Source organism: Globicephala melas, chromosome 1 (assembly GCF_963455315.2).
Source record: "Globicephala melas chromosome 1, mGloMel1.2, whole genome shotgun sequence".
In the NCBI taxonomy this organism is placed as follows: Eukaryota; Metazoa; Chordata; class Mammalia; order Artiodactyla; family Delphinidae; genus Globicephala; species Globicephala melas.
In genome coordinates this window covers 179,161,209-179,233,061 of record NC_083314.1, presented here as the reverse complement: position 1 = coordinate 179,233,061, position 71,853 = coordinate 179,161,209, and positions in this window count along the sequence as shown.

The following is a 71,853-nucleotide window of genomic DNA, read 5'->3' as shown; positions in this document are numbered from 1 at the left end:
TTTGGCAAATTGGCTCATTTGCAACCTAGATGAGTCACCAAAAAGAAAGACCACTAAAATTCTTAATCTTCCACTCCGGCAAATGAAGGTCCCTAAACAAAACCAAAAACCTTCTAATTTCTGCTATTGCAAAAAGCCAGGGCATCAGAAAAAAGACTGTTACAAATTTAAGCGTTCCAGGAGTTTTCAGCCCTCTCGGCCTTTCCTAATGCCCAATGAGGGGCCCTGAGGAACTACAGGGGCTCTTCCCAATCCTCCCTGTTAATCAGCTCGAAGAAACAACTCTCCAGATTGGGAAGGAATCTCTGTCCTTACTGACAGCGGGGCCACACTCTCGGTGCTCAGCCCCACTGCAGAGCCCTAATACAGTTCCCACAGTGGCGATCTCTGATAATCCTCAACAGGCTCCTGTCTCTGAACCTTTTCCCTTTTGTTTAGGCCCTTTGAGAGAGACACACTTTCTCTCCTTAGCTCGTCTCCCTCCATTCACTTATTAGGCCAAGACTTCTTGGAAGAGTATTATGCCGAATTTCTTTCTCCCAAAAGAGGGAAATAATTCTAGAATTTGACAGTAGCCATCTAAATAGCCAACCAGGTAAATTAAAAGACCCTTCGACATCTTTTATTTGTTCTGTTTCCAGCACTGCTGGGGCCAGTTCTTGAAACACTGATCATTTGTCCCTATTGAGTCAGCCACCACCCTCCTTATAGGCAAAAATCTCCAACTGATATTGGCAGAATTCACAGTGTACCTCCCATTAAGATCCAAATCGATCCCTCTAAACTCTCTTCAGAATTAATCAGTACCCTGTAAGTAAAGAAGCCCTTCAGATAGAAAACCCATGATAGAAGATTTCAAGGCTCAGGGCCTCATTATCCCTTGCACTAGTCCCTGTAATACACCTGTTATACCTGTGAGAAAACCCAAGGGCTGAGGATGGAGGTTTATCCAGGACCTCTGAGCGATAAACATTGCTATCTCTCAACACCCAGTTGTTCCTAACCACTGCATGCTACTGACATCCATTCCCACTTGAAGCAAGTTTTTCACTGTGACTGATCTATGCAGTGTATTTTTCAACTCATTCTAGCTGATAAGGCTAGCCAATACCTTTTTGCCTTCACCTGGGACGGACAACAATATACTTGTATAGCAGTGACCCAGGGTTTCACAGAAAGTCCTTCTTACTTTTCACAACTCTTGAAAGCTGATTTGGATGATGTAAAGTTTTCTGCAGGTTCTATTTTGTTACATTATATAGATGATTTGTGCCTATGCTGTCCTTCTCAAACTTCCTCACAGGAAGACAGCATCCACCAGCTAAAATTTTTGGCCTTAAAGGGACATAAAGTCTCCAAAGAAAAATTTCAGTTTTCTCAAATTCAGGTTCAGTATTTAGGGCACCTGATCTCAGAACAGGGACTACATTTGGATCCAGATAGGCTCCTGAACTGCCCCAAATCAAAACCTACGTGCCAGTTATGAGGTTGTCTCAGGCTATCTGGTAACTGTTGGAATTGGATTCCAAATTTCACTCTTACGGTCACCCTTATATGTTCATTAAAACCCAGCAAATCTGACCCCATTAACTGGGGAGATCAAGATGACACAGCTTTTGAAGCCTTAAAGAAAAACTTAATGAGACCACTTACCTTTGGACATCCTAATTATCAGCTGTCATTTTTCCTCTCTATAGGTGAGAAGGCAGAGAATGTCCTCAGAGCACCCACCCAAAAACATGGGGACCATCAACGACCCGTAGGGTATTGTAGCCAACAGCTGGACCCTGTGGCACAGGGATATCCCCATTGCCCCAGAGCCATTCCTGCCACTGCCCTTCTGGTTAAGGCCACCGAAAAGATAATCATGGGATCCTCTTTCACCATCTTTGTACCCCATGTTGTGGAAGCCCTCCTAAATTCTCATCCACTCAACCATTTTCAGTCGGTTGCCTCACCTCTTATGAAATCCTTTTGCTAACTGTTCCTCACATAGCTCTCTCACATTGTACTAACCTCAACCCTGCTACTCTTCTCCCCTCCTTCACTGACGAAACCCCTCACCACTGCCTGACGCTGATAAAATGATAGCACCCATGAACCAATACTGATGGGGAAATATTAATAAGGCCACAAAGAGTGCCTCCCTTCTTGTCCCACCTGTCCAAAATATAATCCAGAGAAACCTGTTTGCACTCCTCCCAGACACTTTGAATTGGTTAATGAGCCATTTGAAGTTTGGCAGATGGATTCCATAAAGCGGCCTGCATCTCACTGATATAAATATGTTTTAGTCATGGTCTGTATATTTTCTCACTGGACGGAAGCCTTCCCTTGCAGACAGACCATTCTTCTGTAGCTACAATGTTGTTAGAAAAGATTATCCCTACCTAGGGAAACCCTCTCGAACTTTATACTGATCAAAGAACTCATTTTCCTGGTCAGGTGCTTCAACAAGTCTGTGCTGTTCGGCTGGTTTTACAGAATTTTTACTGCGCTTACTATCTTCAATCCTTGGGGTTAGTCGAACTTACTAATGGCACTATTAAGACACAATTGGCAAAATTTGTAGAGATCCTCCAAATACCCTGGCCCAAAGTATTGCCATTGGTCCTTCTCAATCTCAAACCCACGCCCTTTGGAACTCGTAAACTCTCACCTTTTGAGATAGCCACAGGTCACCCAGTGCTCCTGGCCCCTGCCTCTTTTGATCTGCAGCTGATAAAAGAAGATAAAACTCAATATTGTAAAGGCTTAATTGCTTCAATTCAAAATAACCATGTTCTGATAGAGCAATCTTTTTACCGTGTGCTCTCAGGAGAGGAGGACCTTAAACATCACACTTTTCAATCTGGAGAGTTTATCTACTGGAAAAGATACCTCCAGAAGGACTCTCTTAACCTCACTGGACTGGCCCCTATCAGGTACTGCTAACCTACCCTTGTGCCAACAAACTGCAGGGATTAGACTCCTGGATGCATGTGACACATCTAAAGAAAACACCAGACCCTGAGACTGGACCTGTATACCATCTGGTGACTTGAAGGTAAGGATTTTCCGGAATTGAAGCAGACAACATCTGATGAGACAGGTTTCCCAAGATGTCTGGACCAGGCCTGTGAGAAGGGTTAGGATTTACAGAAGTCTCTCTCTTTCATGTAGACTATAAACTAACTGGATTTCTAGCCAAATACATAGTCTTTGAATGTGCAAATATTGATAAAACATTTGGTTCTAAACAGTTTCTTTTGAGGTAACAAACTGTTTAATTACTTGTTTATTCCTGCACTGTGTCTTCATAAAGCACTTGTTTAATTACTTCACTTTTAAGTGTGCCCTTGCAGTATTTACTATTCTAAAATACAGACTTTAGATGGGAAATGCCTACGAGATCTCCCTCCCATCCCTCCTTGTTACTCAAACATGACCACAGTAGGTTTCTAATCTGTGCATTTTCCCCTCCAATATGGGACATGGCACCCAGGAAATGCCCTTCCTGGCATTGAGGGACAAAAGGCCACTGAATGTTGGTAACAAAACAAAACAAAAACCTGGCTCTTGATTATTGATGCTTTTGAAGAAATATCTTGATCAAAAGGGAGAAATATGAAAAGTAATAAAGGGAAACCTCACTAAAATGCAATCAGGAGGCCAGAAGGGTACCATCACGCAGGTACCATTCAAGGTCAATACAGATCCCAAAAGGAAGAGAAGTACTTTGCATCTCCGGCAGGAAGTGACTCTACTTGACTAGTGCCAGCAGGTGGAAGAAAAATTTTCCCCTTGCCTGGCAACAGCTCAGCCAGTGAGAGACTGTCACAATTCAGCCAATGAAAAGGCACTATGCTTCGAACTCCAAGTTTCCTCCAATGGACTTTTTGTTTAAAACAGCCCCTCCCAATTTCCCCTTCTCCTCTATAAGAGAGTTTCTTCTCCATTGCCTAACTGGACTGGTACATGTGTCACCATAGTTGCCTGTCCTGAATTGCAATTCTTTGCTGCGCCCAAATAAATCTTTTTGCTGGTAAAATTACTGGCTATTTTATTGTTTTAGGTTAACAAGGAAAAGATTCTGTTCAGCTCTGAGATTTGTTGATTGGGCTGACCATGGCGCTGCGCCACAGCAGGTGTAGACAGGGGTGGAGAGAGAGCTGGGTGCTGTAGCAGAAGTTATGTGAGCCAGGGTAGGGGGAGGCAATGATGAGAGGAAAGGGGCCAATAGGGCAGGTATTTAAAAGAACGGTGACATGAACCTACTGAAAGAGCAGAAGGGAACTTGAGGTCCAAGTTTAAGGCGACAGAGCTGAACCTGGGAGTTGCTGATGATACAAGGGGAAATGTGGCTGCTGAGGTTTGGACACGAGGATTCAGGAATCAGTAGCCAGTGACTGACAGATCTTATGCAGGATGCAGTGACCTGCGATCTAATTAATGGCAGAGCAGTGATGGCATCCAGGTCATCTAACTAATTCTTTGTTAAAAAATTTTTTTTATTATGGTAAAATATACGTAACATAAAAATTAGCATTTTAATCATTCTTTTTTTTTTTTTTTTTGCGGTACCACTGTTGTGGCCTCTCCCGTTGCGGAGCAACAGGCTCCGGACGCGCAGGCTCAGCGGCCATGGCTCACGGGCTGAGCCGCTCCGCGGGATGTGGGATCTTCCTGGACCGGGGTACGAACCCGTGTCCCCTGCATCGGTAGACGGACTCTCAACCAAGGGTGCCACCAGGGAAGCCCTTAATCATTCTTAAGTGGACAACTTAGTAGCATTAAGTACATTCGCATTGCTGTGCAACCATTATCATTATTCATTTCCATAACTTTTTCTTCACCCTCAATAGAAACTCTGTACTCAGTAAACAATAACGGCCCATCCCTTCCCCCACCCCCGCAGGCCCTGGTGGCCTCTTTTCTACTTTTTTCCCATGGATTTGCCTATTCTACATATTTCAAGTAAGTGGAATCACACTATATTTGTCATTTTGTGTCTAAGCGTCTGGCTTATTTCACTTACCTTAATGTTTTCAAGGTTTGTTCATTTTGTAGCATGTATCAGAATGTCATTTTTTCATGGCTGAATAATATTCTATTGTACGGTGATATCACATTGTGTTTATCCATTCATCTGTTGATAGACACTTGGTTGTTTCCCCCTTTTGGCTATTGTGAATAATGCATCTGTGAATATCCAAATATCTCTTTGAGTCCCTGTTTTCTTCTTTTGGGTCTACACCTAGGAGTGGAATTGTTGGGTAACTATGTTTTGCCATCAATTTGCTGTGTGCCTTTGCTTAAAACACTTTCACTCTTTGGAATTATTTATTTCCTGATATCTTTAAAATATAAGGATTAAAATTTTTTTTACAAGGCTTAAAAAGCTAGAGGGGTGCTTCCCTGGTGGCGCAGTGGTTGAGAGTCCGCCTGCCGATGCAGGGGACACGGGTTTGTGCCCTGGTCCGGGAAGATCCCACATGCCGCGGAGCAGCTGGGCCCATAAGCCATGGCTGCTGAGCCTGCGCGTCCGGAGCCTGTGCTCCACAACAGGAGAGGTCACAACAGTGAGAGGCCTGCGTACCGCCAAAAAAAAAAAAAAAAAAAAAAAAAAAAGCTAAGGGGAATGGCTGACCCACTGAAAGAGAAAAAAGGGGAGTGTGTGTGGAGGACTGAGGGGTCAGCCTTGGTGGGAAGCCTCAAGTTACCGGGGGAGGATTGGTGACAAAAGAGGAGCTAGCAAAGGAAACAGACGAGGAGTGGTGGTGGAGGAAGAATGTCTTCCCTGGTATCAGGAGGAAGGCTAGGAACAAGGTGGCAAGAGAGAAATAAAAGCCTGACCCAAAAGAGTGCTCACAGCGAGGTTGTTTTCTTTTTGTTTTTTGGGTTTTTTTTTTAGTTTATTAATTTATTTTTATTTATTTTTGCTGTGTTGGGTCTTCGTTTCTGTGCGAGGGCTTTCTCCAGTTGTGGCAAGCGGGGACCACTCTTCATCACGGTGCGCGGGCCTCTCACTATCGCGGCCTCTCTTGTTGCGGAGCACAGGCTCCAGACGTGCAGGCTCAGTAGTTGTGGCCCACGGGCCTAGTTGCTGCGCGGCATGTGGGATCCTCCCAGAGCAGGGCTCGAACCCGTGTACCCTGCATTAGCAGGCAGATTCTCAACCACAGCGCCACCAGGGAAGCCCGAGGTTGTTATTTTGATTTGATGAGCTGAGGTTGGGCTCAGCATAAAATCTGGGGTGAGAGCCAGAGGTCTCATCCTCCGGGAAGCAGGAATTGTGTGGCAGGAATGGAGGTCACTGGCTGCCTGTGAGGGCAGGCAGGGGGCTGGAGAGGAGGCTGGAACAGCTGTTGGGTGTCGCAGGGTCAGGTTGGAGATTGAAAAGGACTGCTAAGCCAGCCTTTCACCATTGAACTCATGGTACAGAAGTGATGTTTCCAAAGGGAAATCAACATTTGTGAAGGATATGCGTATTGCTTTATTTATACATACCCTACCGGTTCCATATAAAATTGAAAGAGGACAGATTAGATATTAGATAATGAACACCATACTTTTTGGACTTGGGGAAAGATTGTAAATTTGTAGAGTGTGATACGCTCCTTGAGTTAATGTTTCGTAGTAACTGTTATTTATTGAGCTGCACCTGACCCAGGGTTATCTCCATTAATGTGCACACCAACTGGAAAAACTTGGTTACCTTTTCGGGGTATCCTTGGCCAGTCAGCTTCTCCGTGTGTGTGTGTGTGTGTGTGTGTGTGAATGTGTGTATGTGTCAGTGTGTGTGTAAGAGCATATACAGCATATATGGTGTAGGGTGTAGAGTGTGTCAGTGTAAGGATGTGGGGGGTACATAGGGTATGTGTGTGAATGTGTGTGCGTGGATGTGTGGGGTGTGAGGAATGTGTGTGTATTGTAGGTGTGACAGGGAGCACATGGGTATGTAGGGGTGTGCGGGCGTGTTTCTGTGCGTGCGCCTGGCACCCCACCCCACCTGCCTTCCCGTCCTCCAGCCTGGGCTGCTCCCGGCGGCAGCTTGGCTGCCATAAGATGCACCAGCAGCGGCCTTGAGGCATCTTCCCGTCCTGTGCTCTCTGTCTCCTCCTCCACCCCAGCCCATTCCCAGACGGGGAGCCCCTAAGCGGGATCCTGTTCACAGGGGTGTTCTCAGGGCTGGGTGAGATTGCCTTCCTGTTCGGCTCCTGGAGCCGCCCTTGCTCAAGAAGACTTTATATCCCTGGCTTAGGACAGCTTTTGGGGTCCCTCCCCTTTCAGCACCTGCCCAGGTGTGTTCAATTTTAGCCCCGGACGGAAGACTGAACTCAACTGCCTAGGGTAAGGGGCGCAAATCCCCCTCTGTAAGGGGGTAAGAGGGTGGGGAGACCTACTGCCTAGGTGGCTGGACTAACTACCAGGTTTATAAGACTCATTGTCCCCTGGGGTCAGGACAGGGCTGATGTTTAAAAGAATTCATAAGCAATTTGGCCTGGGACCTACCACTCAGAATGGATTCCACCCTTGAGGGTTAGCCAACCTTGTCTGTCCCCCACCCCACCAAGGCCCATAAATAATCATCTGCAGAAGGACAAGGAAGGAGTAGGCCCGAGCCCCAGGGAACTTTGACACTGGGGCGCTGGACTGTCCCTGGTCTCTGCTTCTCTTACGAATAATAATGACTTCCATTTATTGAGTGAGTGTCCCTTTGATTTGCACCAGGCACTGTGCCAAGCACTTTATACGTACTATTTCATATAATCCCCACACAACCCTCTGAGGTAGTACTATTATTATTCCCATTTTACAGATGGGAAAGCTGAGCCCAGAGGCGTTAGGTACCTTGCCCAAGATCACACAGCCAGCAAGAGCCAGAGCTCAGATTTAATCCTAGGCGCTCTGGACTCTTCCAGTTCCCTCAATGCTCTCACTTCCCTGCTGGGGAAGCCAGCTGTGGGTGGCGTGGGGACTGCCTTGGAGGGTGGCTGCTGCAGCTCTCCAGGCTTCCTGCAGTAGAATTCCCTGTAATTTGATTATAAATCATATTGCTAACCCAGCCGACTCCGAAGGTCATCAGTAATCAAACTGTCAGCAGGCCCTCTTCAGAGGCTACTGTAATCAGGGCACCAAGCCAGGAGAACCCACGGAAATCAAGCTTCCTGCCCGCACCGTTGGGGGTGGGTGAGAGGCCAGAAGTGGGAACCGGTTCCCAGGGCTTGGGGCTGGGGGCCTGGTGACAGCTGTGCTTCTGGCTTCTGGGTAATGAGGGAGGGGACAAAACTCCACCTCCGGCTCTGAGCTCTGGGTGCTTCCCGCTGTCAGCAGAAACGGCCAAGTTGAACCTCCTGACCCAGGAAAGGTAGCAGGTTGCAAAGTTCTGATGACATCACGTGGATGTGAGTTGGGGGTCTTCCTCGGGACACGGAGCCTTGGGGAAGAGGCAGAGGAGTTACATTTTCTAAACCACCAGCCAAGTGACAGACGCGTATCACCCTGCGTAATCCATCAGCTAGTCCCATGTGCTAGGAAGCTTCTCATATACTCTCCATTTCCTGGGGGCTCAGATCGGCAAAGGGGCCATAGCTTGCAAGTTTCTGGATTGGCATTTAGACGAGTAGCTAGGTTTTATCTTTTAACTCTAATAGTATTTTCCAATTTCGAAATGTTGAAATGAGGCTGAGAAATGCTGGGGAAACCAAAGAGAAGTCAGGGTCTTGTCTGCGGGATTGTGTATAGCCTTTAACCAACTGTATCGCGTCTCTTCATGGGAGGAGGGATGGGAAGAAGTCCGGGACCCTGGAGGCTCCGGAAGGGAAAGGAGTAGCACCTCATCTCCACTCCAGCGTGTGGAAGACCCCGGCCCACCAGGGGAGCACGGATTGGCTTTGCTCTCCAAGCCCCTGTCCCCCATCTGGATGCAGCCTACAGTGGGGTGAGTAGGGTGAGGAACCCCCTGGAACGAGGCAGGCTGACACCTGTGAGTGTCCCCCTCTCCTGGACTGCTGGGGGTGCTCACAGCTCACCAGGTGCATGTGGATCAGCTGCTCCAGCCTCCGGCCTCGCCTCTCACTTCTGCTGGGGCCACAGCAGGCTCCACCTTCCAGGTCCCTCTGTACACCTGTGTACCTGGGTTCCAGACACGGCTTCCTCTGAGGTGGACGCTCCTTCAGTGCCCTGGGGCAGGGCTGGATGGACGAGGACTCTCAGAAACCTCCCGACTCGTCCTCATTGCTGCCATCCAAGTGAGCTCCTGGGCTTCATCTGCGGTCGGCCCTCGGCCCCCAGCCCAAGGAGAAAGAGCAAATAAGTGAAACAGATGGGCTCTGTCTGCTGCAGGCTCTCAGCACTGCTCCTTATTGGGAGCAGGGACCCAGCTTTCTCACTGCGGCCCAAACTGGCCTAAACGGTTTCTCCTTTGCTCCCAGCCCATAGCTGGACTATATTTCCCAGCCTCCTGTGTGATCAGAGGGGCCCTGGGCCACATGACAGAGTTCTGGACAATGGAATATGGGTAGAAGCGGTGACAGCCACGCCTGTGAACCTCCCAGACAATCCCTTTCTCTCTCTCTTCTCTTCCGCTGATGAGACACAGAAGATCCAACAGAGACTTCCAAGGCCCTAGGAGATGGTGGGGGACAAGCTGGAAGAAGCCGTTAAAGTGAGATTTTTCTGGGTAGAAATCCTAACTTCGCAGTTAAAGTTGTGTGATCTTGAGCAAGTCACTTACCTCTCTGAGCTCAGTTTCCACACCTGTAAATGGGGGATAATGATAGTGCTTTCCTCATAGGCTCGAAGAATATTCTCTGATTTGAGACAACTGTGAAGGTCCATCCAAGCCCCAGAGCTCCCTGAAATATTGTCTGGGGCCTCTGCTGTCACTGCATCACAGCTCAACTTCTCTTTCTGCCCAATTCTGTTCTCCTTTACTGAAATCCCTACCTCTGCGTTCTGATTGAAGACAGTATTGAAAGAGGTTATAGGAAACAGGCTTTAAAATAGGGGTTTTGAGCTGTATTACTCAACTTAATTAGCAGTTGCTAAAACTGTCACTGGTAGGGGTCTGGGATGGAGAATCTGTGGAAGGGCATGCCATATCTCAGGCATCTGAGAGGTTTGGAGGAAGTAATAATTATAAGGACTGTGGAGTCAGATCACTATTGCTGGGGGTGGGACGGGGGTGGGGTGGCTACCAGCATATTGGAGAAAAGATCAGGAAGGGCCGAGGGTGATTAACCACACATTTAAGTGAAGTGTGAAATCCAGAGCTTCCTTGGTAGCATACATCAGGAGACGCTCATCTGTGCAGCTCGAGGACAGCAGAAGCTGAGCATCGGGCCCACTTAATCATAAGTGGAGCTACAGAGGAGGCTGAATTCTCAACTCCGGCAAGTCGGCTACTCCGAGGTCAGTGTCCTGATTAGAAAGGGTGGGACGCTGATATCTGACGTGGGGGTGGGGACGTCTGGGTTGATGCATCTGAAAATCTTGAATCCCTAAGTTCTCCTAAACACTCTGGGCGCTGCAGAGCCTGCCCGATCCTCTTGGTCAAAGGGAGGCACTCCCTGATTGCTTGAGATCATGCAGAGGCCTCTGGTTGCAAGGCAATAGGTACCTCCACCTCCTGGTCTCTAGAAGCCAAAGTTGACTGCAGGAGACGCTGTGACAGAACTGGGCTCCCTGATAGAAAGCAGGATGATGGGATCCTGAGATCGTAGAGGTCCACTGCTGGCACTTCAACATCATAAGCAAGGTGGGCAAAATGACTTAGATGAGCATCAAGGTCGGAGTGGCAAGCAGGGAGCCTGCAGAGAGTTAGAAAGGTGGTTCATAACAGAACACAGCGTCCCAGGGGCAAGATAGGCGGGCAGCCAAAAAGAGGGTCATGTAATTTACTCCACTGAAAGAATTCAAGGATGGATGTCCAGAGGCTGAAGCAGCTGCCCCAATAAAAGCACATGATCCCTTGCTCAGTTTCTAGGCCTGAGCTAGCACCCAGAACCCATTCTATGAAGGAGGGGCTGGATCTCCGAGAAGAAGGAGCCTGCAACACATGACACGTGTCCATGGTAAAGACTACCCCAGTCCTTCTGCAAAGGGACTGACAGCCACACGCTTGGGTAACTGTACCCCGGGGATGGGAATAACCAGATATTTCTAAGGCTGTTGGATACAGGGTCCAAGATGACATTCACCCATAGGAATTTGAAGCATCGTCATGATCTCCTGTTAGAATAGGGCAAATACGGGGCTTTCCTGGTGGCGCAGTGGTGAAGAATCCGCCTGCCAACGCAGGGCACATGGGTTCGAGCCCTGGTCCAGGAAGATCCCATATGCCGCGGAGCAACTAGGCCCGTGCGCCACAACTACTGAGCCTGCACTCTAAAGCCCGCGAGCCACAACTACTGAAGCCTGCGCGCCTAGAGCCTGTGCTCCGCAACAAGAGAAGCCATCTCAATGAGAAGCCCTCGCACTGCAATGAGGAGTAACCCCTGCTGGCCGCAACTAGAGAAAGCCCGCATGCAACAATGAAGACCCAACGCAGCCAAAAAATAAATTAATTAATTTTAAAAAATCTTAAAAAAAAAAAAAGAAAAGAACAGGGCAGATAGGAGCCAGAAAATAAATAGAATTCTGGCCCAGGCTTTGGCCTTAGTGGATCTACTGAATCCACGAACCCATCGGTTCCCTGGTTCCGGAATGTGTAATTGGGATGAACACACATAGTTGACAGAACTCCCACATGTTCCTTGGCCTGAGGGCTGAAAGCTATTGCAGTGGGGAAGACCAGCTGGAAGCTGGAAACAGCCCCTCATCCTGGCCAAGTGAAAAACAAAACAAAACAAAACAAACAAACCAAAAAACCCAGTGTCACACCCGAGATTAGTGTCGCCTTTAAAGACCTAAGACGCCTGGGTGGTGATCCTCTTACCTTTATTCAACTCAATAGTTTGGCCCCTGCAAAAGAAAAAAGAATGAATTCTAGAAGATGAGAGTCGATTTCCATAAATGCAGCAAAGCAGTAGCCTTGACTGCAGCCTGCTGTGCTCTGTTTTATCTCTGCTGGGGCAGATTCACACAGCCTCTGCTATGGGGTATGCAGCCATTGATCTGGCCAATGCATTCGTCTTCCATTTCTATCAGGAAGGGTGATCAGAAGCAATTTGCATTCATGTGGGATGGATAACGGTGTACATGGAAGGTTCTGTCTTATGCATATGCTAACTTGGCCACCCTCTGTTATAATATAGTGCAAAACAGTGGGTCTCAATGGAAACATTTGGCAATGTCTGGAGATGTTTCTGGTTGTCAAAACTGGAGGAGGGGTAGGGGTTAGGGACACTATAAGCATCTAGTGGGTAGGGTCAGGGATGCTGTTAAACATCTCCAGTGCACAGGACAACCCCCCAAACAAAGAATTATCTTGTACAAAATGTGATTAGAGCCAAGGTTGAGAAAGCTTGGACTCAAGGGATCTGGCCCACCCCGTCATTCCATAGAACACCACACTTCATTGTATCAATGACATCATGTTAATCAGCCCAGATGAAGAAGAAGTGGCACGTACTTAGGAGACCTTAATAAGACGGATGCACTTCAGAAGGTGGGGACTGTGTATCAGTGAACTTTTCATGGGTACAGTGGCTTGGGGCATGCCAGGACATTCCCCCCAAAGGCAAGGACAAATGATTGTACCTTGCACCTCCCACGTATCAGAGGGAAGCACAACATCTGATCGGCCTTTTTAGCTTCTTTAAGCAGCATATTCCACACTTGACAAATATTGCCAGCTCATTTCACCAAGCGACGTGGAAAGCTGCCAGCTTTGGAAGGGCTCAAGGCAGGAAAGGGTCTCGTCCACAGCAGCTACAGACTGCCATACAAGCAGTCCCACTATTTGGGCCATGTGACCCCGCAGACCCTGATAACAGACATTATCTGTGGTGGGGAAAAACACTACGAAGAGTTTATGGCAAGTCCCCATAGGAGAATAACAACATAGATCCCTAGAGCTCTGGAACAAGGCCAAGCCATCTGCAGTGGAAAATTATACACTGTTTGAAAAATAGCTTTCGCGTGCTTCTAGGTCCTGGGAGAGCTGGAGCATCCGATCAGCCTGGCAGAGACAGCTTAGATGACACCCTGTGAGCATGGAGAGTCAGCCTCTAGCACACAGCACACATCCCAAATTAATGGCCATTATCTGGTGCCATGTCCCCAGTAGGTAGAATACACGAGTCTGGAGTCTAAGGGGTGAAAGCAGGTGTGGCTTCACTTATTGTCACTCTCGGGAAACTTACGTGTCCTGTCCCTGCAGCGTTAAGCTCTGTGGGTCTAAAGGTCTGTTCTGGTTCCCTAATGGGGAACATGTTCACCCAGATACAGAGTAAGAGTTCCATTAAATTTTAGCCTACATCTGTCACCTGGTCATTTCAGATTCCTTGTACCAAAAGGCCAGTAGGCAAGGAAAAGAGCCACCAAATTGGCAGGAGTCATTTATCCCGATCAACTGGCGGAAGGTGGGATTGCACAAGAGGGCAGGGACAGGGTCAATTTTGGTACCCAAGAGATCCATTAGGTTGTCTCTTGGTACTTTCTTGTCCATTTTTGACAGTAAATGGACAAGTGCAGCAATCATGAACTGAGAATGGCATTGGGATCAGGGTCCCAGACTGGTTAGAGATGAACCTGGGTCATCCACTAGGTAAATTCTCTAGACCAGCAGAGGAGCTAGCTCTGGTGAAGGGAATCTAAAACGGGGAGCAGAGGAGGAAGAAGACGGGTCCCAGTTGCAGCATCAGGACCAGCTGCAGTGCCAGAGAAGCTGTAGTTCAACCCACTATCTTCCTTTAAGCTGTTTTTTTTTTTCAAATTTAGGTACTTTTTATTTTTTAAATATCTTTATTGGAGTATAATTGCTTTACAATGGTGTGTTAGTTGCTGCTTTATAGCAAAGTGAATCAGCTATACGTATACATATACCACCATATCTCCTCCCTCTTGCGTCTCCCTCCCACCCTCCCTATCCCACCCCTCTAGGTGGTCACAGAGCACCGAACTGATCTCCCTGTGCTATGTGGCTGCTTCCCACTAGCTATCTATTTTACATTTGGTAGTGTATGTATGTCCATGCCACTCTCTCACTTCGTCTGATCTTACCCTTCCCTCTCCCCGTGTCCTCAAGTCCATTCTCTACATCTGTGTCTTTATTCCTGTCCTGCCCCTAGGTTCTTCAGAACCTTTTTTTTTAGATTCCATATATATGAGTTAGCGTACGGTATTTGTTTTTCTAACTTACTTCACTCTGTATGACAGACTCGAGGTCCATCCACTTCACTACAAATAACTCAATTTTGTTTCTTTTTATGGCCGAGTAATATTCCACTGTATATATGTACCACATCTTCTTTATCCATTCATCTGTCGGTGGAAACTTAGGTTGCTTCCATGTCCTGGCTATTGTAAATAGAGCTGCAATGAACATTGTGGTACATGACTCTTTTTGAATTATGGTTTTCTCAGGGTATATGCCCAGTAGTGGGATTGCTGGGTCATATGGTAGTTCTATTTTTATTTTTGTAAGGAACCTCCATACTGTTCTCCATGTGGCTGTAACAATTTACATTCCCACCAACAGTGCAAGAGGGTTCCCTTTTCTCCACACCCTCTCCAGCAGTTATTGTTTGTAGATTTTTTGATGATGGCCATTCTGACTGGTGTGAGGTGATACCTCTTTGTAGTTTTGATTTGCATTTCTCTAATGATTAGTGATGTTGAGCATTCTTTCATGTGTTTGTTGTCAATCTGTATATCTTCTCTGGAGAAATGTCGATTTAGGTCTTCTGCCCATTTTTGGATTCGGTTGTTTGTTTTTTTGATATTGAGCTGCATGAGCTGATTGTAAATTTTGGAGATTAATCCTTTGTCAGTTGCTTCATTGGCAAATATTTTCTCCCATTCTGAGGGTTGTCTTTTCGTCTTGTTCATGGTTTCCTTTGCTGTGCAAAAGCTTTTAAGTTTCATTAGGTCCCATTTGTTTATTTTTGTTTTTATTTCCATTTCTCTAGGAGGTGGGTCAGAAAGGATCTTGCTGTGATTTATGTCACAGAGTGTTCTGCCTCTGTTTTCCTGTAAGAGTTTTATAGTGTCTGGCCTTACATTTAAGTCTTTAATCCATTTTGAGTTTATTTTTGTGTATGGTGTTAGGGAGTGTTCTAATTTCATTCTTTTACACGTAGCTGTCCAGTTTTCCCAGCACCACTTATTGAAGAGGCTGTCTTTTCGCCATTGTATATTTTTGCCTCCTTTATCAAAAATAAGGTGACCATAGGTGCATGGGTTTATCTCTGGGCTTTCTATACTGTTCCATTGATCTATATTTCTTTTTTTGTGCCAGTACCATACTGTCTTGATTACTGTAGCTTTGTAGTATAGTCTGAAGTCCAGGAACCTGATTCCTCCAGCTCTGTTTTTCTTTCTCAAGATTGTTTTGGCTATTCGGGGTCTTTTGTGTTTCCACACAAATTGTGAACTTTTTTGTTCTAGTTCTGTGAAAAATTCCATTGGTAATTTGATAGGGATTGCATTGAATCTGTAGATTGCTTTGGGTAGTATAGTCATTTTCACAATGTCGATACTTCCAGTCCAAGAACATGAGAGACAGATGTTCTCTCCATCTGTCTGTATCATCTTTAATTTCTTTCATCAGTGTCTTATAGTTTTCTGCATACAGGTCTTTTCTCTCCCTAGGTAGGTTTATTCCTAGGTATTTTATTCTTTTTGTTGCAATGGTAAATGGGAATGTTTCCTTAATTTTTCTTTCAGATTTTTTATCATTAGTGTATAGGAATGCAAGAGATTTCTGTGCATTAATTTTGTATCCTGCAACTTTACCAAATTCACTGATTAGCTCTAGTAGTTTTCTGGTGGCATCTTTAGGATTCTCTATGTATAGTATTGTGTCATCTGCAAACAGTGACAGTTTTACTTCTTCTTTTCCAATTTGTATTCCTTTTATTTCTTCTTCTTCTCTGATTGCCATGGCTAGGACTTCCAAAACTATGTTGAATAATAGTGGTGAGAGTGGACAACCTTGTCTTCCTCCTGATCTTAGTGGAAATGGTTTCAGTTTTTCACCATTGAGAACGATGTTGGCTGTGGGTTTGTCATATATGGCCTTTATTATGTTGAGGTAAGTTCCCTCTATGCCTATATTCTGGAGGGTTTTTATCATAAATGGGTGTTGAATTTCATCAAAAGTATTTTCTGCATCTGCTGAGATGATCATATGGTTTTTATCCTTCAGTTTGTTAATCTGGTTTATCACATTGATTGATTTGCATATGATGAAGAATCCTTGCATTCCTGGAATAAACCCCACTTGATCATGGTGTATGACCCTTTTAATGTGCTGTTGGATTCTGTTTGCTAGTATTTTGTTGAGGATTTTTCCATCTATGTTCATCAGTGATATTGGCCTGTAGTTTTCCTTCTTTGTGACATCTTTGTCTGGTATTGGTATCAGGGTGATGATGGCCTCATAGAATGAGTTTGGGAGTGTTTCTCCCTCTGCTATATTTTAGAAGAGTTTAAGAAGGATAGGTGTTAGCTCTTCTTTAAATGTTTGATACAATTCGCCTGTGAAGCTGTCTGGTCCTGGGCTTTTGTTTGTTGGAAGTTTTTTTTTTTTTTTGCAGTACGTGGGCCTCTCACTGTTGTGGCCTCTCCTGTTGTGGAGCACAGGCTCCAGATGTGCAAGCTCAGCAGCCATGGCTCATGGGCCCAGCCGCTCCGCGGCATGTGGGATCTTCCTGGACCGGGGCACGAACCCGTGTCCCCTGCATCGGCAGGCAGACTCTCAACCACTGTGCCACCAGGGAAGCCCTGTTGGAAGACTTTTAATCACAGTCTCAATTTCAGTGCTTGTGATTGGTCTGTTTATATTTTCTATTTCTTTCTGGTTCAGTCTCGGAAGGTTGTGCTTTTCTAAGAATCTGTCCATTTCTTCCAGGTTACCCATTTTATTGGCATGTAGTTGCTTGTAGCTTGTGTCAGTTGTCACTTCTCCTTTTTCATTTCTGTCTATTGATTTGAGTCTTCTCCCTTTTTTTCTTTATGAGTCTGGCTAATGTTTTATCAATTTCGTTTATCTTCTCAAAGAATCAGCTTTTAGTTTTACTGATCTTTGCTATTGTTTCCTTCATTTCTTTTTCATTTAGTTCTGATCTGATCTTTATGATTTCTTTCCTTCTGCTAACCTTGGGGTTTTTTTGTTCTTCTTTCTCTAATTGCTTTAGGTATAAGGTTAGGTTGTTTATTTGAGATGCTTCTTGTTTCTTGAGGTAGGATTTTATTGCTGTAAACTTCCCTCTTAGAACTGCTTTTGCTGCATCCCATAGGTTTTGGGTCATTGGGTTTTCATTGTCACTTGTTTCTAGGTATTTTTTGATTTCCTCAGTGCTCTCTTTGTTATTTAGTAGTGTATTTTTTAGCCTCCATGTGTTTGTGTTTTTTACAGATTTTCTCCCTGTAATTGATATCTAGTCTCAGAGTGTTGTGGTCGGAAAAGATATTTGATACAATTTCAATTTTCTTAAATTTACCAAGGCTTGATTTGTGACCCAAGGTATGATTTATCCTGGAGAATGTTCCATGAGCACTTGAGAAGAAAGTGTATTCTGTTGTTTTTGGATGGAATGTCCTTTAAATATCAATTAAATCCATCTTGTTTAATGTATCATTTAAAGCTTGTGTTTCCTTATTTACTTACATTTTGAGTGATCTGTCCATTGGTGAAAGTGGGGTGTTAAAGTCCCCTACTATGATTGTATTACAGTCGATTTCCCCTTTTATGGCTGTTAGCATTTGCCTTATGGATTGAGGTGCTCCTATGTTGGGTGCATAAATATTTACAATTGTTATGTCTTCTTCTTGGACTGATCCCTTGATCATTATGTAGTGTCCTTCTTTGTCTCTTGTAATAGTCTTTATTTTAAAGTCTATTTTGTCTGATATGAGAATTACTACTCCAGCTTTCTTCTGATTTCCATTTGCATGGAATATCTTTTTCCATCCCCTCACTTTCAGTCTGTAGGTGTCCCTAGGTCTGAAGTGGGTCCCTTGTAGACAGCATATATATGGGTTTTGTTTTTGTATCCATTCAGCCAGTCTATGTCTTTTGGTTGGAGAATTTAATCCACTTACATTTAAGGTAGTTATCAATATGTATGTTCCTATGACCATTTTCTTAAATGTTTTGGGTTTGTTATTGTAGGTGTTTTCCTTCTCTTGTGTTTCCTGCCTAGAGAAGTTCCTTTAGCACTTGTTGTAAAGCTGGTCTGGTGGTGCTGAATTCTCTTAGCTTTTGCTTGTCTCTAAAAGTTTTAATTTCTCCATCGAATCTGAATGAGATCCTTGCTGGGTAGAGTAATCTTGGTTGTAGGTTTTTCCCTTTCATCACTTTAAATATATTCTGCCACTCCCGTCTGGCTTGCAGAGTTCTGGTGAAAGATCAGCTGTTAACCTTATGGGGATTCCCTTGTATGTTATTTGTTGTTTTTCCCTTGCTGCTTTTAATATTTTTTCTTTGTATTTAACTTTTGGTAGTTTGATTAATATGTGTCTTAGTGTGTTTCTCCTTGGATTTATCCTGTATGGGACTCTGCACTTCCTGGACTTGATTGACTATTTCCTTTCCCATATTAGGGAAGTTTTCAACTATAATCTCTTCAAATATTTTCTCAGTCTCTTTCTTTTTCTCTTCTTCTTCTGGAACCCCTGTAATTCAAACGTTGGTGCGTTTAATGTTGTCCCAGAGGTCTCTGAGAATTGAGGAATTCTTTTCATTCTTTTTTCTTTATTCTGCTCTGCAGTGGTTATTTCCACTATTTTATCTTCCAGGTCACTTATCCATTCTTCTACCTCAGTTATTCTGCTATTGATTCTTTCTAGAGAATTTTAAATTTCATTTATTGTATTGTTCATCATTGTTTGTTTGCTCTCTAGTTCTTCTAGGTCCTTGTTAAACGTTTCTTGTGTTTTCTCCATTCTATTTCCAATATTTTGGACCATCTTTACTATCATTACTCTGAATTCTTTTTCAAGTAGACTGCCTAATTCCTCTTCATTTGTTTGGTCTGGTGGGTTTTTACCTCACTCCTTCATCTGCTGTGTGTTTCTCTGTCTTCTCATGTTGCTTAGCTTACTATGTTTGGGGTCTCCTTTTCACAGGCTGCAGGTTCGTGGCTCCTGTTGTTTTTGGTGTCTTCCCCCAGTGGCTAAGGTTGGTTCAGTGCGTTGTGTAGGCTTCCTGGTGGAGGGGACTGGTGCCTGTGTTCTGGTGGATGAGGCTGGGTCTTGTCTTTCTGGAGGGCGGGTCCTTATCCGGTGGTGTGTTTTGGGGTGTCTGTGACCTTATTATGATTTTAGGCAGCCTCTCTGCTAATGGGTGGGGTTGTATTTCTGTCTTGATAGTTGTTTGGCATAGGGTGTCCAGCACTGTAGCTTGCTGGTCGTTGAGTGGAGCTGGGTCTTAGCATTGAGATGGAGATCTTTGGGAGAGCTTTTGCCATTTGATATTATGTGGAGGTGGGAGGTCTCTGGTGGATCAATGTCCTGAACTCAGCTCTCCCACCTCAGAGGCACAGGCCTGACACTGGCTGGAGCACGAAGACCCTGTCAGCAACACAGCTCAGAAGAAAATGGAGATAGAAAGAAAGAAAGAAAAATAAAATAAAGTTATTAAAATAAAAAAATTTTAAACATAAAAAATTAAAAAGTAATAAAAAAGAAAAAAAAGAAAGAAAGAAGAGAGCAACAAAACCAAAAAACAATTCCACCAATGATAACAAGCACTAAAAAACATACTAAAAAAAACCCAAAACCAAAACCAAAACCAAAACCAAACCAGACGGACAGAACCCAAGGACAAATGGTAAAAGCAAAGCTATATAGACAAAATCACACAAAGAAGCACACACATACACACTCAGAAAAAGAGAAAAAGAAAAAAAAATCTATATCTATCTATATATATTTAAAAAAAGGAAGAGAGCAACCAAATCAGTAAACAAATCTACCAGTGATAGTAAACTCTAATTACCAAGCTAAGATAAACATAAAACCAGAAACAAATTAGATGCAGAAAGCAAACCCCAAGTCTATAGTTGCTCCCCAAATCCACCGCCTCAATTTTGGGATGATTCATTGTCTATTCAGGTATTCCAGAGATGCAGGGTACATCAAGTTGATTGTGGAGATTTCATCCGCTACTCCTGAGGCTGCTGGGAGAAATTTCCCTTTCTTTTCTTTGTTTGCACAGTTCCTGGGGTTCAGCTTTGGATTTGGCCCTGCCTCTGCCTGTAGGTCTCCTGAGGGCATCTTTTGGGAAGTCTGAGGTCTTCTGCCAGCGTTCAGTAGGTGTTCTGTAGGAGTTGTTCCACATGCAAATGTATGTCTGATGTATTTGCGGGGAGGAAGTTGATCTCCACATCTTACTTGATCTCCGCCAACGTGAAGGTCTCCCCTTCCTTTATGTTTTGATGGGGAGTCCTAGAAGAACTGTTTCTACATGGGCAGACTTACAACATGGAGTGAGTGGGTCCCAGCAGAACAAGGAGCGGACTGTAGTGGATGCTGTAGTGACCCACACAGATCTCCCTTTGAGGACCAAGGCACTCATCCCCCAGCTGCTGGGAATGTTGGCTGCCGATGGTCCCTTCCTCAGAATTGCCCTCTGCCAAAGGGAGTTGTCTCACCCAAATTATGCGCCCTCTCCAAGGGCAGCCTGATTCCATGATGGGTCAATTCAGGGGTGCAAATTTTGACCCCCTTGCTTTGATTTGGGACAGCTTCTAAAGGCCAGCCCTGCTCCAGATCTCCCTGTGGGCTCAGCTGAGGCCTCTGTTTCAGCTGCCTCACACTTCAAGGTCTCCCTCTGACAAATCCTTCTTCCCTCACCCTCTCAAAGTCACCGTTAAGGAGGGTTCTCTCCAACAAAACTCCTGCATGCAAATCTCTGCCTCAGAGTTTGCTTCCTGGGGAAGCCGACCTAAGCCACTGCAGTGATGAAGCCCAGGGTTGTTTTTGTTCCTGGCCCATTGGTTTAGCATCAGGGAAGCCATACAGGGCTGAGCTAAGCCACGATGCTGCCCACTTTCCATACCAGACCCCAAGAGGTCAACAGGCAGCTCTGGGGTTTCCCACTGCCTGCATTCCCTCCGTGGATTCAGAAATGATCAGAAATTCTGTGGCATGAAGGGGAGGAGGTATAAGAGCCAAAGATGAAAAATACAGCACAAATGGGCAGGTGGGCAAGTTAGGGATGACGAGGTAGCACATAAACTTACACCCCAACTGTGAGCACTCAGGATCACAAAGCAGGTACTCAGGGAAGCTCATTTTGTTTATGAAAAGAATCACCCAGAACTAACTCACAGAAGATGCTTCTTGTGCATTTTATATATATTTTTTTGAGGGGGGGTTGTTTTTCTTTTTCTTTTTTTTAATATTTATTTATTTGGTTGCGCCAGGTCTTAGTTGCAGCAGGCAGGATCTTTAGTTGCGGCACGTGGGCTCCTTAGTTGTGGCATATGAACTCTTAGTTGTGGCATGCGTGTGGGATCTAGCTCCCTGACCAGGGATCGAACCTGGGCCCCCTGCATTGGGAGCTTGGAGTCTTATCCATTGCGCCACCAGGGAAGCCCCTATATTTGAGTGATAAAATGGTAGTTGTGGGTTTATGGATGGTATGGTTTCCAGGCACCATGCTCTTGATGAAGGCTCATGGGAACCCTATGAGGATGGAACTATCATCATCTCTACCTTAAACAAGGGGAAACTGAGGCTCAGAGAGGTTAAGTGATGGGTCACTTTCACACGCTAAGCAGCAAAATCGGGTGTCAAACTCAAGTCTGCTGCCACCAACAGAAGGGATGGCGGTAATGAGGGAGTCCTGCTGTTTGGGGACCTCACACAGGAAGGTGTGGCCTTTCTGTGCTCCCTTTACTGATGCAACCATCTCACATCATCTTCTGGGCATGTACTGGCCCTGCCCAAAGTCTAGTTCGTGGGGCTGGTGAAAAGACCACTAAACAGAGCTCCAGGTGAGGTCCTGGCCCCCCTGCCTCCCTCTGCCTCCCCTGCTGCCCTGTCTCTGGGTCTACCCGCCTCATCCCCTATGGAGGCTGCGGGGCTCAGCTGGCCTCACCCAGCCCCTCTCCTCTCCCTCGCCTCGCCTCTGCCCTCTGCTGCTCTCCATCCGTTCGCAGGCCTCGGAACCTCTGCTGCTATTCACCAGTTGCCGGCACCTCAACTGCCCCCTGGTTTCCAGTGCACAGTTTGCTGCTGCTATATTTGATTACATTTCCAGTCTCTTTTCAAGGTTATTTCCCCTGGGTCTCCAGGCTTGCCTGGATCCAGGAGGGAGCAGAGGTGGCTGAATCTCTGGGAATGGCTGGAGAGTCAGGAGATGATGGGGAGGCGGGTGAGAGCAGCCATTCCCACTTTGGGGGGTAGTACCCAGTACCTTCCCAATGCCCTATCCACGTCCTAGGGTGGGGTCACTGAGCTGACATCATCGTGGACCTTCTTTCTCCAACCTCTGCCCACTCACAGCTACCCCGGTTAGTTCCTTTCCCAACTTCATCTGCTGGTTCTACCCAAGTCCTTGTTCCTAAAACACTTCTTGCAGCCTAAGGCTTGGCCAGCCCAGCCCAGTCCAGCTTACAGTCTCCCTCACCCCACCCTGAGATCACTGGAGTGAATGGGTGGCCAACTGCCAGTCCCCACTCCTGACTCCCCAGACTTGGGTCTGCTGTGATTTCTCTTCCACATGACCTTCTCTCAAGCTATCATCTGCAAGGGCGGGACCTCCTCCTTCTGCATGAGGGACGCTGCCTAGTTTGGGCCAGTAGATGAGAACCTAGGCCTGGGAATAAGCATCCTGAGTCCCAGGCCCCACTCTGTTTACCTGAGCAGTTGTGCGACCTTCAGCAAGTCATGCAGCCTCTGCTTATGAAACACTCTTTGAGTTGGAGAGCATCATGAAAGGCCCAGATTGGGCAGCATCTCCACTTGGTAGCTGGTTCATCAATCTTCCTGAATCTTACATTCCTTAGTGACCCCCTCATGGAGCTATTGAGAAGGTTAGAGATGATGCATGCAAAGTGCCTGGTTCAGGGTCCAGCTCACTTCATGGTCTGTGCTGAATGGTAGCTATTGTTATAACTAATATTGGAGACTTGACCCTTCCTTAGAGTTTGGAAGACTAAACTTGGCTTCACCAAGAGGAACTCTGGTACCAAAGTTATGGAGTAGACTTCTTTGTTTACCTTGTTTGGACCAGAAGGAGACTTCAAAGAGATAGTGAAATCACAGGACAGAAGAAAGAGACAGAAGAGGAGAAGAGACGAGAGGAAATGGGGAGGGAATCAAGTAGTCAAGCTGCATGATGGAGGGCTGCACATGAGTGTGTATGAGGTTTTTTCTTTGGGGGGTGGTGGACCATGCCGTGTGGCTTGTGGGATCTTAGTTCCCCAACCAGGGATTGAACCTGGGTCATGGCGGTGAAAGCTCCAAGTCCTAACCACTGACTGCCAGGGAATTCCCTAGATAGGTTTTTAAGAAGAGGATGCCAAATACTAAATTTCCTGCCATGTCTACTTGCTCTGCCCCCCAAACCCTCAATAAAGTTGGTACTCACCATAAAGTGCCGTGGGAGGGTTTCACTTTGCCCTGTTGAAATCCAGGAGGGGGACCAAGTGCAAAACAGGAAAAGCCACGTGGGATGGAAAGATGGGCTACAAAGTGAACTAATTTGGGTGAAGACGGAGCTTCCAAGCCAAGGTGACCAGAACAAAACAGAAGAGACCCCCATCCCCTGTTACAGAAATGCCCAGAAAAATTGGGAAGGATATGGAATCATTTGACTCCTTTTTAAAAGTCTTTTCCTCTTACGTGTTTATTTTTAGATTTTGAAATTTTCAAACCTACAGAAAACTTGAAAGAGCAGTCCGTCGAACGTCTGTGTATCCTTCACATGGATTCACCAACTCTTGACATTGGCTGCCTTTACTTTCTCTTTTCCCCTCTGATCACGTGAGAGTAAATCACAGCCATTACAACTCTTCATCTCTAAATACATCAGCACGTGTCTTTGAGCAAGGCCCTTCTCCTGCATAACCGTAATGATACAGTTATCACACCCAAGGACGTTAACACTGACCCAATAATGTTATCTCGTATGCTGTTCATATTCAGATTCCCCAACTGTTCTAAAAATGTCAGTTATAGCTGTTTCCCCCTCATTCAGGATCCACAAAAGATCGTGCATTGCATTTAATTGTCATGTCTCTTTCATCTCCTTTAATCTAGTCTTTTGGTCTTTCTTGCAATTGACGTTTTTGAACAGTCTTTGTTGGATGTCTTGTAAAAATGCCCCACAATCTGAATACGTCTGTTGTTTTTCCTTCTGATTTGATTCAGTTCAAACATTTTTGGTGAGAATACCACATAGGAGATGTACTTATTATTGCATTGCCCCGAAAAGGCACTTAATATCACTTTGTCCGATTTTCAGTGACCCAAATTTGATCACTTGGTTAAAGTGCTATCTGCCAGATTTCTCTATTGGAAAGGTATCTTTCCCCCTTAGTGATGAAAAAGTAGTCTGTGGATTTATTGGGAGACTGTGTGAATATACTGCTGCATCCACTGATGATCCTTGCCTGGATCGGATGCTGGAGTTGCAAAATTCATTTCCCTCTTAAAGGGCCAGAGCTTCAGCTGGCACACGGCTTATATGCAGAGCCATGTGAGCTATGTCCATGCACTGGCCCGGGTGGATGGCTTCACAAATGTGATGGGCAAGGATTGGCCTCAGTGGCCTGTCTCAGCCCCTTTTTATGAGCCTTTCCCTTTGCTGTCCTTGACCACAGGGACTGGCTTTTCTGACCAGATGTCTGCTCTTCCATCAGCTAGAGAAACTTGGTCTCCTGGGATGGGCGAGTTGAATGGCTGCCAGTCCACTGGGTCAGCCAGCTGGTTGCTGGGAATGTGTGCACGAGTGCGTACGCGTGTGTGTGTGTGTGTGTGTGTGCCTGTGCACTGGGTGGGAGGGGTGTCTCGGGACTTGGAACCCAGAAGCATCACATCCTCCATGTGCCTGGGAGCTGCAGAGTGCTGGGCTCTGGCCTTGGTTTCCATGGCAATGGGCAACCTTCTTCTACAGTCTGTCCCTCTCTGGACCAGCTGACAGTCATAGGGTCGAGGGCTTTGGTTAAAGGCAGAGGATGGGGAGGGGGCTCCATCAGACCCTCTATGAGTATCTTGGAGAAGAGAAACACCAGACCCTCCATGGATATCTTGGAGATGAGAACTTAGGACAACATCTCCCCTCACTGTATACAGGATGGACTTTTCCAGAGGCTCCTGGCTCCCTCTCCCCACTTGCTGCAGAATGAACTATTCCACCAGAAAGGGTCCAGCACCTTTCTTGTGAATTCAACTCAAGCATTAAACAGATTCAGGGACTTCCCTGGTGGTCCAGTGGTTAAGATTCCATGCTCCCAATGCAGGGGGCCTGGGTTCGATCCCTGGTCAGGGAATTATATCCTGCATGCTGCAACTAAGAGCCTGTGTGCCGCAACTAAGACCCGGTGCAGCTAAATAAATAAATATTAAAAAAAAATCAACAGATTCAGATCCCTGACTTCTTGATCTGCTGTAATACATGGTCCTGATATTTTATTTACGTACACCAGCTATCTTGCTCCATAAGTCAGCCATCTGAGGCGGGTGTTTTTATTATTTTTATTTTATAGGTATAGGAATGGAGGCTCAGAGAACTTGCCGAGGGTCACGTAGCTAGTAACGGGGTGAAGCAGAATTGGAACTCAAGGAAGCAGTGTGACCTAACAGCTAAGAGCATGAGTTGCAAAGTAGGCAGCGCTGGTTTTAAATCTTGACTCTTTCACTTATTAACTGGGTGATTGTGGCGAAGATGGAGGCCCACTGATGGCTACAGCCGGCACTCCTGGGGTCTCAGATCTGCTCTCAGATCTACAAGTTCAGGGGCTTCATTTTCTTAGCTCACCTGAGGCTCTCAAGGGAACTTATACCAACCAAAGTCCCCAGAGATAAATGTGTCCATATGACTAAGTTCTGGTCAATGAAAAAGTAAGCATAAGTGATATATGGGACTCCTAGGAAGTCTCTTTAAAAGACAGGGCTGTCCCTTCGGTCTCTTTTCTCCCTTCTTCCTTCCTGCTGCCTAGAATGTAGTTGTGGTGGGTGGAGCTCCAGCAGCCATCTTGAACTTCAAGGTGGCCTTGAAGAAATGGAGAAAGATCCTGGGTCCCTGACAACTTCAGGGAAAGACCCTACCAGTCTTGTACCGCTTACATCTGAACTTTCGTGCATGAGAGTTTAAATCTTTGTGTCTTGGAGCCACTGGTTCATAGTGATCTGATACTTGTGGTTGAATGTTATTTCTACCTGATGCACAAAGTGATCAATTTATAGCGAATAAAAGGCCTTCCAATGACCCTGACTCCTGCCCACCCACCGTCTAGGACACCTGGACTGAGTATTCCCCAGAGGTTTCAGCTGAGTGTGGAACTGGCAGAGTCATGCCCTGGGAGGTGTCTGATTGTGGACAAGGACGAACCTGGGGCTCGTTTCCTGCCCACAGCAGGGCCCACCTCTCTCCTAAGGAGCCAGGATGCTCGTGCTGTCAGGCAGTGTCCCTCCTTCTCTCCTGGACAGCACAGACGGACACTCTTTGCATATGACAGGCAGGTCATAGCATGGTTGATTAGACTTGACTCTCCAACCTCACAGAGAAAGTTTCAGATGTGTCCCTCTGCCCGAGAGCCACTCTGAACTCGGATTAGATGTACAGGATGCCTGGCCTCCTTTCTTTCCTGCATCACCGACCTACCACCTCTGAAGTTCTGAGTCGTTAGACGTTAGTCCTGCTGCCTTTGAAGGGTGACATGTCCTGGTCTTAGGTCCCAGGTCTATGGATGGTGGTGGGCAGGGTGGGCAGCTCCTTTCTGGAATCTCCCACCCATCATGGTGGACCGGCTGGTTTAGGCTGCGTTGCGCGGCTCCCTTTTCTGCTCTGGTTGCTCCTGCCTGAAACTCAAGGCATTGAGTTGTGACTCGCAAATTGCCCAGCTGCAAAGTGCCCGTCCTTCCCTCTGCCTTCTTGACTCTTGCTTTCTCTGGTGCACGTGGGCAAGAGAAATTCAGTGTCATACTTTGGTAATGTAACCTCGGGAATTAGATAAGTGCCAGAAGGGAGGCCATCAGCGTGAGTTGAAAGTGTATTTTCCACATTGTAACCTCTTGGGACTTTTTACCTATTCAGTCATCCTTCCGTCCACCCAAAACCCATCCATTCACTGAGCCAACATTTACTGAGGGCTCCAAGTTCCAGGCACTCTGCCAGGCATTGGAGATAAAGAAATCAATAAGAAAGGGTTCCTTTTCTCAAGGAGCCCATGGGTACATGGGGAATGACAACACGTGGTTATATGTGCTAGGAGAGGGGAGAAGACAGGGGTCCGTGGGAGCACAGAGGGGCATCTCCCCCAGCTGGGGGTGAGAAGGGTCTTGGGAAAGTTCCAGCTCAGGCAGTTTTTCGGCTGAGACCTGAAGGATGGGCAGGACCTAGTGGTGGGGGTAGGAGGAGGGGGGGAAGCAGTACGAGGGCCTGAGGCCAGAGCACAGAGTGCTCACAGTAGGGTTGGGTCTGGCTGCGATGGAGAAGGTGCCGGAGGGTGCAGGAAGCCACGAGGCAGAGGGGGGCAGGATCTGCAGGCCTGAACTAGCTGAGATGCTAATGGCGTCTTCCCTCTGCCCAGTTTCACGTGGTTCAGGTTTGCCCAGGGAGGTTGGGAGGGGGCGAAGGCCTGACCACAGCCCTTCTCCAGCAGGTCTCTGACCTCCAGCCCAACCCTGGCTCCAGGTCTAGCTCACCCCCAAACGACCCAGAGGTCGGAGAGCGCTCCCCCCGACCCCCGCATAACTCAGCTCAGCTCACCCCTCCCCTCAGGGCTGCTTGGCGCTTTCCAGCCATCACGTCAGTCTCTCTCCCTGTTTGTTAACCCTCTGGGCTGTGCGCAGCCGGAGCTCCCCAGCTGCCTCCCCTCCTTTCCCTGACCCTTTCCCCAGGGCGGGGCAATTCCCCTGGGACATGGTCATCAGAAGTCCTTGAGTCCCCGGGGTCGGCCCACTGAGTTGGCCATTTTGGCTGACAAAAGGTTCGTGCAGAAAAGGGTGGACAGCTCAGGACTTATCCACATCCTGGGTCTGACCTGTACCCTGAACAGAGGGGGCCCTGGAGGCTGGTTTTCCTGAAACCTGAGCTAATTCAAGGGCAGAGCGTGCACCCTACACCACCCACATACCACACAACTCACACAATACACAAACCGCCCCCTAGGCAACACACAATACGCACACACTCCATACTACACACCCACCAAAGCCAGGCACGCCACAGCCATGCCGCCTCCACTATGCACTACACACAGACGCAACACAAATACAACGCATGCACACACACACACACACACCCCATAGACAGCGTCACGGCACACAATGCATCCATGGCAATATGTCCAGAACTTTATAATATTAATCATGCTAATAGCTAATGTTAGCTGGGCACTCACAGTGCCAAGCACTGTTCTAAGAACTTCACACACATGAACTAGTTTAATCCTTAGAGCAACTCTGGGAAGCGTGTACTATTAACCCAATTTAATAGCTGTTGCGCTCCGGGGTACTATTAACCCAATTTAACAGCTGTCGCGCTCCGGGGGAGGGCAATGCCCTATCTCTCTTGTGTGTCACCTGTTGCCTGGGAGGACAGGGTCTCCCCTGCTGCAGATGACCTGCCTGCCACCCCTCTTCTCCCTGGGCCTCTGGGCCTCCTGCTCAGGACACGGCATTGTGACAACGGTGCCTTATCCATCCAGGCCTCTCTCCCACAGAAAGAATGCAGTTGCCATGATTCCCTTTGTTCGCAGCTCCCCAAGGACACAGCCCACCTACCAGGACCCCACAGGTTCCCTGGCCTCTGTGTCCCTGCACAGCGCCCACTCCAAGTCCTCCAAGCTGCTGCTCGGCTTCTGTAGGTGGTGGACAGGTCACAGAAGCCAGGAGCCCGGGCTGCTTTCTCAGCATCCTCTCCTCCTGGGCCTCCAGGCCTGCTCCAGGCCTCTCTCCAGGCCAGAGGGACCTGTCCCCAGGGCTGCCCCAGTGCATTAAGGTGTCCCACTAGTGGAAATTGCCCCCAGTCCCCAGCCCCTCTCTGTCAGCTCCCTGCTTTCTGTCTGGGCAAGCGCTGGGGTGTGTGTGGGGGGTGTGGACTTGGGGGTCCTAATAAGGGCAGTGGGGCCTCTGGAGACCCCAGGGCAGCAGCCACATCAAAGCAGATCTTTACCCTTGACAGAGAGCTTCAGGGAGGCTCGGGGGCTTCGGAGCGCCTGAGGGGCTCTGCCCCTGCCCAGACGAGTTAACTACGGCCACCGGGGGGAAACCTGGCCAGGGGTGTTGGCCCGTGGCTGCGAGGTTTCCTGATGAGTCAAAATCCTGTAAGACCTCCAGAAAGGCGGAAGGAAAGTGCCAAGCTTTCCTCTCAGCCTGTTTCCTCCGCGAACAATCACTAGTTTACAGGTGAGGAAACGCACCGAGAGGCTGACACTTTTTTAACAGCTTTATTGATGTATAATTCACATCCCATAAAATCCTCCCAATTAAAGTCATCGCATCATTTTTTTTTTTAGTATATTCACAGAGTCGTGTAATCCTCACCTCGATCATTTTTAGAATATTTTCGTCACCCCGCAAAAAGCACCCTCTAGGGCTTCCCTGGTGGCGCAGTGGTTGAGAGTCCGCCTGCCAGTGCAGGGGACACGGGTTCGTGCCCCGGTCTGGGAAGATCCCACGTGCCGCGGAGCGGCTGGGCCCGTGAGCCATGGCCGCTGAGCCTGCGCGTCCGGAGCCTGTGCTCCGCAACGGGAGAGGCCACAGCGGTGAGAGGCCCGCATACCGCAAAAAAAAAAAAAAAAAAAAAAAGGCACCCTCTAGCCATCCCTCCCACATCACCATGAATCTGCTTTCTGTCGCTATGGATTTGCCTGTTCTGAATGTTTCCTATAAACGGAATCATATAATACATGGTATTGTGGCTGTGCTGGCTTTTACTACTGCGTGATCTTTTGAGATTACTGGTTGAACTACACTTTTTCAAATGTATTAGAAAGGAATGATAGTAAGTATTTGGAAGACGATCAGTGAGGCAGAATGGTAGGTAAAAAGAGAGACCCGGGATCTTGAAGAGATATTTGCACACCATATTCACAGCAGCATTATTCACTATAGCTAAAACATGGAAGCAACCCATCCTTTGGTGGATGAATGGTTAAGCAAAATGTGGTTAATCCATGTAATGGAGTTTTTTTTTTTACGGTATGCGGGCCTCTCATTGTTGCGGCCTCTCCTGTTGCGGAGCACAGGCTCTGGACGCGCAGGCTTAGTGGCTATGGCTCACGGGCCCAGCCGTTCCGCAGCACGTGGGATCCTCCCGGACCGGGGCACGACCCCACGTCCCCTGCATCGGCAGGCAGACTCTCAACCACTGCGCCACCAGGGAAGCCCCATATAATGGAGTATTATTTGGCATTATAAAGGAAGGACATTCTGACATATGCTATAATGTGGATAAACCTTGAGGACATTATGCTGAGTGAAAGAAGCCAGTCACAAAAAGACAAATACTGTGTGATCCCAGTTACCTGAGGCACCTCGAGTAGTCAGACTCATAGAGACAGGAAGGAGAATGGTGGTTGCCAGGGGGGTGGGGAGAGGGGCATGGGGAGTTATTGCCTTACGGGTGCAGGGTTTCAGTTTTACAAGATGAGAGAGTTCTGGAGGTGGATGGTGGTGACTGTTGCACCACGTCATGAAGGTATTTAACGTCACTGAACCGCACACTTAAAAATGGTTAAGATGGTAAATTTTATGTTACGTGCATTTTACCATAATAAAAAATATTGGGGGCAGGGGGTTAGGAGAAAGACCCCGGACCAGGACAGGAGTCATGGGGCTTGAGTTATAGTCCTAATTTTGTCTTTAACTAAGTGTGTGACCCTGTGCAAGACAGCGGCCTCTCTGGGGATGCTAAGAGGTCTGTCTGAGTCACACAGTGATGGAGGGGAAGTGACTGCAGTCACTGTGCAGGGGAGCGAGCTCCTGGGGCCTCAGCCACAGAGGCTGGAGCAAAGGCTGTCCCAGCAGTACCCCGGGACTCCTGCTGCCATCTGCCCCCAAATGTCCCTGGTTTCCTGGGACAACTCATTGACTGGGTTCCCAAAAGACCCATGTTCAAATTCCAGCTCGTTCCTTACCAGCTGGGTGCCTAACCTCCCTGAACCTCAGACCCCTCATCTGTGAAATGGGATAACACACACATCTACAGCATGGGGCTGTTGAGGACCAGATGCGATAGAGCACGAGGCCGGCACACAGTAAGCACCCGGCCAGCCATCCGCATTCTCTTGCGGAGAGAAGAGCTCTCTTCCTGCCAACTGGCTTTCCCTTTGGGGTCTGAAGCTGCAGCCCCTCCCCCACTCCATGTTCAGCCCCGAGGCTGCCAGGTGGTGTTGGGGACAGGGTGCCAGGGTGGGGTGGTGGAACGGGTACAGCTGCTTGTTTATTCCCCTGCCTGGAACGCTGTGGTCTCCTTGCCGGACCATCTATCTCAGTGGAAACCTTTGCTGGGATTTATCATCCTGTTCCTGCTGGCTACAGACTGTGAGAAGGTAAAAAATGTCCTTTTTGAGGCAATAAAATAGAAAATGGAACCCAATTTCTCTCCAGGGTAAGAATCATTATGTTTGACAATGGTTGTAAAGTGTGCATCAGTGAGGGGTGGGGTTGGCAGCCAGGGGCCTGGGTGGAGGAGGGGCATGGTGTCACCGCTGCAAGACGGAGCAATTATGCAGTCACCAAAGTGGGCCTGGAAGGACGCCAGGGACCAGGGAAGCCGCCCATAGCCCACTTGATGCCTGGGAATGCTCGAGGTCCTCATCCTTTGAGGCCCCATGTGGATTCAATCAACATTTTTCAAGTGTCTTCACTGGGCAGGAAGAGCTAAGAAAGCCGCCCTGCTTGCTGTACCCAGCACTTTGGAGAGAAAAAAATAAACATGAAATTTTATAAACAATAAAATTTATTTATAAAAAATAAATTCAAGTCAACTGAGTGTTAAGGAGTTTGGATCTTATGCAGAGGGCACCAAGAAACCAAGTTTTAAGAGTTTGTGTGTGTGTGTTTACATTTTTTGAGATATAACTTATAAAGCGCTCAAGTCTTAAGTGTACAATTTAATAAATTTTTTCATATGAACATGTCCATGTGATTACCACCCAGATCAAGAGGGAGAACGTTTATAGGCTCCAGGAAGTTTCCTCATAAATGCTTCCCAAGAGAACCACTGTAGATGCATTTCCTCTCTTCTTGAATGTCATTTAATTGGAGACATACAGCAGGCACGCTTTTGAGTTTTCCCTTCTTTCACTCATCAGTAAGATTCATCCATGTTATTGTATGTGGCAGTTCATTCTTTTTTTTTTTTTTTAAGTTTTTAATTTTTTTTAGTTCATTCTTTTTTATCACTATTTATTATTCCACATTAGAAATATATCACAATTTATTCCTAATGATGATGTAAAGCGGCAGTGAACATTCTTGTACATGCGTTTCAGGGGATGTAGGGAAATTCTGAGCAAAGGAGTGACGTGATCGGATTGGCTGTTTTGCCTTTCGTCCCTTGTGATGGTTAATTTTATGTGTCACCTTGACTGGGTCATGAGGTGCCCAGATATTTGGTTAAACGTGATTCTGGGTGTGACTGTGAGGGTGTTTTGGATGAAATTAACCTTTGAATTGGAAGACTGAGTAAAGCAGATTGCTCTCCCCGAGGTGGCGGACTTCATCCAATCAGGTGAGGGCCTGACTAGAACAAAACTCACTGACCCTCCTGCAAGTAAGGGGGACCCCTTCTGCCTGACTGCCTTGAGTTGGGACATTGGTTCTTTCCTGCCTTTGGATTCGAACTGAAGCATTGGCTCTTCCTGAGTCTTGAGCCTGCTGGCTTTTGGACTGGAGCTACGCTAGTAGCTCTCCTGGGTCTCCAGCTTCCTGACTGCAGATCCTGGGACTTTCAAGCCTCTCTAACTGTGAGAGTCGATTCCTTATTTTTTTTCTTTGCTATTTCCTCTAAACTGTTTTTTTAAAAAAATTGAGGTATAGTTGATTTACAATGTTGTGTTAGTTTCAGGTGTGCAGAAAGGTGATTCAGCTATATATATTCTATTTCAGATTCTTTTCCATTATAGGTTATTTCAAGATATTGAATATAGTTCCCTGTGCTCTACAGTAGGTCCTTGTTGTTTATCTATTTTATGCACAGTAGTGTGTATCTGTTAATCCCAAGCTCCTAGTTTATCCCTCCCCTGCGTTTCCCCTTTGGTAACCACAAGGTTGTTTTCTATGTCTGTGAGTCTGTTTCTGTTTCGTAAATAAGTTCATTTGTATCATTTTTTTTTTAAGATTCCATATATAAGTGATATCATATGATATTTGTCTTTGACTTACTTCACTTAGTATGACAATCTCTAGGTCCAACCATGTTGTTGCACATGGTTTTCTTTCTTTTTTATGAGAGCCAATTCCTTATAATCTACCTCTCTCTCTGTCTCTGTCTGTCTGTCTGTCTCTCTCAATATATGTGTATCTCCTAAAGATTCTGCTTCTCTAGAGTACCCTAATATATCCCTCTAACTTTTTATTTGGAAAGATTTTAAATTTATTAAGAAGTTAAGATGGTAATACAGTTGTGGTGAATTGATTGCGTTAATGACACTTACCTCCCCACTTCACCCTCTTTGGAAGTGTCTTCCGGTGCTGACTCTGGGCTTGGCCATATGTCTTTCTTTGATCAATGGGCCAGCAGTACCACTGATGTAAGCAGCGGCTTGGAAGCATGTATTCCTTTTTCTCTTCCTCTCTTGGACTCCTGCCACCGCCATGAGGACACTCGTGGGCCAGCCTGCCTGCAGTACGCGAGAGACTTGTGGAGGAGAGCTGAGCTGTGCAAACCCTCGACCAGCCAGCCCACAGCCCACTCCACAGCTGATGACAGACTCCTGAGCATGCCCAGCTGGGTCCGTGGAATTGCCTGGTCAATGACCCGTGGGCTGACAAGAAATCATAAGTAGCTATTGCTTTAAGTTTGGGGATGGTATGTTAACACAAACAACAGATATAACAACAAACATTTATCCTTTACCTGGATTTACCTATTACTAACATTTTGCCATATTTACGCTATTGTTTTTTTAATACTTCTTTTCAGGAAATATTTGAAAGTTGCCGACCTCATGACACTTTCACTCTACCTACTTCACATCTGTCTCCTAAGAACAAGGTCACCCTCCTGCGTAACCATCCATCCATGATCACACCAAGGCACACTTAATATTGTTACAATAATGTCATCTAACATAGAGCCCCTATTCAAATTTCCCCAATCACCCAAAAATGTCCTTTATAGCTAGTTTATTTATTGTTTTAGATCCACGATCTAATTAAGATCGTCCCAGTACTGCCCACTTCCACAATCCAGTCACTGTACATGGATGACTGTAGGCCCGGCCCAGTGTCCAGCCATGAGAACTGAGGCAGGGCAGCCATGCTGTCTGGGTTCAAATCCCTGCATTGCTACTTCCCAGCTGTATGACCTTGGAAAGTTGCTTCATGTTCCTTGGCCTTGGGTGCCCGAATCTGCAAAACAAGAATGTTACTATCATCTACCTCACAGGGTTATTGTAAGTATCAAATAAATTACACACGGGGGGCAGGGGCTGATATGGTAAATCACTGTGCTTATTCCATTAATGGTCATGGTCCGCCCCCCCTTCCTTCCCTTCCTTACTTCTTCTTTCTTCCTTCTTTCAGTTTAATTGATTGAAGGTATTTTTCCCCCCTCATTCCATTTTCTCCCTATTCATTTGGAAGTTATAATACATTGCTATTTCTAGTCTCTTGTAATTACCCTAGAAAATTTAACACGTGTGTTTAGGTTATAATTGTCATCTATAATTCCTATCTTCACTCTCTTCCCACACAATTCCAAGACCTTAAAAAGCTTTGACTCTGGTTGCCCTGTAGTTTGAGTCTCTCTTTTTTGTTTCTTTTAACCCCACAAATTAAACATCTTAAGTCGTCAATGTTTGTTTAAATTTACCCAGATGTTTGCCATTTCTTTTTTGCCCACTATTCTTTCTTGCATCTCAGACCTTCCTGCTGGGCTCCTTTTCCTTTGTTCCTGAAGTTTGTTCTTTAGAACTTCCCTTAGTGAGGCCCTTGGCTGTAAACGCTGACGGTTTTTGTCTGAAAATGTCCTTATTTTGTTCTCATTCTTGAAAAATAGTTTCAGAGGTTATAGAATTCTCAGATGACAGTTACCTTCTCTCCTTTTGGAAGGTGTTACTCTACTGTCTTCTGGCTTCCAGAGTTTCTTTGAGAACCCTGTCATCAGTCTATTTGATGTGCCTTTTTTGGGTAATCTCTTTTATCTCAGGCTGCTTTTAAAGTTTTCTCTTAGTCTGTGATATTCTGTAGTTTCCCTGAGGTGTGTTAGGTGGAGATCTCTATTTGTGCTGCTTGGGGTCCACTGAGCTGTCTGAATCTGAGGATTTGCATCTTTCACAGTTCTGGAACACTCTTAGCTATTTTCTTCCGGAATTTGACTTTCCACTTCTTTCTCTAACATCTCCTTCTGGAACTTTAATTAGACACGTTATATCTTCTCATTTTATCCCCTCATGTTTCTTAATCTCTTTAACAATTATTTCCAGTTCTTTGTCTCTCTGCTGCCTTCTGGGAAAGTTAGTCTTATCCTTTTTCCAGTTTACCAATTCTCTTTTCAGCTGTGTCTCATCTTCTGTTTTACTCATTAATCAAGTCTCTAATTTCAATTATTATGCTTCTCATTTCTAGAGATTTTATTTGATTCTTTTTCACATCAGCCTGGTAGTTTTTCATGATCTTATTTTCCGTTTTCATACTTTTGGTATTTCCTTCTACATTTAAAAAAATTAATTAATTAATTTTTGCCTGTGTTGGGTCTTTGTTGCTGCGCACGGGCTTTTTCTAGTTGCGGAGAGCAGGGGCTACTCCTCGTTGCAGTGCACGGGCTTCTCATTGCGATGGCTTCCCTTGTTGTGGAGCACGGGCTCTAGGCACGCGGGCTTCAGTTGTTGTGGCTCGCGGGCTCTAGAGCGCAGGCTCAGTAGTTGTGGCGCACAGGCTTAGTTGCTCCGCGGCATGTGGGATCTTTCCAGACCAGGGCTCGAACCCATGTCCCCTGCATTGGCAGGCAGATTCTTAACTACTAAGCCACCAGGGAAGCCCCCTTCTACATTTTAAACATACTTATGTATTTATTTTATATTCTATATCTGATTATTCCAACATCTGCAGTCTTTGCGGGTCTGACTTGTAGCTGTTTTTGCTGACCCTTGCTAATAGTGGCCTACTTCCTTACGTGTTTTGACCTTTTAAAAAATTGTGCACCCATATTTCTTAGGATTTTTTTCTATAGGAATTCTGTGAGGCCTGGGTTTAGAGGTATTTGTTCAGAGAAGATTTGCATATGCTGCTGCCAGGTGCCACTACCAATGGTGGGTCAATTTTCTGCTTGTGTTTTTTTAGGCCACGTGAGTAGAATGAACTCTGGCCCAAGCCCAAATTAGGGTGAGCTTGTGGGTAAGAATTCTCACACAGAGAGATTAGTTCCTCCGTGTTTGCCCCTTCCCACCAGAGCCAAGGCAAGCTTTACTTAGTTTATGTTGGGAAGACCCCACTTTATGCAGGGGTGGAAAGATTGAATTCCCACCTTGCCTTGTTCAGGCTCACACTTTCTCTCCTGTCCCCCTAACATAGTGTGTCAATATGCAGGCTTGAGGTTGACCAGATGCCCCCAGGGAAACGCTCACTTGCTTCTCTGGAATCGCATTTCTTGTCCTCTCTGAGCTCTCAAGGTTTTCTTTACTTTCCCACAAATCCATCCGTGCATTAAAAATATTTTAAATAATTCATCCAGTAATTTTAAGTTTCCTGTTTGGGGAAGATTTCTTGAGATTAGAAGTCAGCCATACAGCCCAGTTTTATTTATTCTTCATTCATTCACTTATGCAACAAACATTTCCTTGAGCACCCAGCCAAGTCCTGGGTTAGACAAAGGGGACATGGATATCAATAAGACACGTTTCCTGCTCTTGGGAGCTCACCGTGACGCAAAGGCCCTTGAAAAGGTAATTGGATCGTGTTTGGAGAAATAATTCAAATTATACAAATAATTTTGCCATTTATGGAGCTCCTTGGCTGTCCAGGTGCTGTGCCAAGTACTCTACATGTATCATTTCATTGACTGCTCTTGACAACCCCCTAGGGGAGGCAGTATTATTAACCCAGTGATGGGGAAAACTGAGGCTCAGAGAGGTTAATTAACTTTCCTGAGGTCACATCATTGCAAGAGGGTAGAGCCATACTTGGAAATCAGGCTGTCTGGATTAGGAAGTGGACCTTAACCTTTGTGCTAAGGGATGGTTCCCCACCTTTCTACCCTCCTGCCTTGAAGACATCCCCTTGCCTCCCCCCTCAACCACCTGGCTCATCAGGGACTTCCTGGTCCTGCCATGAAATCTGGGCCAGATATGTGATAGGGCATGACTCCCTCCCAGGCAGTCCTTAGAAAGACATTCTTCCTGCCAAGAAGCAGCTCTATAAAAAGGATATGGTGAGGGCAGCCTCATTAATATTCTTTCCTTCTGTCACTTTGGCAGGAAGAAGTGTGATACCGGGGGAGGAGGGCTGTGCACTGGGCAAGAGGAAGGATCTGGTAGCTCATTTAGCTCAGCAGAGGGGTCAGGCTGGGTGGAGGGATGGGGGATGTCCTCAGGAGGGGTCCCCAAAGGATGGGGAGTGATGGCCTGGAATAGATGAAGGTTGGGGGGACTGGGTACTCACCCCAGGAGGTCAGAAACAGGGCCACCTCCCAGCTGGGGCTGACTTCTTTGGTCTTATAGGGGTGGGGCATATTCTTTATGGCCAGCCTGACCCGTCCTGCGCTATGTGTGTGCATGTCACACACACACACACACTGTGTGCACCCTAAGGAAGGGCCCAGCTTCCTGAGTCATGTCCCCAGCACACTTAGCTAAGAGCCTGGCTCCCAACCGTAAATACCTATGAATGGATTCTGATGACAGGCATTTAAATAAAAAAAAATTACATATATTATATGTGAATAAATGCTATTGTGTGATTTAAGCACGAAGGAAACATAATATGGGGAAAGAGGAAAATCCCACCCCCTTTCCTCCCCCTCAAAGGTAACCACAGATAGCAACTTAGTGTGTCTCCTGCCAGATGGTTTTCCAGGATGCATGAATTTGTTCTCTCTCTCTCTCTCTCTCTCTCTCTCTCTCTCTCACACACACACACACACACGTATGCACACACATCACGTGTGTGTCCTCTCCACCCCACCTTTGCTGAGGCACCCATAGATCTTGAAGGACACCTCCCCCCTTTCCCGCTTCCTCCTGTTGCTAGGTCATGCTTTCTCCAAACCCCTCCAGGGTCCTGGGCTCGGTAGGGTCCCTGAGCAGGGTGGCAGGTGCTGCCCCCATTCCCAGCAGTCCTCCTCTGCCAGAAGGAGGGGATGGGGCAGGGGAGGCTGGGGAGTGGGGGAGGGGTCCCCAGGAGGGGATCCCTGAAGGGGAGGGAGAAAAATCAGCAGACCCCAGAGTGTCCTCATTTTCAGCAGAAACTTCTTCCCAGAGGTCTCCCCTCCTCTCCCTTCTCCCTCCTCCTTCTCATCAGCCCTCCCACCCTTCACCCCTACAGGGTCCCAGCCTTGCATCGCCTGCTCCGATCTGGAACCCTGCACGGAGGTCTCGGCTTGCTCTGCAGGCTTGTCATGTCTGCGTTTAATGAAGTTTAATTATCTTCCAAGATTCAATGAATAATTATAAATCTTTTCAAGATGCAATCACATGGGTTCATGCTTCATTAACGGTGGAAAATCAATTGTAATTCGCCTAATTCCTCTCTTCTGGAGATCAGTCTGTACACGCTCTGCCTTCTCATCCTGCTTTGTCTCCCCCAAGAAGTACATCAGATGCCTGGCTTTTTCCTTTAGAACTGATGATTCCTGGGGGTGTGGTGTGGAGGGTGAGGCCCAGGGGGAGGAGGATGGAGGAGGAGAGGGAAGGAAGAGAAAGGTGGTCCTAGTGGGGCACAAGGTAGCTATTTATAAGAGGCTGGGAGAAGGGAGGGGAAGAGAGAGAGGAGGTCTCTTCAAGTCCACCAGAAAGCAGAGTGTTTCTTAACCTTTCTGTTGGGAGGGGGTCATAAAAAGGTGAAAATCTGATGAAAGCCACTAACACCAACTGAAAGATACACAGCAGAGGGGAGCGGGGCCCTATCTGGGTCTTCGGGGGCCGCGAGAACACAGGGCAGTCTGCATGAAGTCAGCCAGACCCATGGAGGGAGCCAAGGGAAGCCTTTTTGCAGAGATCTGGGCTCTTCAAAGTGAACAAAGGATGAGGACCCATGACCCTCCCCTGCTGGTCCACTTTCCTCCCCTGAGCGGTAGTTTGAAGTCTCTAGGCAGCACTGTTAACAGAACTTTCTGTAGTGATGGAAATGTCTCACTGTCCAAGACAGTAGCCACCAGCCGTATGTGGCTGTTTAAGTCTAAATTAATTAAATAAGAGAAAATGAACAATTCCGCTCCTCAGCTGCATCAGCCCCATTTCAAGTCCCATTATGCTCCATGGCAGGCATGATGGACAACACAGATGTAGAACGTTTCCATCATTGCAGAAAGTTCTACAGGACAGGCAAGGCTAGGGTCCTCATGCAGGATAGCACCCCAGCAAATATCACAAGCTGACCCTAGACTTTGTGTTTAACATCTCCGATTTGGCCCTGTATTAGGTTCCTATTGCTGCTGTAACAAAATACCACAAATTAAGTGGCATTAAACAGCACAAATTTCTTACAGTTCTGTGTCTTATTCCTTTCTATATCTTCAGACACAGTGTCTTGCCCAGAATGGGTGCTCACTGAGTGTTTGTTAACTGACTGTTTGTGACCTTTGCTGGTCCCATGAGGTGTGTTCTATTATCCCCATTTACAGAGGAAGAAAGTGAGGTTGAGAAGGGAGTAAGACCCGGGACACAGCCTCATCCTGGAGACTCATTTTCCCAAGAAAAGATGCCCTGGCAGATTCCCAAACTCCAACAGGCTGAGGATGAAGGTGGAACTGCCCACAGCTGCTTGGATATCTGAGTTAGATGAACAGGAACTGCAGTTCCTGCCTAATGAATGATTCCTTTTCCACACATACGTTTCTGGTAATCAGTCGGCGTGTCGCTGGCCCACGGCAGCGGTCTCAAGTCCAAATGAAATGCAAATGGAATTGGTTTCCTTAGGTCTGCTGGGCAGGGCCTAGCCATGTGCAGGCTTCCCTCTCAGGAGGGGGCCAGGCCCCCTCTCCCAGACTTGAGGAGGCTCCAGACTGCAGGGCCTGCTCAGTGCACTGGCGGGAGGCTGGACCGGGTTTGGGAGAAGTGAAATAACCCACCCACACTCACCCAGTGGCTGGGGGCAAGGCCCGGACTCCAAGTTGGGGATTTGTGGGGTGGGGAGGCAGAGAGGACAGGGGTCCCCATTTGCTGCTGGCTTGGGCAGAGATGGGGCCAGGGGACCTCCAGTGCCTGAGGAAACTTTCCCTCCACCACAAGACTTGCTGAGACCACCACGTGGCCCATAGGGAGGCAACATGGGCCCATGGAGTCTGGGATCCTCTCCCATCACCACACCACTTGCCAGCTGTACCGCTCGGAACCTCACTTTGTACAGGGGACGTGACATCACCTACCTTGCAGGGAGGTTACATGGATGATACGCGATGTGCCTGTGATGCCCTTTTCAGGGTTGGAGCTTAACAAACAGATGTTGTGATGTAATGATGATAATTTCTCAAATTTGTTAAGTGCTTACCTGTGCCAGGCTGTGTTCTGTTTTGCATCCATTATTTCATTCCATCCTTTTAAGGATACTGTAAAGTAGGTGCTATTATCCCCATTTTACAGATGAGGATACTGAAGCATGGAGCGATTAATTTACCCAAGGTCACACTGTAGCAGGTGGGGGAGTCAGGATTGAAGCCCAGGTTGTCTGTCTACACAGTCTGGGCTTGTCATCTTCACTAGACCACATTGTCTCTGACCACGCATCCTCCCCTAGGTCCTGGCTAAATGTCCTTGCTTTCCCCCTTACTCCCCGAGACCTGCCAGGCTGAAACTGTCTTCTCAGGTCTGTTAACTGCCCCTTGGGAAACAGGTGTGACCCTCCCTGCTTCTGGAGTCTGGTGAGCTGACCCCACAAGAGTAGTTTGTTGGTGGGTCACACGGTCTGAATATCAGTCATTTGATGGGCAGATCTTAATTTGTCCCCAGAACGCTAGCTGCAAGGGAGTCTGGAAAATACGGTTTAGGTTGTACAGCTTCTACAGTTCAGAAACCCACACTAGAAGGAGGTGGAACCTTGCTTTTGGTTCATCTTATGCAAAGGAACAAAGAATCTCTGCTCCCTCCAGCATCGTTGGCTCCTTGGCTGTCTCTGCCTCTTCCCTCCCCCAGCTCTTAGACTTTGATATTAAGTGTGGCAGAGCCAGAGCTCAGTTCTGGCTGGCTCTGCCTCTTTTTATCTGTGTGACGTTGAATGAGTCACCTGACCTCTCTGACCTCATTATTCTTATCTGTGAAATGGCAATAATAGTACCCTCCTGGAAGATGTTCGTGTGAGCATTAAATGAGATAATGTAACGCAAAGCACCCCCATCAGAGCCAGCCCAGAACTTGCACATGTGCCTTTTCCTCCCTCTGGTGGTTACTCCATGGGTTAAGTGGAGAGAGCTTTGAGCCGTTGCTGGAGCTGAATTATTAAATGTTTCCAAAGTGGTAGCTGTGGCTTGATTGAATTTTCTCTCTGCCCCAAGCCCCTTCCTCTGAGTGGCTCTATAGGGCAGGGGACAGTGACAGAGTCTGTGATGGTTTCCGGGAGGGTGAAGGTCAGAACTCTGGAACTGCTGGCAGTGTGGGTCCCTGAAGCAGCTAGGTCCCTGGGGAGGAGGAAGGTGGTTCTGGCTGGCTTAGCAGGTGGTAAAACAGGACAAATTCAATCAAATCCATCTGCTCAGCTATTTGCTAAGAAATAAACAGAATCACATGGTCCTTCCTCTCTAGCTGTCCAAAGACTTCCTGTCTTCAAGGGTCACCTGAGGGGCTGCCTCCTACAGGAAGCCCTCCTTGACTGCCCAAGCTCATCTCAGGTTTTTGATTTCTTTTGTTTTTCCTAACTAGCACCACAGTCTGTTTGCCACCTCGGGATGCAGTTTGGTTGTGCGTATGCGCGAGCAATGTGTCACTAACAACCATTGAAGTACCAACCCCGGTGAGTAATTTGCTCTTAAAGAAATATCAAACGGAGTAGATTTAATGTTATCTCTCTAATGAGTTCGCTGTCACTCATCCCATGTGCTTCCTTGAGGGGAGGAGAGCAGAGGCATTATATCTGGGAACTGCATGGCCCCCAGGGCTGCTCATCACTTTGGCAGCCTGACGGTCATAAACCGTCAGGGCAATTGTGAGTGATCGTGGGGCGTGTGCGTTGAGATTTCATAGCTACATCCATTTTCTTTTACATGCTGGATTTTATTAAACTCTGGATGAGCTCCGATGGGGGAATTATTGGACTGCTTATAATGAGTATAGTTAACCCCTCTGGAGCACTTTCCCACATCCCAGATACTGCGTTCAGAATTCTGTGTGCACAATTATCTTCTTAATCCTCCCACAAGCCTATAAAGCAAGTTCTATTATTCTTCTCATTTTAGAAAGGAAAACTGAAGCTCGGAGAAGTTGAGAAACTTGCTCAAGGTCACCCAGCTGGATGGTGGAGCAAGGGTTTGAACCTAGGTTTATCTGAGTCCAGAGCTTGCTTTTTAAAAATTCTTGCAAAATGTTTGTCCTTTGAGCCCCTTTGTATCCATTCATTCACCCACCAAGTGAAAATTGGGCATCGTGCTGGGTGCTCAGGAACAACAGGAGACAGGCTGAGGGGGCCAAGCCCAGCGGCCCCAGGGTTCCCTGCATCCCTGGGGAAAAGTTCCTACCCACCCAAAGCCCTGGTGACCCATCCTCTCTCCCCAATCAGTGCTCCACTGATTCTCTCCTCCCGCCCTCTCCTGCATCATCTATCTCCCCTCTCTATTGGGTCATTCCCGACACCATAAAGCATGCCATGATTTTTCCCATCTTAAGAGAAGAATCTTCCCTGCACCACACCTTTCTCTTTCCTGCCTCCCTATTTCTCTTTCCTTTTATAGTAAAACCCCTCGAAAGAGTTATCTTGCTGTATCCACTTCCTTCCCTTCAGTGCCTCTTGAATCCACCCCATCGGGCTCTCATCCCCGTCACTCCATCAGAACTGCTCTCATTACGCTCACCAGTGACCTCCTCGTTGCTAAATTCAATAGTCAATTCTTAATCCTCTTTGTACCTGTCCTATTTGCTGCCTTTGACCCCAGCAGTTCCCTCCTCCTTGAACCTGTTCTCTTGGCTTCCAGGATACCTCTTCTCCCAGCTCTCCTCCTTTTTACCCCTGGTTGCTCCCTCTCTGTCCCTTTCGCTGGTCCTTACTCATCAGCCTGACCTGAGTGCCCCGGCACTAGGTCTTCAGACTTCTCTCTATTTACACACACTCCCTAAATGTTCTCATCCAAGTTCCTAGTATCAAATGCCATGGAAAGGCTGATGATTCCCAAATGTCTATTTTTTTAAACTTTTTATTTTATATTGGAGTATAGCCTATTAACAATGTTGTGATAGTTTCAGGTGCACAGCAAAGCAACTCAACCATACATATCCATGTATCCATTCTCCCCCAGAATCCCCTCCCCCAAATGTCTATTTCCAGCCCCAATATGTCCCCTGAACTCCAGACTTATATATCCGACTGCCCACATGACATCTTCGCTCAGATGCTCAAAGACACTCAAACGTGTAACACACACAAAACTGAGCTTCTGATATTTCCCTCAAACCTACTCCATCTCCTTCCTCTCCACCCTGGATGATGTTAACTGCATGCTTCAAGCTGCCTAGGCCAAAAGTTTTGGAGTCACTCTTGAGTCCTCTCTATCCCTCACCCTCCATATTCCAGCCCATCAGCAAATCTTGTCTGCCCTGCTTCCAAAATATATCCAGGATCTTGTCCCTTCTTACCACCTCCACGGTTACAACCCTGCAAGCACCCATCATCTTTCTCCTAGGTTATTGCAGTGGCTTCCTGACCAGTCTCTCTGCTTCTGTTCTTGCCCCCTTCACTGTATTCTCCACCCAACAACCAGAGGGTGTCCTGTTGAAACATAAATCAAACCATGTGACTTCTAAAAACCCCTCCCATGGCTTCTCATCTCACTCAGAATAAAAAAGTTTTATTATGACCTGTGAGGTTTCACATGATCTGGACCCCCCCTTTCCTCTCTGACCTCATCTCCTCCCATTTGACCTTTGATGGCTCCAGACCGACTTCCTTGCTTTTCCTCAAACAGCCTAGGCATGTTCCTGCCCCAGGACCTTTGCACTTGCTGCTCCCAATTCCTGCTGTTCTCGTTCCCAGAAATCCACAGGTCTCGTTCCCTCCCTTCCTTCAGTATTTTACTAAATGATCCTCTTCAGTGAAGCCTTCCCTGGCCTCCTAAAACGTCCACCCCCACCATTACTCCTATCCCTTTTGTACGCTCTACTTTTTCTCCTTTGCACTCATCGCTAACCCAACATACATTTTGTTGATTTGTGGGTTGATTGTATCTCTCACTGGAATATCAGCTTCATGAGAGCAGGGACTTTGGTGCTTTTTAAAAAAACCTGCTGCACCCCAAGTCTCTGGTACCCAGTGCTTGATATATATTTGTTTAATGAACGAGTGAATGAATATCCTCTCCCACCCAGCATGAATAGATCCAATTAACCACAGCGTCCATGCCACCCAGGTGTGGGGTGGGGTTGTAGAAGAGTATCCCTAGACGGCACATGGGCCCTGAATATAAGGGGATTCTCCACTTTCTCGAGGAGAACATTAAAAAATTTTGTTGGGCCAACTTGAATTTATATTTTCTTATGCCATTGGAAAAAAGTGATTAAAGATCTACTTATAATATTTAATTGACTAGTTTAGTGCCATACATCTACTTAAAAGCACGTATCTAAAATAAGGTGTGCTAATTCCGAAATGTGAGTGCATTTCATGAAATTAGTGGTCTTCAGCTCCTCTCCAGGGCCCCCCGTCAGGACTGGGGACTTGTCAGAGCCCTGATCCCAGGGGCCTTCAGAAGGCGGACTGCTTCGTCCATCTGGGGTGTCTGAGACCTGTCACCTTTTGAGGCCTTGTGTGTCGCTGCCACTGAAATTTCAGCCAAAGTTACAGGTGCCTGTTCACCTCAGAATAAGAAAGGTATTTTTGTCATTCATCCACTGGGTGACCACAGTCAGTGGTCTGTAAGAAGTTGACTGACTGTCCTGGCTTGCCTGGGTCTTTCACTCCCGGGAAAACCAGCCCAAGTTGGTCACTACTAATAAAGGGCTAGTTCACAGCCTCGTCCTTGCAGTTCAGAGGTCACACACCCAGGAACAGGGAATACATTTGGGTCAGTTTACCTTCCTGCTTTTTATAAGTTGATCCGCCAGGAGACTGTAAGTATCCCAAGCTCACTTTGATTGAGACTAATGTGTTTTTCCTAAACAGTACTGCGTGGGCTGAGATAAAGAATTGAGAGAGGACTCCAAAAAGAGGCTGTTAGGACCCTAATATAACCCGAACGGCCAGGCCTTCTTCGGGTTGTTGTGAGGCTTCGATAGCGGGAATCTCCTCATCTCCCATCACCCTCCCTGCTGCCACTCATCCAGTGGGATTTAGAGTAAATCGCTCACTGCCCCAGACTCGCCACCCGAGAGGCAGGAATAAGAGCTACTACGTGCCAGGTTCCGAACATGATTTCGGGTCCTTATGGTGACTTATCTCCGTTTCAGAGATGGGAAGACTGAGGCTCTGAGACTTGGTCGAGGCCCTATATCTACTACCGTCCCTGCTCTGCGCCTCCAGGGTGGAACTCACATAAGAGACTATCCCCACCCACCTGGCCACTGTGTGGGTGACTCGAGGCTCATCTAGATTTACCCTCCAGCTGGAACAAAGGTAAGGTTTTTCCCGGCATTTGGCCCCCATTCCTGGTGTGCGGGCTGTGACCCAACCTCAGACCTTTTGCCTTTGGGGATCCAGTCCCTGAGGCCTCAGCTTCCAGAAGCCCCAGCTGGGGACAGGGTGGAATAAATGGTTTTTCATTCGGCTCCCAGGCCCCTGGGCCCACACGCCCCCCAGCATTCATGCTGAGTATACACAGAATTAAGTAAATTAGCCCCAGTTTTCTTAACTGGCTTTTTTTTTAAAATTAATTAATTTATTTTTGGCTGTGTTGGGTCTTCGTTGCTGTGCGCAGGCTCTCTCCAGTTGTGGCGAGCGGGGGCCACTCTTCATCGCGGTGCGCGGGCCTCTCACTGTCGCGGCCTCTCCTGTTGCGGAGCACAGGCTCCGGACGCTCAGGCTCAGTAGTTGTGGCACACGGGCTCGGTAGTTGTGGCTCACGGGCTCAGTTGCTCTGTGGCATGTGGGATCCCCCCAGACCAGGGCACGAACCCGTGTCCACTGCATTGGCAGGCGGATTCTTAACCACTGCGCCATCAGGGAAGCCCCTTAACTGGCTTTTAAGTCGTAACTCTCAGCTCAGCCCTTCATACCCACAACTGACTGGCTCCCTCCTGCTTGGGAGGGGCTGAGAGGGGAGAGCCTGGCCCAGTAGCCAGGGGGAGGCAGGGTTGGGGGCTTGGGAACACAGGTGTGTCTGCAAGCATTTTTTTGAGCTCCTATTGTGTGCCCAGCAAGGCGTGCCCACCCCGCTTCTCCCACACCCACCCTAGGCAGAAAGCAGGGCTGTGTGAGCTGGGAGGGGCGTTAGGACCTCCCTGCCCCTGCCCTCACCCGCCATCCCTGTCCCCCACAGTCCTGATCCTGTTTCCATGGCCTCTCGCTGCCTCTCTTCACTTAAACTCTTCCTGCATTTTAAATCCCACCTCCTCCGGAAGCCCTCCCTGACTGACCCAGCTCACAGCTCTCCTTCCTGGTGTCCCTACCACACGGTTGGGCAATGAGCCAGAGAAAGCAGGGGCTCCTGGAGGGTGGGGACCAGGTCGCTTGTTCCCTTTATCCCCAGAAGCAATAGCCCTAGGTCTCTGATTTCAATAAATTGGAGAATCAAAGAAGGTCCTAGATGGAGGGAAAAACTGAAGGTCAGAGAGGGGCAGTAACTTGTCTGAGGTCACACACAACAGGTTAGTGGCAGAACTAGGACTAAAACGCTTCTCTCTAGAGTCCTTCCCGCTCGTTTTGGTAATACCCAACCTTTCTTGTGCATTTTTATTTGTCTGGACCTGTCTAAGCACTAAGGCACATGGGCTCACCTAGCTTATCAACAAGATCTTCAAGGAAAGTATTAATATTATCATCCCCCTCTCCACTTACAAACACGCTACTTGAGGCCTGGAGAAGCTCCAGAACTGGCCTCCAGATCCCTCATAGTCAGTCAGTGACGGATCAACATTCCAACCCAGGGGAACGGCTCTCAAACCCATGCTCTTTACCACTGCATCACATCATGGATTCAAAGTTCATCCCGGGGAGCTGGATAGGCTTCGGGGGGCTGTGACCCCCTGAAATTGTGTGTGTGTGCATTTTGGGAGGGAGAGAATCTATGATTTTTTTTTATCAGATTCTCGAAAGAGTCTAACCCCCCGAAACTAAGATTCACTGTTCGATGTGACATTAATTGGATGGTTTACTCACAAGGCTGGCAATGGAGATGGGCTTAGGAGGTGTGAGAGGTTGTGTGTGTGTGTGCGTGTGTGTGTGAGCTGGGATGGAGGTGAGGGACAGGTGCCTGCTCTCTTCATTTTCCTGTCCTGCCCCCCCCCCGACGTTCCCTATCGACGGGCCCTCCCATGCCGGCAGCCTGTGGACACCGCAGGGCCGGGCTGGGTACCCGCGTGTGCTCCCACATGCAGGGGCTGCACTCAGAGCCCGTTTCCACGCCATGTTTCATTTCTCTTCTGCCCATCAGCCGGACCTCCCCAGGGCCTAATCTCCATGGTTGTTTTATGGAAGGTGTCAGCGCCCCGCTCTACTCTCTGGCCTAATGTAGTTATTAGGAACAGCGACAAGAAGAGACAAAACACCAGGCAAGAAGGTGGGGCCCAGGGTCCTGGAGCAGCTGCTGAGAACGTGTAAATCCCTCATTCCTCGTGTCACCGACACAAATTCTCCCGTCCTGCCATCGCCTCCTAGTTAGAACTGCATGATGATTAGGTTGCGTATTTGGAAACAATTACAAGTAAGCTGCCAGCATGCGGCTAATTTCGCTCAGGCCGCGATGATCATATTAATCCAGAGGAAGGGGGGGGGGTGGGAGGCGGAGCCCATGTAAATCACCAGGAACCAGGCGGCTCTGGTTTGGCGGCTGGTCTTCATCCAAAGGCCCCCCAGCTACTCCCTGGCCTGGGTCCTGGGCCTGGTGGAGGCAGAGATGGCTCAGGCCACCAGCCAAGGACCCTGGTGGTCAGCTGGCAGGGCGGGCTGGACGGGAGGACTCACCTCTTCCACGTGTCCTCAAGAGCTGAGTCCCATGGACCCCCTCCACTCGCCCTTGGCCGGTTCCCCTGCTTCCGAATTCCCCAGGGTTCTGCTGCTCTGACAGGTGTCTGTTGTTCCGAGACATCATATACCCATGATGCTTTTATTCACCTTGTGCTTTGTGAACCATGGAGGTCCCGAGTTTGAGTCTTGCCTCTGCCTCCGATTTCCTGGGTGGCCTTGGCTGAATTCCTTTCCCTCTGTTCCCATCACTCTCCCTCTGCTGCTCCAGACACAAGAGGATCTCAGCTTTGACCCCAGACAGAGCTGGTTCAAAATCTAGCTCTGCGCCTCCCCAGCGCTATGATTTTGAGCAAGCCTCAGTTTCTTCATCTGCAAAATGGGGATAACAGTACCTACCTTCTATAGGTCATATGAGGATGAAACGAGACCACCCATGAAAAGTGCTTAGCGAAGAGCCCGGCTCGTGGTGAGTGTTCAGTAAATGTCAGATGCTATCATTACGCTGTTCGTTCGCCCCTCTTGTCAGAGTTTGGCCACTTGTGAGTCCTCCACACAAAGAGACTTGTCTCTGTAGTTCGCTCTCCCTGCTCTGTCCTGGGGGCATTTTGTGTCCCCCCCATGCCCCACCCTCAACACTCAATGCATATTTACCAAGTGCCCTCCTGGATTTTTTTTTTTAAATATTTATTTATTTAATTTATTTGGCTGCGCCAGGTCTTAGTTGCACATATGAGATCTTTAGTTTTGACACACAGACTTCTTAGTTGCGGCATGCATGTGGGATCTAGCTCCCTGATCAGATATTGAACGTCGGCCCCCTGCATTGGGAGCACGGAGTCGTAGCCACCGGACCACCAGGGATGTCCCGCCCTCCTGGATTATTGCTGTGGTCTCGTAACCTCCTCTCTCCTTCCAACCTTCCTCCCATCATCTGTGTTTGGTAAAGCAGACACCAGCTCACATCCCCCTGCTGTTCAGAGCCCTCACATTGGTTCCCGTTTCACAGTGAATGCTGGTGTCCTTACTGTGGCTTCCATTCTTGTTTCCTGTGGCTACAGTGATATATTATCACAAATGTGGTGGCTTTAAACAACAGAAATCTATTCTTTCAGAATTCTGAACCCCAGACATCCAAAATCAAGGTGTTGGCAAGGCTACACTCTCCATAGGGGCGAGTCCTTCCTTGCCTCTTCCGGCTCCTGGTGGCTGCCGGCACTCCTTGGCTTACGGCTGCATCCCTCTCCCCAGCTTCACATCGCCTTCTCCTCTGTATCTGTGTCCTGTCCTGTTCTGTCTCTCTGCCTGTCTCATGCAAGGACACTTGTCACTGGATTTAGGGCCCAGCCAGATAACCCAGGAGGATCTCCTCAAGATCCTTCATGTAGCTACACGCAAAGGCCCTTTTTCCACATAAGGTAACAGTCACACGTTCTGGGGATTGGGATGCGGGCATATCTTTTCGGGGGGCCACCATTGAAGCCACTCCACCCTGATAGAGATTCTTTCCCTCTCCTCCCCCCCATCTCCCCCTCGCTCACTCGCTCTCTCTGGCCACATCAGCCTGTATGCTGTTCCCGAAACATTCCTGCCTCAGGTAACCTCTGCCTTCCCACCTCCCAGGAGGTAGGAAGGCAGAGGTTACCTCGTTTCTTTCCAGCCTCTGCTCGGATGTCACCCTTTCAGGGAGGACTTCCCCGGCCGCTCTATTTAAGCCCTATTGCAACCCCTGCCCTCTTTCCTGTTTTATTTCTCTCCAGGGCACTTATTGCCTTTAAACATTTACAAACATTTTACTTATTTATTCGACGATTGTTTCTCTCTGCCTGGGAGAATGAGCCCCCGGGAGGACAGGGACTTTGTCTGTTATGTGTGTTGATCTATCCCCAGTGTCTAAAAGGCACTCAAAAGCCGTTTGTGGGATAAATGAATGAAAGGTCGAAGCACTGGGCGGGGCTGGGGATGCCAGGGGGACAGAACGAGCATGCCCCCCACCCTGCCCGTGCCCTCGGAGCTCACCACCTGGGGAGGGGTGGCTTCTCCACCGATGTTTACTCTGCTCCCCTCTCCCCAGGAGAAGGGGGTCAACTGTGAAGAAGATACATGGGCTGAGGGTGCAGAGAAGGATTTTCATCTTCTTTAGCTGTGGTGTCAGGGGCACCTCCTATCGCCCGGTCCTGAAGCTGCAGCCGGGTCTTCACAGGTGACGAGATGTGACCCAAGAGGGCAGCTGCCTTGTCTTGTTCCGCTGCGTCCTCGTGCTCAGCCCCTTCAGGTTCTCAGCAGAGACTTGCTAAGTGAATGAATGGCTTATCTCTGCCCTGACCTGAGACTACACGATTGGGCCAATCAACAGGAGGGTGGAGTATTGGCCCAGAATGCAAGTCCTCAGCCTGTAAAACCAGTGTGCCCGGGGCAGGGGTCTGGGGTCCACAGCAAGCCCTCTGCCCTAGGTGTAGGTTGGGGAGTGGGTTGCCGACAGGGACTCCGTCAATGTGGCTCAGCAGCAAATCCCCCTGAGAACTGGCTGATGTCCCCATTGGTCGTGGGACTGCCCAATGAGCAGCCCAGACCCTCAGGCTTGGTCGACCCCAGGGCAAGTTGCCCACGCCACCGTGGAGCTTGCCGTCCACATTGCATCAGCTGGCTGGTGAGTACCGCCCCTGCCGGGAGGCCCACCTGGCAGCTTTGGAACTCGTCTGCACAGGGGAGGATGCTCCGCTAATGACCGCTGGGCTGGGAGCTGCAGACTGAAGGGCCTGTCATCCACTAAGGGTCCAACCTCTCACTCAGGAACACACACATCACCACGTCATCTGTCACCCACTCCGCCACCTGCAACTGCTGGCTGCATCTGCTCCCCAGGGATCCTCTCCTACAGCTCACGGAGGGAGGTGTGAGGGGCCTGTTTCAGCCCCCAGTGAGCAGAGAGCAAATGGCTGGGACGGCACAATGGTGCTCCCTGCGGCTGCCCATCGAGGGTACTTCCTCCATCCCCACCCAGGCCCCCATCCAGCACTGGTGCCGGGGAGGACCGAGGCAGGCCCAGCCGCCTGAAGCACTGGGCCCAGAGGTCCAGAGCCGGACCACATGCCCCTCTGGGGAGCAGCTGGGCAGTGCGTCCTGGTAACGCTTTCCTCCCAAACACCCCCAGGCTCAGATTCTGTCTCCCACATAGAGTTCCCGTCCCCAGCTGGCTCGCAAGCAGCAGGCGGTCTTCCTCTGGGCAAGCAGGGCCTGGACGTCACCCGGGGCTCTCCCACCATCATCGCCCATCATCTGTCCTGCCCTCAAAGGGGGCCTGGCTCTGCGTCTCCCACAGACAGGATGTGAAGCTTCCCACCCACCATAGCCTGGCAGGCTCCTCAAAGGCAGTCATTGTAGGGAGAAATTTCCCAGCAGAGTGAAATAAAGGGCCTTGAAGGTATAAAGAGTTGGAGCTGCCGATAAGAAGCTGTTTCATATAGACTTTCATTCTCCAGATGAGAATAGAACACAGGGGTTTGTTTTTCTTCATCTGAGCCAAAGCCTTTATGCCCGAAGAGGCCAGTTTGGGTGCAAGAGAGATGGATGGTGGGGCAGACAGGGGCGGGGGAGCCCAGATGCCCAAAGTCCCCATGGTGGCTGGAGAGCTTCCTTCAGGGCCTCCTGTCCCCCTGCTGCCCGGGCCATACCCCTCCTTGTGTCCACCCCCTCCCACCCAGCTCCTGAACAAGGGGGCCAGGGCCAGGCAGGCCCAGGGACCCCGCTCCTGCTGCCCTCAACAGGACACAAGGGAGGGAGAGTGAAATTCTCTACTGATGCCCTGTGGTTCCCTCTCCTCCACCTTGAGGTCCCCCTCCTTTTATATAATTTGGTTGAAGTGACACATCTTTCCGGTAGAATCTTGAGAAAAAAGATGAGCACAAAGGGAAAAATGAAAATAGCCTGTGAATCCTGTCACTGTTTACCGTGTGCCGTGCCTTTCTGGGCCTTTCTCCTTGAGTGTTTACACACAGGGGCTCCTACTGTACACGTTCCTTCTGTGAGCTGCTCTCTCCCCCCATCCCCGCAACTAACAGTATATCATGAACACATTCTATGAAGCCTCTTGATTCAACCTCCATCTGGTCCACGGGGTCTGACCTGACGCTGGCTGTGCTTTCCCCCTCTTTGGTTGAGAGCATTCCATGTGACAACAAGCAACTATGAATCCTGCCAACACGCACACATGAATTTATCCTTAACAAATCAAGACAGCATCTTTATACGCTTGAAAACGGTCTTGCGTAGATGGGCAAAATACTATCTATTTAATCTGCAGGCAATCTGTGAATGTGTGTGTGGACTCTTGTAATCAGTCTTAGGGTCCATGGCTGGTTTGGGTGGGAAGGAGCCAGTGAGCATGCCCAGTGGTGTGTGTTGAAGTTCAGAGAGGGATGGTTTTGGACCTACCATGTGTCCCACGTGTAGACTGAGCCACTGGAGATGTAATTTGTGATTTGCTGTATTTGCTTCCCAATCCCCTCTCCCCTTAGAGTCACTTCCTTAGGTTAAGGTGGTGTCTCTGGACCCCTCCTGACCCTCCCCACCCTTACGAATGACTGGGACAGGTAACCCATTAACCCCTTGAAATCCACCCACTTAGACATCAGCAGAGGTGAGCTGCGTAATCAGTCGGCTGGATATCAAGGAGGTGGCACACAGGAAATGTCAGTTTTGATGAGTGAGAGAGTTGGAAAGGATGTGGGGCACGGAGGACCTAGGAGGGTCGGCTGGGATGGGGCTCAGAGCAGGAGCTACAGTGGGGGCAGCAGGAGAAACTTTGAAGTGAAAGGAGGAGGCTCCCCAGGTGGAAGTAGCCAGAAATAGAGGTGTAAAGACACAGAGGTCCAGCCTTCTTCAATATTTGACCAGGAACCAGCAAGAATACAGAATCATAATGCTGGGCTCACCAATATCAACACTTTCCTAGAGAGAGATAAAAAACAACAACCCTTCTTTCGTGGCCCCAGCAGGGAACTGTCCAGCTGGTGATGAAGGATCTTTCTAAAACATAAATCAGACCCTGTCACTCCCCTCCAATGGCTTCTACTGCTCTTAGACTCAGATAAACTCCTGACAATGGTCCACAGGACCCGGTGAGATCTGCCCCGCCTGCCTCTTCCACTTCTTTCTGTACCTCTTTCACCTCCCTAGGCCCCAGCTGTCGGGCCTCCTGTTGTTCCTCTAACACATCAGTCTCCGCCCTGCCTCAGGGCCTTTGCACTGGCTGTTCCCTCTGCCAAGGATGCTCTTTCCCCAGACCTTTGCATGACCACCTCCTTCCCAGTATTCAGATTTCTCCTGACATGTCACCACCTCAAAGAAGCCCACCCTGTCTACCCAAGCTAAAGTAGCCAGCCAGTTCCTTTCTCACCCATCATTCTGCTTAATCATCTGCATCATTTTTCACCACCTGAGATATTCTTGCCTTTTAACTTGTTTATATCTTTACCATCCATCTCTCTCCTTACTATAAGAGCCACTAGGACTTCTGTCTCCCTAAAACTGTGCCTGGCATACAGTAGGTGCTCAATGAATATCTGTTGACCAAATGAACAAGGTTGGGATTCTTACTCCCAAGTGAGGCAGTCCATTGCATCTTGGGAAATTTATGTTTGTTAGAACCAACAAGAGATGGTCAGGAAAGGTTTCATTTCACATACCAGGGCCAATTAATTGGCAGGGCTGCCTGGAGCACTGGGTTGAGAAAAAGTTTGAAGTCACATTTGACCTCTATAGGAGAGAGTGACAGCCGTGATTGATTAGTAATGTCTGCCATGGTCCTAATGGCAGGACTAGTGGTATGTGTGCCACATATCAGCCACATCCGGATTAGACTAGAAGCCCCCTTGAAAGGAGGTAGGGCCTTCTTATTCTCCTTTACAGTCCCCCAGTATCTGGCGTATGCTAGGTGCTTGGTCATGACTGATGCTGGCTGGCCTGCCAACAAGGATCATTCAGCTTTGAGGCCCAGGCTCCTGAAGAGATAGGAGAAAACATCTAAGCCAATGGTTTTCTTTTTTTTTTTTAACCTGCAGTGTTCTTTCTTCAAAGGACATCTTACATAAAGCCTGTTATATATTAACAGACAAAAGTAAAGCTGCTTTGGCTGAAGCTGGGTTTGGAGCTCAGAACCCCACCTGCCTGTACCCTCACCACCAGAGGGAATCCTGAGACACCCTTCAAGAACCTAGTGGTTCCCCAGAATCCAGTCTGAGAACCCTGGATGAGAAAACCTAGGTCCAGAGAGAGAAAGTGACTTACCCAAGGTCACGCAGCAACTTAGAGCTGACGATGGAGTATCAGCCTCAGGACTCCCAGTTCAGTGCTCTGTCTGCCACATCTCCAGGGTCTCCCATGGGGCAGGTGCCCTCAGCTCTAGGCTGGCCTTGAAGCCAGGATAGGACATTCTCCACCTCCGTGGGGGGCAGGGGGTAGACACCTGAGCAGCCGCCCCAGCGCAGAACCCGGGAGAGGAGCATCGCCCCTCCTGGCATCGGCACCAAGCGGCTGGCTTCTGCTTTGTTTATCTTGCCTCCGGAGCCCCGGGGCGCGGCGTCAAAAAACAGCTCCCTCTCCCTGACTGTGCTTTATTAATTAAAGCGTTTCCCCTCTTTGGTAGCAGCGGCTTCGAAAGAGCTCAGCGAATGTTTAATTCATCCGTTCAGAGCTTGTCCCCCCAACACCTCCTTCCTTCAAAGTGCTTTCCCGGGAAACCCTCCGGGCACGAGGGCTGTTTCCCTGCTTCTCCGCGGAGCTGCCTTTACCACCGCGCTGCTGCTCGCTAGGTGAAGGTGATCAGTTATTCGGCTCGAGAAATCTGTAAGGAGTGATCAAGGCCAGGTGCAAGCCCGCGCTCTCCTCCTTGAGATGGTTTAAAAGGCCGCGATGTGTCGAATTACTACATGAGTATTTAATGATTATCTTCCTCAGCCATTTAGAGGCAAAAAATGAGGGTATTGATTACCCAGTGACGTTGATTAGAGGCCGTAGCTCCTCGTGTGTGTGTGTGTGTGTGTGTGTGTGTGTGTGTGTGTGTGTGTGTGTGTGTGTGTGTGTGTGTGGTGCTGTCTCTGGGAGGAGGCTGGGGAAGAAGCATCTGGCAGACATTCCCCCCCCCCGGCCCCGCCCTATCCTCTTCACAGCTGTGGTCGGTAGAACAGAAGGGTCCTGTGGCCCAGGGTCTGACTGCAGGCTCACCTCCAACGGGGCCACACGGGACGCGAGTAGGGGCGGCTGTCTCCTGTGGGAGCTTTCCAGTCCCCAGCGATGGGCTTGTCTGCTCATCTGCACATGCACGGAGGCCCGCACCCCACCCCGGTTTCCTGAGCTCTCAAAGATCCCATGTGAGCTTGGTGGTCGGATGTATATGAACCCTCCTGAGACTGCAGGAAGTGAGCCCCTTTTCCTCCCGCCTGTTAGGCTTGAGAAGGGGAGAGATGTGTGTGGCCAGCCCTCTCCTCCTTTGGCCCCGCCTCGAGCCCCCCAAGGCTGTGGCGGCCTCCATGCACGACCCCTTCCATGGGTATGTCCCAGGGTTATGTCCAATTTCTCTTTCTCTTCCATCCAGGGAAGCATGACAGAATGTGGGAGCATCGTAATGCCAACCGAATTTATAATAAGAACTACATGCTGTGCAAACATGGGAACTTCAGGGTATCAGGAGCAGACTACCTGGGCCACGCCTCACCAAGGACAGGGACACAGCCGGGGCCTTCACCCTGGTATTGGGACCCTCTGAATCGGTGGGCCTGGCCCATAGTCCCATGGGCACCCCAATCACTACATTTGATCTACCCTGGTCCACCCAGCAGGTAGCCTGGCAGGGCGGCCCTGCCACCTTTGAAACACTGGGAATATTTATTAGACAAACGGCCATTTACTGAACGCTTGGCACACAGAGGTGCTGCGCGGCTAGAAGCGTTAGCTCACTGGATCCTGGCCCAGCTCTAGGAGGCAGGCCATTTCGTGGATGAATAGACTAAGGCAAGTTGAGAATGCGTAAGGCTCAGACTCGCTCAGCATCAGGAGGTAAGTGTGGGTTTGCGCCCGGGCCTGATCCCTCACCCACACCACTAACAGAGATTGCTTCATCACATCCGGCAGCGCAGCTCTGCATCAACTCCAGCCAAACAGGGTGAGACCCAGGCTGGTCATTCCTGGGCAGCGTCAGACCGTGTCAGAGCGCAGATCTGGGGTCAGATCCCGGCATCTCACCTAACGCCTGTGTGGCCCTGGGCGGGATACTGGACGTCTTTCCTTCTGCCTCAGTTTCCTTGTCAGTAAAGTGAAGATAATGACAGGGCTTACCTCCTAAGGTTATTATGAAGATTCCTTTATGGAGACAATAAATATTCATGGAGCGCCTAATATACTTCCTGCCTCCATCTCGGGGTGGGAGATAGACAACACACATACCAGGCGAGTTCACGCTGTGGTATATTTAAAGGACAAGGGAAAGAAGGGCAGGACAAAGAGCCCCCGGAGGGTGGAGGAAGGTGTGTGTGTGTGTGTTCGCACGCGCGCGCACACACGCACACGCCCCATGCACCATGGAGCAGCGGGTTGCAGGATTAATGGGGGACGGGGGTCAGGGCAGGCTGCATGGAGAAGGGGATGGAGCAAAGTGGGCCGAGCAGGTGTCCAGGGAAGGAGCATTCCGACCAGAGCCAGCACAGCGCCGGCAGGGGCACACTTGGTGTTGGCTGAAGGTGAAGGGGGTCAGATTGGGAGTAACAGAGGCAGTGGGAGGGCGCGTCACGGGAGATGAGGGAAGACCCCGTGGCGTCTCAGGGGTCTTCGTAAGGACTCTGCCTTTCCTCCGAGTGGATCGGGGACCAGTGAGAAATCCAGGCGAAGCACTGAGCACAGGGCCTGGTGCAGGTAGTGTGCACTAAACAGAAGGTATTCTTTGTTATTCCTTAAAAAGAATTCTCTTTTTTGGTAATGGGGCTGAGTGGAGTCCTGGTGTGCCCTTGGAGAGAGGCTCCCCCTTGTTCCTGGAAATAAATAACCTAATCAGATGCTCGCCCCGTTGCAAGGGAGCTTCTTTTCCTGTCTGCACGATGGAGACCCGCTCCTGTGTCTGGCTTCCTACAGGGAATGAGTGGATTCAGCAAATTGAGGGGGGGCCTCGGGCAGGAGGGGGTGACAAGGAGGGGGAAGGGAGGAAAGAGAGAAAGAGGAGAAGGGGAAAGAAGAGGAGAGAGGGAGAGAAGGAGGAGGGGAGGAGATAGGAGGAAGGGGAAGGAAGAGGGGGAGGACGGAGGGAGCCCCAGAGCAGGGTCAGCCAGGGGGATCCCCGAATGGCTCCCTCCCAGTGAGGCCCTGCCAGAGTCTCGAAGAGGTGGTTATTTTGGGTGGCAGCGTGATTGGGAGCTTGAAAAGCAGGAAATTGAGAGGTGATTAAGGTGGTAATAAGTTGACAACATCAAATATCATTACCCCCAGAACATGCAAATGATCCCATCTTTACCTGGGATTTGCCATGCAAATACCAATTAGCAGAGAAAGTATTTGCCTTGATGGTGGGGGGCTGGTTCTCCTTCCAATGCCTCCCTCACTGCCACAGAGGTTAAACAAACAGGGGGGGCACAGTGGCGAGGTGGAGGAGGGGCTGGGCTTGAACGTCACCAGCAGAGGAGAGGGGATCCACAGGGTGACCACTAATCTTGTGAAAGCCTGCCAGAAACTCTGGCCTAGACCAACCCACCACAGCCTCTGGCTCTTTCAGGCCTCAGGGGCTGCTAGAAGCTTCTTGAACCAGCCCCCGGGGCAGCTGGTCTCTGCCCCGCCTTTGTCCCAGCCGGGAGCAGACCTGTGCAGTCTTGCAGCGTGGGCATCCTCACGCCATCCAAACTCATTTTCTGTGTCTGGGAGCCACATAGCTGACGACGCCCTGCAGAGGAGGGGTCTGCGATGAGCCACGCAGGGTGGGTTTCAGGCTGCGGCCCCAGAGCGCTGGCTCTGCTGTGTCTTAGGGATAGACCTCTGAAGGGTCCAGGGCAGATGGCTGAGAGTCATTGGGTAGTTTCCTTCTCTTGGCCGGATATTTACTCCCTGCTCCCAGGGCAGCTGGTACCGTGGAGGTACCATTGCTCATACTGAGATGAACATGGCATAGTGTCTGCCCTCAAAGAACTTCTGGTCCCATTAGGCAGGTAGAAGTCACTGTTACCAGAGACTGCAGACGATGAGGTGTAAGGAGAGCGGTCCCAACAGAAGCATCCTAGACTGTCCGCAGAGATGAACTCGCCTTTTGCTGTGATGGCATGAGAAGATGCTACTGAGTCTGGGCTGAGCCTTGAAGGAGGAGTAAGAGAAGCGGGGACTGGAGGGAGGCAGTTCTTGGTGGCAAGAGTGGCAAAGCCAAGATCTGGAGGTTGGAAAATGCATGCTGTGCTCTAGGGTCAGTCAGTTTGCCATCCGTCCTATCAAACCACCCAACTGTCAGCCCTTATCTACCCATTCAACCCAACACAGCAACACCCCACCCAACACCCAAGAACCTCTCCACACACCACTCAACCCACCAAGCTAACTGACTCCTCCAAGCCACCAGCTCACCCACCCTCAAGTCCATCAACTCACCACCCAGCCTCCTCACCCATAGCTCAATCCACTTCACTCTCATGAACGCACTTACCCACCCGCTACCCAACCCAGCAGCCCGGGTGAAAATCATAAACTCTGGAGAAGATGGCCAGACTTCTTTAAAAGGGGGTGACGGTTATATGTGGGTCGTTGTGAGGAGCTGACGTCACCTTGGGCTAAGGCGCATCGAAGGCTTGGCCCAGTGTCTGGATTTAACAAGCGCTCTGTATATGGCGGCACATACCATTTAGGTTCATGTGACCTTTTCCAAAGCCGATAGGACCCACTAGGCAGGGGAGCACTGGGGTTGAGCTGAGATGGAGGAAGTTTAACCTGCAGGGAGTTATAAGTGGGATCGGGGTGGGGGCAGAGCCTGGAGCTGGGCGCCCAGTAGGCCGTTTGTGCGCTCCTCCATCCGCCTCAGAGGGGGACCCGGGTGGGAAGCTGGGCACCCCAGAGCTTGTCAGCAGGGCGTTTGTTATTTATTCTCAACCCTCATGTCTGAAGCTTCTGCTCATGGCCGCAGCCCCAGCAGGCTGACCCAAGCAGGGTGGCAGGGGACGGGCTGTAGAGCTGGAGATCTTGTGGCCCTCTGGAGTCCCCAACTGGCCCATCCCCTCGTCCGCCCTCCATCCCACCAGGCTCCTGCAGAGGGAAAGGAAGGCTTCCTGCAGCCCACATCCATCCAGAAGCTTCCAACGGCTTCCATACAACCACCTCCAGAAATGCTTTTGATCATCTAAATCCAGGTTGTATTAGTTCTCCAAATCCCTTAAATTCTCAGGGATTTTCTCTGATGTCTAACGGACGTCCCTTCCCCAGCTTCTTGGGCCGAGCATCCTGGGGCCACTCAGGGCCCAGGACATGGAGGAACTTGACAGGAGCTTCTCAGGCAGAAACCCGGCCGCTGTGGCCACCCCTCACCTCCCACTCCTACGCTGGGCCCAGCTGGGCAGTGCGGGGCCTGGGTTGCCCACCCTAGAGCGCCCAGGAGCGCCCGGGAGGGTCAGGGCTGACCCAGTGGCTTTTTAGCCCCTGGCCACTGGTTGGCAGAGCTATTACAAGGCACAGTGCAATTTCATGCCCTGTTTCCTCCTTCCTTGGTCTGCAGTTTGTGCTCTATTTGTCCAAAATGAACAGAGGTGAAGTGAAGTGAATTAGTCTCTCCCTCCCCTCGCCCCTGCCCCCTCCCCTCTTTTCCTCCTGGGCATTCCCCAGCCCTTCGACTCCGCACCAGCTCCTCTGTCTGTTTTCTCTCCTGCTCCTGATACCTTAGGCTCTGCCTCTCCGCTCTGTGCGCTCTCTCTCCCTGCTCTGTTAACATCTTCCACTCTCTCTTGCTCTTACCCACTCATTCGTGCAAACATTCACTGAGCACCGGCTATATACCAGAGAACGCACCCTGTGCCGTTTGTCTGGCTCCCACCCATCCTTTCCCTTCTGCCATCCTGCCTGGGCACAGAGCTACCTGGTCGATCTCCAGGAGCCCCCAGGAGCCCCGCTTACTCTCTTGGAGTAACCTGAGGGGGCAGCTTACACTCTTTCTAGCTCTGAGTGCTTCATCCCTACTTTAGCTCAGGTGGTTATAGCTGGACCTCTGGCCCTAGTATACCCCTAACTGTCAGGGTCACTGTCAGTACTAACCCCTCCCCTGGGTACTAACTTTGACGCCCAACCACAGCCTTACAAGGCCTTGGAGTAGGTGTGTCTTGGGAATGGTCCAGCCCAGCCCCTCTTCTCCGAGAACTGCACTGACACTTGAGAGCTAATCCTTGCGCTGCCCAGCTACCTGGGGTGGGGGAGGGGTAAACCCGGGGTATGGGTGATGGTCCAGACCGGGCCCCAAGCAGCCCCCTGGCAGAGGTTTGGAGTTGGGCCCCGGCCGATCATGCTCAGTCTCTGAGAGGCAGACACTTGCACTGGATGTGATGTGGCCTCCGTGGGACAAAGGGAGAGCTGGTCTGCAGAGCAGAAGGACCGAGCAGACCTGCAGAAAGGCGCCCGGGAGCTGGTGCTGCAAGCCAGGAGAGCGCAAGACAGACAGCCAGAGAGAAGAAAAAAAAGAGAGGGAGGAAGACAGAGTGCTGTCGGCAGAGAGAGGCCGGGGAGCAGAGAGAGAGGGACACACAGAGAGGAAAAAAGACAGGAACAAAGACAGACAGAGACACGGAGACTGAAAGAAAACTGTGAAGGACAGCGAAAGGGACAAAGAGAGACAGGTTGATATATACACAGAGAAAGACACAGGGGCAGCCCCTCGAGTCCTATCGTTCAGTCTCCACCCCCCACCCCTCCTGCCCTTGGCTACCAGGAGGCACCTTTCAGACTGTAGAGTAAATTCTCCTTTTTTTTTGCAATACGCGGGCCTCTCACTGTTGTGGCCTCTCCCGTTGCGGAGCACAGGCTCCGGACGCGCAGGCTCAGCGGCCATGGCTCACGGGCCCAGCCGCTCCGCGGCATGTGGGATCCTCCCGGACCGGGGCACGAACCCATGTCCCCTGCATCGGCAGGCGGACTCTCAAGCACTGCGCCACCAGGGAAGCCCTAAATTCTCCTTTTTGTACAGGTCAGCATGAGCAGGTGTCTTGATGTGAACTTGATTCCTTCAGGCTCATACAGGGAACGCAGCCCAGCCCTGCTCCTGGGGCCCCTCTGCTGCTGTCCTCCTGTCTTGCTGCCCCTCCGTGGCCCCCCTCTTACTCCGGCTCCACCTCCATCCCCACTGCAGCCTCAGCCCTCTCCTCCCCTCCCCAGCGGTTCTCAGTTTCACGCAACACCTCTATTCTTCTAAATTCATTTCAACAGGTCCTGTCCAGCCTTTACTGAGCATCTGTATGGTGCGGAATATGCTGGGCCTGGGGCTTAATTTCTTCCTTCCATCATCCCTGTGAAGTCGGCATCATTCCTCTCATGTGCAGAAGAGGAAAACCAGTTCAGAAAGGTTACACGACTTGCCCGAGCTCATACGCTGGTAAGAGGAGAAGCGGCTTTGCTTGTTTTCCCGCTCCAAGTCCACAGCTTTTCTCTATTGTACTCCAGTTAAGCCCCCACTATAGGTGGCACACCGTGCAAGTCACCACAGGGTCCCTTTCTCAGAAGAGCACTGAGTGACCCTCCCCCCAATCTGAGCTACCTCACCATGGCTGCCTCGGTCCTGGGTGGAGTTTGGGGCCATGGAGCCGAGCTAGAGCATTTGTCCAGATGACCTGAAGTTCAGAAGGACCCAGGAGCTGCCCAAGGTCACCCAGCAGCTGCCCCATCCAGGGGCCACGGCTCCCGGCTCTCCCTCCTAGCTGGACATGGTGAGGGTTTGGGGATGATGGTAGTGGTGGCTAGTCAAGGACCAAATTACTCATGAAAGTGTCCAGCAAGACCCAAGACCCCCCCGCCCTCTCTCACAGCAGTCTCTGGTGCTAAGGCTTCATTTCTGGAACACGTGTGCTTTTGGAGTTAGCTAAAACATGATGGGTTGGGTCTTCCCCACCTAGGAGGTCGGTCTGTGGGCAGGACAGGGGAAGGTAGGAGCTACCCCTTACCCTTCTCCTCGATCAAGAGCTAGCCCCCTTCTGGACTTCTGCCTCCTCTTAGCTCTGCAATTCCAACCCTCTTCATCCCTACACTTTCCAAATTCTAACCCAAGAGCCGCAAACTCAATGCCTACAGTGCTCAGACAGGTGAAGCAAATGGGCGTGACATAATAGGGCATGGTGGGGACTGTGGTTAACTGGAGATGAATGCCTGTCTCCAGGGGACCACATCACTCAGCCCAGCCCACTGTTACCATGTGGGATTGTGGTCCCACACAGCCATGTTTCTCCACTGTTCAAGAAGAATTATAAAGCTGGGTTCTTCTTTTTTCTTTTTTAAAGATTGTTTGATATGGATGATTTTTAAAGTCTTTACTGAATTTGTTACACTATTGCTTCTGTTTTATGCTTTGGTTTTCTGTCCCTGAAGCATGTGGGATCTTAGCTCCCTGACCAGAGATCAAATTTGCGTCCCCTGCATTGGAAGGTGAAGTCTTAACCACTGGACTGCCAAGGAAGTCCCCTTCTTTTTGTTTAAACACGATGCAGGCCAACTTTTTAAAAGAGGCTTGCAGGCCAGATTTGGCTCAAAGGCTGTCGATTTGTAGCTATTATTCCCAATGCCCTGAGTTCTAAATGTTCCAGAATTCTCCAGAATGCCAAACTCACCCCTGTGCATGTTGACATCCAGGATGGATGGATCCCATTTGCTGGGCTGAAACTGTTTCCAAACTGCTGCCTTCGACAGCAGGGGTAGTAATTACACTCTGACATTAATACTTAAACCGCAAACAGAATTAGTGTGCTAATACCATCCCTGAAGGCTTTGGACTTGTTTAAGTTTTATCCTTGTGAGACCTAATTATTGTCAGCAATGAATCCTGTAAGGCTGCAGGATTGGAGCCAGGGAAGAGGAGCTAGGCAGATCCTTGGGAACTTTGGCTTATGGGACTGAGGTATATGGTGGGAGTGGGGGGGCCCATGGACCTGAGTGGATGCCCACTGGTCATGTGGGCCATCGGAGAAGCCTAGGAGGGGGGCAAATGGCTCCTTGTGTCCTCCTGACTATCCCCATAACTAGGGAGTTTGCTCCTAAACCTTCCCCCGTGAGGATGGGGGCACATATGGCCCACACTCTGGGAAGGTCACAACAGTCTCTGACCTTTGACCTCTCGGCCCAACTGCTAGGTGACTGTGGTCAGTCACTTAACCTTGCTAGACTTAGTTTCCCCCTCTGTAAAATGGGATCATTTTTGGGATGGGGCTTGCGGGAAAGAGAATATACGCAGGGAGGGCTGGATGGGCGGTCCCTGTTAATCTTATTTTAATGCTAGTGGTTTCTCCCTTGGGGACCACGTGCTCTGCTGAGGACACTTTACGGGGAGCAGAGCAAATGGATTGGGGCCCTTCTCCTGTTGGTCCTTGTGCCCCATCACAGCACAGGATCCACCCACCCAGGCCTGAGCCCACAGCTGCTCCCCACATCGCCCTGGTGGTCTCTCTTTGCCTCCCTGCTCCCAGCTTGCCCCAGACGATGCTAGGCTGTGAATTTTCTCAGTTCATTTGGGGGAAAGAAAGGCCCAAGATAAATACCTTTGGTTGAATCTACTCAAGGAACGAATGGGGCTGTAACTTTGCCGAGACCTTCCCGGGACGGGGAGGAAGAGGCCCAGGCTGTAGGCCGGGGGTGGCGGAGACTGAGTAACCCCGGGGGACTAACTAGAGAAGGGGCTGAGCCTCTCCCAGGCCTGGTTTTCTGGCTCAGGGGCAAGAGTAAGATCTTCCAGGGGCATCCATTCCAGCAAGGAGGACAGCAGCTGGGGAGTCACCACCTGCTCCTCTCACAGCCGTGGAGAAACTACAGGAGACCCTGGAGAAACTGAGTCTGGCTCAGCCCCTCAGCCGACATGCCCTCCCTGAAAGGTGGCACGTACCTGCCCTCAAAGCAGCATCCACCGTGGGCCAAGCCACCTCTTTGGAGGGTGACTAGAGGCATCTCTCAGGATTTAAAACGCACAAATCCTTTGATCCAGCAGTTCCAGTCCAAGAAATTCACCCTGCAGAGAGATTCACCGTGTGTCCAAAGGGCAGCATGTCAGAGAGACTGGAAATCACGCCACGCCCATAAACGGGGATGGTCGGATAAAAGGTGGCTCAGCCACGTAGCATCAAAGTGAAGTTCAAGACGCTGTGAGGCAGTGCTGATGTGCAGGCGGGGAATCACTGCCAAGATCTCCTGCTGACGGACTGAGGGATGGATACACGAAGAGCTGGGAAGCGTGGGCGCCCTAAGAAGTGAGGCGGTGTCACGGAAGGACAAATACTGTGTGATCCCACTTATTGGAGGCTCCTAGAGGAATCAAATTCATGGAGACAGAAAGTAGAATGGTGGGGCTTCCCTGGTGGTGCAGTGGTTAAGAATCCGCCTGCCAATGCAGGGGACACAGGTTCGATCCCTGATCCAGGAAGATCCCACATGCCGCGGAGCAACGAAGCCCATGTGCCACAAACTGAGCCCATGTGCCACAACTACTGAGCCTGCGTGCCACAACTACTGAGCCTGCGTGCCTGGAGCCCGTGCTCCGCGACGAGAGAAGCCACTGCAATGAGAAGCCCGCGTACCGCAATGAAGAGTAGCCCCCGCTCACCACAACTACAGAAAGCCTGCGTGCAGCAACAAAGATCCAGCGCAGCCAAAGATAAAACAAATGAAATGAAATGAAATTTTAAAAAAGAAAGTAGAAAAGGTGGGTTCCGGGGCCTGTGGAGGGGGACAATGGGGAGTTAGTGTTCAGTGGGGACAGGGCTGCAGCTTGGGAAGACGAAAAAGGTCTGGAGACAGTGGTGGTGACGGCTGTCCAACAATGTGAATATACTTAATGCCACCAAACTGTACACTTAAAAATGGTTGAAATGGTAAATTTTGTGTTTACAGATAGCTTACCATGAAAAAAAGAGAAGGAAAAAGGAGGGAAGCAGGGCTATGGTTGAGGAGAAGCTTACTCTTCACTGTCTATTCTCTTTCATACCACTTGACTTTTTAAAAATCACATACCTGTATTATAAAATTTATTACCCAAAACATTAGTTATGCCACAGAGATGTCTCTTCTGCCCACACCGGCCATGCTCGGCACAGCCCGCCTAGGCCGTGGAGGTAGAGGTCGGCGTTGGAGCAACGGGTTTGGAACAGGACTAACGGTCCCAGCTCATGCAACACTTGCTGTGTGAGTTGGGAGAGACCAGCGCCCTCTCTGTGCCTCATCAATGCAAAGAGGAGGATCCAGGCAGCTTGGCTGGCAGAGCATACCCGGGAGGGCTGGATGAGAGGGCCTTGCACGTGGAGGCTGGCGGCAGCCCTCGGGGGGCGATCTGAGAAGAAGGAACGGGCCTGAGCCACATGCTGCCGCCGGCCCCGCCGGGCTTCATCCTTCTGAGCCTCGGGCTGAGTGCGAGCCCCGCCTGTGCCCCGCCCCCTACGACAGAGGAAGCGAGGCCCTCCGCCTTCCAGCTCCGTTTCTAGCCTTCCAGCGGCTCCTCAGGACTGGGCGACGCCGCCACCAGCGCACACGGACCTGAAACAGAGTGAAATAGAAACGGGTGCCCTTCCTGCAGACCAGGTGCTGCCGGGGTGTGAGTTTGCCCCTCTGTATGGGCGGGGCATCTATGGCTCCGGGAGTGGAGCCATCCGTCCTGGGTGGCCCGGCCCTGTGGCGATGACACTGAGCAGGGTCTGGGCTCCCGCCCCCATCCCCCAGGCCAGGTGGCTTCCACTCCACCAGGCCCAGACGCTGCTGAGCTGTGACTGCGTGGGGAGAGCGAGGAGGGGGTAATGGGGCAGAGTCATGGCACCTCCCGCCGGAGACGCCAAGCGCCTGGGCCTGGGCTGGGGGGTGGGAAGGGGGCGTGGGGCAGGAAGATGACAAAGACTCATCACCTGGAGGGGGGAGGGGGCGAGAGCTGGAGATGCCGGTGCGCGGCTCCCGAGGGGCCAGCTCTGGAGCCAGGGGGCCTGGGTGCGAGTCCCCAGCTCTGCCTCAGAGTCCCTGCTCCTGTCTGGGCCTGTTTCCTCCCTGTAAACTGGCAGTACACTCACACCCACCACTTAGGGACTTGTGAGAAAGGAGATGAGCGTGCAAAGCACGGAGCCTCGTGCCTGTTCGTCACGGGAGCGGGAGCGCGAGGCGGAGGCTATTACGATCACTGTCATCATTGTTGTCCTTACCTGAGACGGTGGGTGGTTCCAGCACCTGGAGGGCTGTTTTTTGAGGTGCATTTGGAGAAAAAGGAAGTACAGAGGGCAAGAGCTAGGTAGGGGCTGGAACCGGATAAGGGTGATGGCAGGGCAAGGGTGGGCTGGGAGGAGGAGGAATTTGGCTCTCGACTCAAGGGCAGGATCTGAGAAATGGGACACGGGGACCCCTCACCCTCCTTAGGTGCCCTCCACTGGTCTTCCGGGCTGCACCCCCAGGCCCCCTGCCCTGCTTTTTGCGGGCTCCAATCTGCCCTCCTTTCCAGGATCCATCCATTCACAGGGCACCGGCTCAACATTCCCCAGGAGGGATTTGAATGGGAGCAGGAATTAATTGCGAGAGAGGTGGTACCCGGTGAGCCTTGGTCAGGAGCTGGACGGAGCTGGCAGACTGGTTGACGGCAGGGTGTGGACCTCGTGCTCAGGACTCCCCCAGGCACCTGGCTTGCCTCTCACTTCCGCTCATCCCACCTCAGCTGCAGGAGAGAGAAAACTGAGGTCTCGAGAGACCAAAGGTCTGGTTCAAGGTGGAGAGACAGACCGTGGTCTGCGTCCCTGGGCAGAGCAGGGCCGTGTGGCGTGAAGGAAGGAGGCAAGCTCTGGGCAGGCGACCCAAACGCTTAGCCGCAAGCTCCTTCCTTGGAGATCTCGGCGGTTGGGGACCGTTTGTTTAGGAGGGTGTTGATCAAATGTCTTATGAAAAAGAGAAGGGTTGGGCTGTGAACGGGTGGCTCCGCTAACATCCCAGACTCTGTTGAATGAATCATGAATTGAACTGAATCTCAGAAAATAGCTGAGGGGAGGGTGTGTCATCCTTACCCCCAGATTGGTACGTGACTGACCCCTCCTGCGCACTTGCTGTGTGCTTGGCCTGTGTGGGGGCTCTTCCCTGAACGTGGCGGGGAGTCGCAGGCTCGGACAGGCGCTGGGCAGACCTGAGTTCAGATGTCACTTCTCATGGATCTGGTGCCCTGATCAGCACCATTTGACAGAGAGGGAAACTTGAGTCTCTGAGAAGCTGCTGGCTTGTCCGAGGGCCCACGGTCAGTGGGGAAGCTGGGACTTGAACCCTGGTTAATCTGACTCCAGAGCTTGTTCCATTCGCCAGGGCACTGCCTGGTCAGCGTGGTCTAAAGGAAGCTGGTGACATCTTTGGCAGAGCACGGAAGGAGGGTGGGGGTCCCTGTGTCCCATTTCTCAGATCCTGTTCTTGAGTCCAGAACCAAATTCATTGTCCTATCCCCAGCCTGCCCCTGCGCTACCATCACCCCTGCCCTGTCCCAGCCCCTGGCTAGCCTCTAGCCCCTTCTGTGCTTCCTCTGATGTGGAACAAGTTTGATACGGGAGACAGCCAGGCATCCCGGGCTCCAGTCCAGGCTGCAACCGTGACCTTGAGTAAGGCGCTTCCTTTTCTGGTCTCAGTTTCCACATCTGTGAAGTGGGGTCTGCATTTGACTCAACTAGGTGGTTCAGACTCAACACTGTGGGAAGGAAACTGACCAAAAGATGCCTCCACCCATTATAAAGGGCCCAGAGACTCAAAGCAGAGGCTGCGGGGAGTGGGAGGGGAGGGGAGGCAGCTCTTCCTCCCCCCACCGCCAAGCTCCGTGGCCTTACAGGTAGCTCTTACCCCACGGGGTCTGGCACACGGACCAACCATCCCCAGACAGCCAATCATTCTAGCTGAGCCTGAGGATGCGTTCCACCGTCATTGCTAACACTTGAGTTACCCCCTAATCCTCCAGGCTCAGGAGGCTGTTCAGGTGAGCCTGCCTTCCCTGAGCGGTCAGGGGAAGAACTGGAAAAGAAGCAGAGGCTGCGGAGGTCAACGCAGGCTGACATCGGGCCCTGGGAGGGGGTTCTGCAGGCCGGGAGTGAAGAATGTGGACTCAGCCCCGTCTGACCACATGCTCCCTTGGGCAAGTCCCTTCCCATCTCTGCCGGGCCTCTGCCGAGGGCTCCCCCTGTTCCATCCAGCCTGGGCACATACCCAGCCCAAACCTGCATGCAGCAGCCGCCCTGCCCATCTAGCTCACTCCTGCAACCCCTGTACTCGGCTCTCGGAAGGGTGCCAGTCCACATCTGCCTCTGATGTTCTCTCTCTCCTCCCCCACCCCCCCATCCCATCCCTCACTTCCCACCTGAACCAGGGTGCCTGTGCATGCCTGGGTGGTCCGAGCAGAGGATGACATGCCCGCACTTTGCAGGACTCCATCCTTTGCTGGTGACCCGGGACCACCGGATGGTGTGAGCCCCAGGGCGGGGTGAGCCGTGTAGCTGGACAGTGACAGCGGGAGGACCAGACGACCTTACCCAGAGCATCCTGGGCTGCCGGGCTTTAATTTATTTAATCAATTCCAGCCCGCAGGCTGGGGAAGGGAAACTGCAGGATATTAAATCTGTCGCTCTCGCCAATCTGTCGGGGATGCCGGAGCACATTGATTCCCCTCCGCCCGCCTTTATTAACTATCTCCTCCGGGGCCGCTGGCCCAGCCTGGACCCTGCCCGGGAGCAGGGAGCAGACTGCAGGTAGAAAGGAGGGGCGTGGGGGGTGGGAACACAAGAACCTTTCAGGGGACAGTTACAACAAGAAAATGTTGGGAATTGCGAGGCAGGGACCTTGGAGATCATCTGTAATCCAAATCCTTCTGTTTGCGGATAAGGAAACTGAGTCAGGAGAGCAGAGGGCGTCACCTCAAGTAGTATAGCTAGTTAGGGGCAGAATGGAGCCAGGATCTAAGACTCCTGGTGCCCAGGCCAGGGGTCTTTTTATTCATTGAATCAACATATTTTTCTTGGGTGACTGCTAAGTGGCGATAGTATCGATTGTTCAGTGGGCCCTGTATTGGGTTCTTATTACTGCCGTAACAAATCACCACAGCTTAGTGGCATAAAACAATACAAGTTTATTATCCTGCAGTTCTGGAGGTCAGAAGTCCGAAATGGGCCTCAAGGGCTAAAATCAAGGTGTTGGCTGGGCTGTGCTCCATCCCGGAGGCTCGAGGGCAGAAGCCACCTCTGTGCATTTTCCAGCTTCCGGAGGCTGCCTGCATTCCTTGGCTTGCAGTCTCCTTCCAGGTTCAAAGTCAGCAGTGGCTGGTCGAATCTTCCTCACATGGCATCACCTTGACATTGACGCTCCTGCCTCCCTCGTCCACTTCTAAGGACGCTTCTGATTACCTTGGGCCCACACGGATAATCCAGCTTAATCTCCACGTCTCAAGGGCAACTGATCAGCAGCCTTAATTTCATCAGCAGACTTGACACCCTCTTGCCACATGAGGTGCCACATTCACAGGTTCTGAGGATTCGAACGTGGACATCTTTGGAGGCCATTATTCTGCCGACCACAGGCACATCCTCATGGACCACGCACCAGGCTGAGCATTTTACATTCGGCAGCTCACTTCATGCTGACAACAACTTGATGAAATCGTTGCTAGCTTGCCCCCATTATACAGATGAGAAAACTGAGCCTCAGGGAAGTTGAGACTTGCTAAGCCACACAGCTGGTTGGTAGTGGATCTGGGATTCAGACTTGGGTCCAGTTGAACCCAGAGGCCAAACTCTCCCTCCCCAAACCATCCGGGGAGGGGTAGCTTGGAATCGCATGCTGTGAGTCTAGGCAAGGAGAGCAAGACGCAGCCTTGGCCCATAGCGCCAGGTGAAGGAGCACACTTTGAAAGAAGGGGGATGTGGACAGAGCCCCAGACTTTGGGAGACCCTTTCTGTCCTAGATAATTGAGTGCCCTGCCCTGCCTCCCTCTCACCAGCCCACTCTCTCTCATATGATTTATTTGCTCATAAAATTGAAGGCCTTCTTCTCTGGTACCATTTTCTATTTAGCTTAGACAAATATTTAGCATCCAGACCTGACTTTAATTTCCTTAAATATCAGGGACCCTGGAAGATGGAGAGCCTGCCCAGTGGGTGAGGACACCGGCGAATCTGGGGTGGGGAGAATCTACCCCTTCCCCACGTAAGGACCACATCTCCCCGTGACCAACCAGATACATGGCTCCTCCCTCTTCCCCCCACCTATCAGAGCTCCCCACCCCTGAGGCTGCAAGAAGAGATGGGATGCATACGGCAGGGTCCCGGCCACTCTTGGTGCCTGTTGGAGCTCGCGTTCTGGACCAGGGTCTCTCTGCCCAGGGGGTGATGGGGAGCGTGGCTGCGGGGCTCCCTCCCCTGTAGGGTGTGGGCTGGCGGAAAGGGGAAGCAAGAGTGGCCAGAGGGAGGGTGGGGGCCTCATGCTGTGGCTGCTGGGGGGGGGCGGGGGGGAGGGCTGGTGACTGTCATTTGCCCCCTTTCCCACACATGCATTCATTGACTTATTTCATTCATTGAGAAATGTTTCCCGTGCTGGGCCTGAGGATCAGAAATACAAGTCCAGTGCTGCTTTGCAGGGGCTCGTGTCCTGGAGGTTGGCCAGTGAAAGGAGGTGTATAGAGTCTTGTATGAAGTGGGGGTCGGGGGGAAGGGGAGAGGTCAGGCTGTCCTCATACAAGAGGAGTGACCAAGGTGAGTCCCGGAGAATGAGTTAAACAGGCTC